Here is a 72,089-nt window from a genome sequence, read left to right on the forward strand (position 1 = left end):
CTACAGTGTCCATTTTAATGCCAAAAACATCAATTCGTATTACTGAAGCTTGTCAATCTTAATTTACTTTATAATAATAGTTAGGCATTGAAAACAGGGGCTCATTTGGCTAAAGTTGTGGGGGGTAGGGCTGGCTCAAGATTTTCGTGGGCCCAGGAAACGCGGAATACGTCACGGTGGTGGAGCAGGGAGAGGTAAGTATTTCAACTTTGCAAGTGCTGTGATCCTGAGCAAGCAGGGGGGGCTGACGGCGGGCGGTGCCTCCCACTGCCAGAGATACTTTTGCGTACTATGAGGGGCCCTGTGCCAGTGCCAACGAGTATGCTCCCCTCACCTGATGAAGGAACCTGCACTTTCATCTGCACCTTCCTCTTTGTCCCCGTGTAATGTGGTATAGTATGTGGGAAGGGGAACCTGACTTTCAGCAGGGTCAGATTCTGGCTGTGTAGAGTGCAAGGGGAATATAGTGGTCTGGGTCAATGTACCAGCAGACTCATCTAGCAGTGGCTGGCCAATGGGCAGGATGAGGAGGAAACACAGATATATGCCCAAATAAGAAAGTTGGCTAAATCCAGTTCAAAATTGGTAACAGGACTAAACAGGCGGCATTGCTTTGTTCAGTGGAGGACAACTGTAATGAGTGGCAAACACAGTTAGTAGGCCCAAGTAATAAAGTGGGCCAAATGCTGTTCAAAATTGGTAACAGGAGTAAACAGGCGGCTCAGCTTTGTTCAGTGGAGGAGAACAACAAGCAGCGGCAGACACCGTTAGTAGGCCCAACCAAACAAGTAGGCCAAATGCAGTTTAATATCTGAAACAAGATGAAAATTGAGGCTCAGCTTTGTTCAGTGGAGGAGAAAAGCAAGGAGCGGCAGACACAGTTAGTAGGCCCAACCAAACAAGTAGACCAAATGCAGTTTAATATCCGAAACAGGATGAAAATTGAGGCTCAGCTTTGTTCAGTGGAGGAGAAAAGCAAAGAGCGGCAGACACCGTTAGTAGGCCCAACCAAACAAGCAGGCCAAATACAGTTTAATATCCGAAACAGGATGAAAATTGAGGCTCAGCTTTGTTCAGTGGAGGAGAAAAGCAAGGAGCGGCAGACACCGTTAGTAGGCCCAACCAAACAAGTAGGCCAAATGCAGTTTAATATCTGAACCAGGATGAAAATTGAGGCTCAGCTTTGTTCAGTGGAGGAGAAAAGCAAGGAGCGGCAGGCACCGTTAGTAGGCCTAACCAAACAAGTAGGCCAAATGCAGTTTAATATTTGAAACAGGAGTAAACTGGCGGCTCAGCTTTGTTCAGTGGAGGACAACTGTAATGGGAGGCAGACACAGTTAGTAGGCCTAAATAAGTAAGTAGGCTAAATGCAGTTCAAAATTGGTAACTGGAGTACACAGGCGGCATAGCTTTGTTCAATGGAGGACAGCTGTAATGAGTGGCGCAGACAGACTTAGTAGGCCTAAAATAAAAAAGTAGGCTAAAAGCAGTTCAAAATTGGTAACAGGACTAAACTGTTAAAAAATGGTCTATGGTGGACATTCAGCAGCTGCAAATGGAGGAATTGGAGCAGTCAGTAAGAGGAGGCCAAAAGCAAGACATTTTTCAGGCAAGCTACGTGTGGGGCAAAATAATTTGAAATCCATGATTGGTTCATTTTAATGAAGGTTAGATCATCAACATTTCGGGTAGCCAGACGAGTCCTTTTTTCGGTCAGTATTGAACCAGCAGCACTGAAGACTCTTTCTGATAGCACACTAGCAGCTGGGCAAGCACCTGTAATGCATATTCTGCCAATTCAGGCCAGGTGTCTATTTTAGATGCCCAGTAATCAAAGGGGAATGACCTGTGAGGGAAAACATCGATGAGGGAGGAAAAATAGTTGGTAACCATACTGGACTAATGCTGTCTCCTGTCACTTTGAATCGATGCAGCAGTACCTGTCGTGTCTGCGGTCATTGCGAAATCACTCCACAACCTGGTCATAAAACCCCTCTGTCCAACACCACTTTTGATTTGTGCACCTCTAGCACCTCTGCCATGTTGCCCCCTACAGCTCGTGTGAGAACCATCACCGCCGCTGTGTGCTGGGAATGCCTGAACCAAACGGTCTACAAGAGTTGCTTGTTTGGTAGCCAATATTTGCTCAAGGTTCTCATGTGGCATGATATTTTGTAATTTCCCTTTCTATCGTGGATCCAGGAGGCAGGCCAACCAGTAATCATCATCGGTCATCATTTTTATAATGCGGGGTCCCTTTTTAGGATACGCAAGGCATAATCAGCCATGTGGGCCAATGTTCCAGGTGTCAATTCACTGCTTGTGCTGGGTTGAGGAGCACTTTCTTGCAAATCAACATCACTTGTCTCCCGCAAAAACCCTGTACCTGACCTTGCAACGCCACCAGTTTCTTTTGCCCCCTGAGAAGCATCCTCCTCCCATAAATATTCATCCCCATCATCCTCCTCCTCCTCTTCGTCCGCCACCTCATCCAGGAGAGTTCCCTGAGTAGACAATGGCTGACTGTCATCAAGGCTTCCCTCCTCCTCGGCCGCAGACGCCTGCCCCTTAATGTGCGTCAAACTTTGCATCAGCAGACGCATTAGTGGGATGCTCATGCTTATGATGGTGTCGTCTGCACTTACCAGCCGTGTGCATTCCTCAATACACTGAAGGACTTGACAGAGGTCTTATAGCTTCGACCACTGCACACCAGACAACTCCATGTCTGCCATCCAACTGCCTGTCCGTGTATGTGTATCCTCCCACAAATACATTACAGCATGCCTCTGTTCGCACAGCCTCTGAAGCATGTGCAGTGTGGAGTTCCACCTTGTTGCAACGTCGATTATTAGGCGGTGCTGGGGAAGCTTCAGCGATCGCTGATGGTTCAGCATACGGCTGGAGTGTACGGGCGACCGGCGGATGTGCGAGCAAAGTCTTTGCACCTTCAGGAGCAGGGCTGGTAACCCCGGATAATTTTTCAGGAAGCACTGCACCCCCAGGTTCAAGGTGTGAGCCAGGCAAGGTATGCGTTTCAGTTCTGAAATGGCTATGGCAGCCATAAAATTCCTTCCGTTATCACTGACTACCTTGCCTGCCTCAAGATGTACACTGCCCAGCCATGACTGAGTTTCTTGCCGCAAGTACTCGGCCAGTACTTCCGCGGTGTGTCTGTTGTCGCCCAAACACTTCTTTTCCAACACAGCCTGCTGACGCTTACCACTAGCTGTTCCATAATGTGACACCTCGTGTGCAACACTGGCAGCTGCGGATGAAGTGGTCAGGCGACTGCACTCTGTGGACGAGCTTTCGCTTCTGGAGGAGGAGGAGGATGAGGGGTGTCGAACGCCTACTGCCAACTGTTTCCTAGACCGTGGGCTAGGCAGAACTGTCCCATTATGGCTGTTCCCTGTGGACCCTGCATCCACCACATTAACCCAGTGCGCCGTGATGGACACGTAACGTCCCTGGCCATGCCTACTGGTCCATGCATCTGTTGTGAGGTACACTTTTCTACTGACTGATTGCCTGAGTGCATGGACAATGCGGTCTTTGACATGCTGGTGGAGGGCTGGGATGGCTTTTCTCGCAAAGAAGTGTCGACTGGGTAGGTCATAGCGTGGTACTGCGTAGGCCATCAGGGCTTTGAAAGCTTCGCTTTCAACCAACTGGTAGGGCATCATCTCTAACGAGATTAGTCTAGTAAAGTGGGTGTTCAAACCCTGTGTACGCGGATGAGAGGATGAGTACTTCCTTTTCCTAATGAGAGTGTCTTGTAGGGTGAGCTGGACTGGAGAGCTGCATATGGTGGAACTAGCGGCGATGGTGGTGGACATGGCAGATTGAGAGAGGGTTGGTGATGGTATTCTTGATGTTGGCCTACCTACAGTGTTTCCTACCAAGAACCTTGTGATTCCCTGACTGCTTTGGCCTTGCAACGATACCTCCACATTTGCTGTTAGTGGTCTCCTAACCGGTGGGCTTACAGTGAGGGAAGCAATGTAGCATTGCTGAGTACCTTTATTCTGAGCGGGTGCACCAACACTACGGGACGTTTGGTAGTTAGTCCAGGCTTGCAAGTGCATGCTGGTTAAATGTCTACGCATGCGCGTTGTATTTAAATTTTGGACATTCTTCCCTCTGCTAAAGGTCTGTGAGCATTTCTTACAGATAACTTGCGCTTATCATTCGGATCTTGGTTAAAAAATTCCCACACTGCAGTCTTCCTACAATGGAATACCTTTTCAGGCATTGCATGCTGTTCTTCTTTCACTGGATGGCCACGCTGTCCTAAAAGTGTTTTTGGTTTTGTCAAACGTTTTTGGCCAGATACGGGCCTGTCAGATGAAAGCTGTTGCGATGTAGATGCCTGCTGCGGATCATCCTCCTCCGCTTCAGAGCTACTGCCAGCGGCACCCTGTTCCCCCAATGGCTGCCAATCTGGGTCAACAACTGGGTCATCTATCACCTCCTCTTCAATGTCATGTGCACCTTTCTCAGTGTCACCGTGTAAGGTGCTATAGCGTTCGTGATGGGGCACCATAGTCTCATCAGGGTCAGATTCTGGCTCAGTACACTGCGAGGGTAATGTAGTGATCTGAGTCAATGGAACAGCATAATAATCTAGCTGTGGCTGTGCATCTGTGCACTCCATGTCCGATTCATCTTGTAATGGCCTGTTAACTAGTTCCCTTTCTAACCCTGGCACGGTATGTGTAAAGAGCTCCATGGAGTAAACTGTAGTGTCGCCTGACGCATCCTTCACTTTTGCTTTGGGTGAAGGACACAAGGAAGCGACTTGTTCCTGACCGAGAGCATCCACTGACGACGCGCTGCTTTTATATTTCAAACTTTCTAAAGAGGAGGCGAAAGAGCTAGAGGCTGAGTCAGCAAGGAAAGCCAAAACTTTTTCCTGCTGCTCCGGCTTTAAAAGCGGTTTTCCTACCCCCAGATAAGGGAGCCTTCGAGGCCTTGTGTAGCCAGACGATGACGCTGGCTCAACACCTCCAGCCTTAGGTGCTATCTTGCTTTTCCCACTACCACCAGATGCTCCACCACCACCACCACCATCATAGAAAAATCAGCCGCACTCTTATGGTATATCTTTGCAAAAATGTGATGTATTTATTCACATGTGTTGAGACAAAATTTTCATATATATACACACACACAGCAGGGAGTATAAACGGAGTAGTAACGTTTCGACCCTGCCTCGGGTCTTTCTCAAACTGCGTTTTCTAGATAGTGTGAAAAATAAGAAGTGTGGTCCCTTTAAGGGCTCCTATTGTTGTGGTGTCAGGACGTCCACCATCAGTACCAGCTGGCAACGACCGCCCACGGCCTCTTCCACCAGACTTCCTCATTTTTTGGGAAACTCTAACCAAAATAACAATATTTATATGGTACTGTTAAACAAGGTAGAAGGTGTACATACCTTGTTGTCAATTTAAATCTCCCTTTTTTGGGGGGAAGACTGCAGCAAATAACAGGCCCTGTGTATTACACTACACAATGTAAGTGGCACAACGTGGCTGGAAGATATACAACAAACAGAACTGACGTCTAGAAACTTGTTGTCAATTTAAATCTCCCTTTTTTGGGGGGGAGACTGCAGCAAAAAACAGGCCCTGTGTATTACACTACACAATGTAAGTGGCAGAACGTGGCTGGCAGATATATCAAAAAATACAAGGGCTGTAGTACAATTTCAATCTCCCTACAATGATCAAAGGACAAGTATGGCAGCAATAAAAAGGACTGCTGCACACAAAAGTGTGGACAAACAAACAAGAGAACTGCAGTTGGTTTGCACAGCGGCGTACAAACAGCAATGCAGCTACCAGGGCAGCCTAATAATCTACAGAGCTGATGCACAAAAAAAAAAAACTCCACTCTCCCTGCAAAGAAAAGGTGGTGTTGGATAGTGGAAATCGCTACAGCACAAGCAGTTTCGGGGTTAATCTTCCCTCCCTAACTATATCCCTTCTTCTGATGAAGCTGCAGCAACCTCTCCCTATGCTAAGATCGGCAGAAGTAAGATGGCGGTCGGTGTGCACGCCCCTTTATAGCCCCTGTGACGCCGCAGAAAGCAAGCCAATCACTGTAATGCCCTTCACTAAGATGGTGGGGACCGAGACCTATGTCATCACGCTGCCCACACTCTGCATCCGCCTTCATTGGATGAGAAATGGCGCTGAAAGCGTCATACGAAACGCGACTTTGGCGCGAAGATCGCCGACCTCATGGCCGATCCCACACTAGGATCGGGTCAGGTTTCACGAAACCGGACTTTGCTAAAAGTCGGCGATTTTTTTAAATTGTCCGATCCGTTTCGCTCAACCCTACTCGTCACTAATGTTCTTATGGATATTCTTGGAAGAGTATTTACAAGAACTGTGCATCATCATAGGTATCCATCAGAAAGGGCTCTTTGAAAAGTTGCACATCTCTCTGAAAAAGTGGCTACACATTGCTTACCTTTGGTGTTTGGAAACCTCTGAAAAACAAGTTGCACAATTGACTTGAATATCTGAACGCTCCATAGTTGATCTTAATAGCTTTTATTGTGCACTATGTAGTATCTATTTTTGAGATAAGGCAAAGATTATGTAGAGTACCTCTGATTGAACATTTCTGTCAAATGAAGTTTATGCCCTAAGAGAACATGACCTTTGCTTGGTCCAATAAATCTTGTGATCGATAAGTGCCCTAAATGGCTTGAACTGCTAGTTGCTGACCAGAGAAGATAGACAAGCACCCAGATGTAACAATCCTTAGTCTACCGTCAGAGAGTGGCCCTTTGGTCGCTAGGACGGCACGATCCGTGACGTTCCAGTGATATCCTTACGATCTCGCTGTGTCTGACACGCTACTGAGATCAGGGACCCCGCTGAGAATCGTACGTCGTAGCAGATCGTTTGAAACTTTATTTCGTCGCTGGATCTCCCGCTGACATCGCTGAATCGACGTGTGTGACGCCGATTCAGTGATGTCTTCACTGGTAACCAGGGTAAACATCGGGTTACTAAGCGCAGGGCCGCGCTTAGTAACCCGATATTTACCCTGGTTACCAGTGTAAATGTAAAAAAAAACAAACACTACATACTTACATTCCCGGTGCCTGGTCATGTCCCTCGCCTTCAGCTTCCCGCACTGACTGGTGAGCGCCGGCCAGCCGTAAAGTACAGCGGTGACGTCACCGCTCTGCTTTCCGGCTGTCCGGCGCTCACTGTCAGTGCAGAGAAGCACAGCGCCGAGGGACGCGTCAGGAATGTAAGTATGTAGTGTTTGGTTTTTTTTACGTTTACACTGGTAACCAGGGTAAACATCGGGTTACTAAGCGCGGCCCTGCGCTTAGTAACCCGATGTTTACCCTGGTTACCGGGGACTTCGGGATCGTTGGTCGCTGGAGAGCTGTCTGTGTGACAGCTCTCCAGCGACCAAACAGTGACGCTGCAGCGATCGACATCGTTGTCGTATCGCTGCAGCGTCGTTTTAGTGTGACGGTACCCATAAACACCAAACCCTTATCACACACACCTAAATGCCTGTTTAACACACAAACATTTGGACGCAATTTGCAGTTCATGAATATATTTCTAAGAGTAATAACTGAGGCATGGCACATTACAGATTTATAAAGAAAAGATTCTCCAGCAATTACATTTCATAAAAGCTATGACTCTTGGAAAAGGGGAAGAAAAAAATAATAGAACAAAAACTAAACATTGGCCACAGCAGGAAGGAGCTAATCAGCAAATTACACTTTGGTTGTCTTGGGAGGTAATCACTGTAGTATTGGCTGTTTACCAATGGCTATATCATTGTCTCTGAACTCTGACTTCTCAGCGCACCCGACACAATGATGTCACTAAATTGCGCCTGCTGTGCAGAGCTTAAGAACACACACTGCAGAGACCAGGGGAGAGGTGAGTAGTTTTCTTTCCTTTTTTTTTATTTTATCAGTGAGCGTGGGGCCATCATACTGTGTCTAAAGGTACCTTCACACTAAACAATATCGCTAGCGATCCGTAACGTTGCAGCGTCCTCGCTAGCGATATCGTTCAGTTTGACACGGAGCAGCGATCAGAATCCTGCTGTGATGTCGTTAGTCGGGGCTAGAAGGCCAGCACTTTCTTTGGTCGCTGGCTCTCCCGCTGATATCGCTGAATCGGTGTGTGTGACACCGATTCAGCGATGTCTTCGCTGGTAACCAGGGTAAACATCGGGTTACTAAGCGCAGGGCCGCGCTTAGTAACCCGATGTTTACCCTGGTTACCAGCGTAAAAGTAAAAAAAAAAAACACTTCATACTTACCTTCTGCTGTCTGTCCCCGGCGCTGTGCTTTCCTGCACTCACTGTGAGCACAGCGGCCGGAAAGCAGAGCGGTGACGTCACCGCTCTGCTTTCCGGCCGCTGTGCTCACAGCCAGTACAGAGAAGCAGAGCGCCGAGGACAGACAGCTGAAGGTAAGTATGAAGCGTTTGTTTTTTTTTACTTTTATGCTGGTAACCAGGGTAAACATCGGGTTACTAAGCGCGGCCCTGAGCTTAGTAACCCGATGTTTACCCTGGTTATGGGCATCGTTGGTCGCTGGAGAGCTGTCTGTGTGACAGCTCTCCAGCGACCAAACAGCGACGCTGCAGTGATCCGGATCGTTGTCTGGATCGCTGCAGCGTCGTTTAGTGTGAAGGTACCTTAAGGCAGAGGTCCCCAACTCCAGTCCTCAAGGCCCACCAACATGTCATGTTTTCAGGATTTCCTTAGTCTTGCCCAGGTAATAATTGCATCACCTGTGCAATGCAAAGGAAATCCTGAAAACATGACCTGTTGGTGGGCCTTGAGGACTGGAGTTGGGGACCTCTGCCTTAAGGGAATGTGAGGCCATCATAAAGTGTGGGGAGTTTTGGGAGCCATCATCTGTATGTGGTGCTGATCAAAATGTGTGGAGGGCTTTGTGGAGCTCATTATATTGTGTAGAAATAGTCCGAAAAAAATATCCCTTTTGGGGGTACCTGTCTTGCTGGCTTTTTAATAAATCGCAAATTGCCAAAAGGCAAAAAAATACTTAACTGAAGACCAGAAAATGTAACTTCTAATGATACTATTAAAGGAAAATCTAAAAAGCACACTAGTCAGCTTATCATAATGGACACTACCGTACTATTTATTAGACTCACATCTTTAAAAGGTACTCACAGTACTAATCACTATACTTCATGGGTCAAGGTGAGGCCGCTAACTATATCCCATAACAGTTCCACACCATTGATTCACTGACTGGTGCTATTAAAAATTTGCTCCTGAGCCTCCCCAACATGTATTGCCAGCTAACTGGCGTCATCAGGGGGTTGAGGCTATAATGAACCAAAGCAGAGTTTGCTTGACCTCTTAAAACTTAGTGTCTGATGTCATAAAACAGTCAACCAATTACACCGTTCCAACATTAGGTCAATCATGGCTCAAATTACATTATAATTAGTGATGAGCGAATATACTCATTACTCGAGATTTCCTGAGGACGCTTGGGTGACCTCCGAGTATTTTTTAATGCTCGGAGATTTAGTTTTCATCGCCGCAGCTGAATGATTTACATCTGTTAGCCAGCATAAGTACATGTGGAAATTGCCTGGTTGCTAGGGAATCCCCACATGTAATCAAGCTGGCTAAGAGATGTAAATCATTCAGCTGAGGTGAGGAAAACTGAATCTCCGAGCACTAAAAAACACTCGGAGGTCACCCGAGCGTGCTCGGGAAATCTCGAGTAACGAGTATATTCGCTCATCACTAATTATAATGTAACAACCCCAAAACATTGCAATGTATTCAATGGATAATATTTTTAGCACGGTGAATACTCACCATAGGGTAAAAATAACTTACACATTACATGTGTCTACTTTTGTTGCAGTACTCAATCAAAAGATCCCAACAGGGACTCAGATGTGCCCCGTACAAACCGCTTCTAGTACTTTCGGGTGTACCATGCCGTGAGTCACGCTGGAGGGACATGGTAACACAAAACCCATAATTTAATAAATAAAGACACAGACAACAAATTATGGATAAATAATGGCCGTGGTGTTTTATTCAGGCTAACCATAAAATTACTTTGCAATAACTAAAATAATCTCATAACCGTTTACCAGAAAAATTTGACCATACCAAACCAATCCACCCAAATAAATTGGGCGATTTTCCCAAACGCCATGGCTCAAAGAGGCATGGCCCGCCCAAAACACCACAGCCATTTCTCAATAATGGACTGTAAATCCAAATTAAAAATGTCCAGACCTATGTCCGACAAATGAACCATATCATTTCGGTAAAGTCCTGGGATAAAACCTTCTAGATCCAAATGCCTGTAAGAGAAACTTTCAACCAAAAACATAAAACGTTCCATTCCTTTGTTTATTCTTCTTCTAATCCTGTCAATGAAAATTAAATTGGGAGTGGACCATAGTAACCTCAGAACGATTTTGGAAAAGATGAAGGAGTTATTGAAAAATTTGAGTTTTAAAAAGGAAACGTCATTCCTGATTTGGGAAAGAAGGTCCACCGTCTTGTTTTTTCCTATATCGTTCCCTCCTAAATGAATAATTACTAAATCAGGTAACGGAAATTTGACAGCCAGTTTCACCAACGCGGGGACCAGATCTTTCCACTTCATTCCTCTGACAGTGCCAAAAAATTGTAAATAACCTGGGTCAAAAGAAAGGTTTTCTGTGTAGGACCTTTGGGAAGCTCTCTTCCGAGCCCCAAAAAATAAAAGAATGACCGATAATCCACACGGTTAAAGGATCTGAAAATGGAATATAAATTTTAATAAACATATAGATCAGGACGAATATATAACTTGAATCTCCTAGAGTCCCATTTGCCCAGCTGCATAATCTTATCATCGCTGAGACCTAGTCTAGCTGCTTCAGTCGCCGCACCAATTCTGAATGAGTGTGAAGAAATTTTTAGATGACTTATGCCTAACTTGCCTAGACATCTTTTTAAAATTGTGCTGAACTGAAAAATCGTGGCTGGCTCACCATTAGCGTGAAAAAAAATGGACCAGAGACCAATGGCCTAAATTTTCACCAATTTTTTGCGCATGTTACAGGGCATACGGGAGAATTCGGAATTGAGTGTACATGGATACTAACTCCTTTGCCCCTCTGGTCGGTTTTCGATCTTCTAATAGATAAGACCAAATGAGAATCATGTATGGCCACGTCGGAGGACAACAAACCTGACGGAGTAGCCTTTTTCGCTGAAACCACCTCTCCTACCCGAAGTGCCACAAAAAATGAAATGCGGTATAAAACAAACAAGCCTCCATAGCATCAATGCAAACCCTATCTAAAACCTGGCACAAATCCTTCAATATCCAGAAAGATATCGGTCGCCTGCTGTCTTGCTTAAAATTTGCTCTCTTAAAACCTTTCAGGAATTGTTTAATTGGGAAGAAACTAGACAAAGGAGCTTTACCCGCTAATTTCATGAACAAGGAAACCCCGGCAATTGATTTAGCTAATGCAGAATAAGAAATACCCTTGTTAACTAAATATTCTGCAAATCTTATAGCTGATACCGGGGAAGATTCTGCATAGCTAAAGTCGCTAAAACCACAAAAATTGACCCATTGGTTCCATGCAGCAGAATAGACTGCCCATGATTTAGAAGCCAATGAATTCTTAATAAAGAGCTGAATCATCCCCGGATTATGTCCCATAGATACGGAGGGAATAAAGTTGGTTCTTTGTCGGCGTCCGGAGCCAATCGCCGGAATACAGACCACTGCCGATGACAAATGGAATCGGAAATTAAAATCTTATCATCGCTTCCCAGAGTAGACTTTAACCAAATGTTAAATTTTAAGCAGTATAATACCAACTCCCTCACGATCTTGGCCACGAGACTATTTTTGGATGATAAAGTGTTGATACAAAAAAAACCACGCTTTGACGATTGGACCTTATTAAAATTCTCCTATCTTTTAAAATAGAGCCCCAGATGTAAATGCATGCAAGTAAGGAAAAGAGGTCTAAAAATGTTCCATTATCTTTTGCGAATCCCATAATTCAGGCCATTTCTGACCTAACCAGTGAGACTGGCAAAAGGTCCCAAAACCATCAAACCTATCCGTTGAAAACGACAATGGAATATCTCCCGACTGGGTAAATGGACTCTGCCAGTACGAAATGCCATTCAAACCCGATAAAAAGTCAAGCCAAACCTTAATATCCCCTCTTAACTCACAGCTGATGTGAACATGAGAGCCGTGGGACTTAAGGCCTTTGGTAGCCTCATACAATCGCCTCGAAAAAAACCCTTCCCATGGGGATGACATGCAATGCAAAATTTAATAGCCCAAGTAGAGATTGAAGCTCTTTTAGCGTGGCTTTTTTGGCACCCAAGATGTGCCATAATGCTCTTCTTAATTTAGTAATCTTCTCATACGGTAACCTACACTCCATTTTAGACGAATCTAATGTTATCCCTAGGAATTCAAGAGTTTTTACCAGTCGAACCATTTTCTCGGCCACAATAGGGACTCCGAATTCCAAACATATTGACAAAAATATCTCGAGAAGCTCATTACAGACTGGAGAGTCAGGTGGGCCGACGAATAAAAAATCGTCTAAATAATGGAGAATACCCCCATTATTAGATTGACACTGAACGACCCACTGTAAAAACAATGAAAACGCTACAAAATAAAAGCAAGAAAGTGAAAAACCCATGGGAAGACACTTATCAAAGAAAAATTTATCATCAAAATAAAAGCCAAACGAATTAAAACCGGAGGGGTTGACTGGGAGAAGTCGAAAAGCCGATTGGGTGTCTGATTTGGATAACAACGAATCTTTTCCGAATTTTCTAAGTATATCCAGCGCGGAATCAAAAGACGCGTAATGAACGGAACTCACCGACTTATCCACTTGATCATTCAAGGAACACCCAAGTGGATAAGACAAATGATGTATCAACCTAAAAGAGCCTGGTTCCTTTTTTGGGACTATCCCTAATGGGGAAATCCAAAAAGGGGGTGATCAAAAGGACCCTCAACCCGTCCTAGCTGCAATTGTTTTACAATCTTGATCCTAGCTACCTCTGAAAACTCATTCAAAGAAGGTACATTTTTAACAATATGACAGCCTGACCCTTCAAAAGGGGGGATAAAATACCCTTCAGAAAAACCTTTATACAACAATTCTTTACTCGCTAGATCTGGAAAAATGTCTAGCCACGGTAACATTTTTTCCAGCCTCACTGGGGTCATTGCTTTTTTGAAAACCTTCTTTGTTAGGTCCTTGTGGGGCGTTCAGAGACTGCTTCTTAAAGCATTTGAAAACTGGCTGGAGCCCGCCGCAGAATGAGCAATCATGGCGAAATCTACAATTGTGCATCCATTTGCACGAAAATTCATTAAAAGAAAAGCAAATACCCTTTTTCATAGAAGAATTAATTGGAGACTTCGCCATAGAGTGCCTCTGCGGGATCATCAAGTTCAACCAGAGACCCACGTCTTTCACCCCCCAAGAAACATTAGGGTGCACAGCTAATTTTTGCCTAAAAGCCCCATCGTAATTCAGCCGGGCTAACCCGCCAAAATTACGATAAGCTTCAAGAATGATGTCGATGTGCTGGAAAATACCACTACAACTATTAGGAAATTTCTCCCCCAGCACAGCTCCGTAAATTGAAAAAGCCTGGAGCCAATTATGAAAGGATTTGCTAACCCCAGACTTCTTGTCATCTGACAAAAGCTTGTCATCTTTTTTAGCTGATCTACTATGCTACTCCTTCTGAGAGGACAGTAGGGTAAATAAATCTACAAAGCTCTTTCTCCAAATCTGCTCCTTGACAGAGGCACTCAAATGGAAGCCCAAAGGGGACAATTCACATGTGAGAGCCTCCATCAAAAGAGACTGGGGCACACTGGGGGGGGGGGGGGGGATATGTATCCTCCGTAAATGCTGGCTAATTGTTGCAGAATCTACATTAACAGATTCACCCAACACCTCAACCACTATGGAGCTGATTAGGGACCTTAGCTCAGTGTGGGAAACAGACGGGGGAAAGCCTCACTCCCTCTGGACATGCTTGGTTCTTGTCCCTCCGCTGAGCTTCTGTTCGTGCCCGTGTTGTGGGGTGAATGGGGTAAAGTCAATACCTGGAAAGCTGCATCCTCTTGCTCCTCATGGTCCAGCGATGGGGATCTCCAGGCCGAAGAGAGGGTTGCATCCGACGAACGATCTGGAACGCGAATTTGGGGGCCAACTTCCGCCTCCCCAGGCTCCGATGCCCGGGCCAGCGCAGCGCTTGTACGGCCGCGGTGGCTAGCCATTCCAACTGAAGTACCTGTTGGATTTGGCGATGCAGTATGGTGATGGTGCTGCAAGTCTCGCGTCATGCTACGCGACTTCTGGGGCTTCGGTAATGTCAACTTCGTACGCACATCCTGTGTGCGACTTCCGGATCTAGACAACTCACCGGACGGTGAATATGGTGTCTTCGGGTACCGCTTCCTCCTGGCTCCCTTGTCGCTTCTCACCGCCCCCGAAGCTTCGTTCACCGGCTGACGTGATGGCAGTGGTTCAGGAACCGGAGCAGATACTTCTCCCTCAGGTAATGCAGGTTTAAGGGCAAGGCAGCTCTTCAACCATTCTGCCCCATTCTCCTCACTAGCCCGCAAAATAATCTGTTGAAATAGGTTGCCCATCTTCTTTTCTTCTAAGGCGACTGAGGTAAACTATGCCCCTTCAGGCTATTTATAGCCGATAACTTCCCGGTCTTTTTGAATAGACCAATCAGAATCCGAGAAAAAGGCGCGATAAAACCGGCCAGAACCAGCAAGAACAAACTCCAGCTCGTGATACCACAGCTTTACTCCAAAATTAATAAACCACATATAGACACTACAAGTCCCATATTAAATTGCTTTAACCCAAAACATTAACAATTTGATTAACCAAAAATTTAGGGTCCGTGTTCTCGTGAGACCCCCCCTACATTCGATTCGGGGGAGGGCTGCCATTCCTTTCGAGTGTATTTGCTGACATACCCGCGGCTACACAGATGTGATCGTAACTATGAGGATATACTGCGCATGTCAGAGTAAGGCCAGGGTCACACTTGCGAGTGTAATGCGAGAAACTCACGCGAGTCTCTGGCATCAATTCCCAGCAATGCCACCAGCACTCAGGACTGGAGTGTGCGGCTGCATGTATTTGTATGCAGCTGAACCCTCCGGTCCGAACCGCCAGCAGCAGTCTCGGGAATTGATGTGAGAGACTTGCACAAGTTTCTCGCATTGCACACCCAAGTGTGACCCCGGCCTATTAGGCCGCGTCTGCAAAAGTCCACAATATAATTTGATAGTGGAGTCATCGATGTAGAAAACCAGCACAATGCATACAGCGCTCCCTTGGCGCACACATAAGGACTCCCATTTAAATGCCCCTTGCATTTGACAATGTACTCAATATACAAAGATTCCTACCTATATGACCCTTGTATTTAGTACTGAGATGTTACTGTGAGATAGTCAGAGTATATCAATAAAGTACATCTCTACTCTCATTCAAAAGGGAGCAACCATGCCCTTCATAAATGTAAAAAGGAGAATAGTAATACATATCTCACCAAAGTGCATTTATTGTACAGCTAAACTTCAAATCAAAACACAAATCTTCCCAATAGTTCCTTCTCATGGCAGGAACCTAGTAAGACTATCTCATTGCTATTAATTAATGTTTACAGATAATATTCCATTAAAGGTTATCAGTTTTGCTTACTATTTATTTTAAATGATGGGGTTATCAAAAAGGTCAACACGACCGCTCAAGCAAGAGCGAACTAACAAGAGATTTTTAACCCTATCCTTAGTTGTCAAGAAAGTAAAACACTCATTAATTAGGAGATTTGTATATAGTGTCAGTTTACAGGTAATATACAATGATCACCAGTGCCATTATACACAGGAGCTCTGTATATAGTGTCACTGCACAGATAATACAGTGATCACTGGTAACATTATACCCAGGACCTCTGTATATAGTATACAGTGTATAGTGTCAGTGTACAGGTAACACACTGACTCACCAGTAACGTCTCTTGTTGAAGTCCTTCATCTTCGCTTTTCATCTTCATCCAGCACAGACCACCATCACTTCTTCCAGCCAGGACTCGTCTCTGCAGAAAATAACACAGTTATCTAGAGCACATTCCCCAATTTTTCCCCAACCTCTACACTACTACAGATGAAGAAAAAAGTGACCGTGTCGCCCTGCACAGTAACAGGACCTCTCCTCCCCCACACAGAAAGCACTATGCTCAAAAATAATATCCTTTAATTAGCCCCTACAGTAATAATATCCCACATTCTGGACCCCACATGTCCTTCCATTCTACCTCATTTCTCTCCATATTGCCCCATAGTCATCCATAATAATAATAGTATAATGCACCCATAGTAGTATAATGTACCCCATAGTAGTATAATGCACCCCTATAGCAGTATACTGCACCTCCATAGTGGTATAATGCACCCCCATACTGGTATAATGCAGCCCCATGGCGGTATAATGCACCACCATACCAGTACAATGCACCCCCATAGTACTATAATGCAGCCCAATAGTAGTATATTGCACATCCATAGTGGTAAAATGCACCCCTATAGTGTGGAGACACAGGGAATCAGTGGGTGCCCAGATTCGCTAGCCAGAACCGGATGGACCAGGGATCGTCCCGCCGAACGCCTGCTCTCCTTTTAACATGGGTAGAACACTACTCAGACAAAATAGGGCGAGGGTAAAACAGTATCACCATAATTTATTGAGCCACCAACACACAATAGCATACAGAACAATCCCAGCAAATACCCAAGATGATGCAAATTACAGAGTCTCACCCTTTTGATGACTCGCCGGGATTAGAGCTGCTTCCTGTGTTGCATACAACCACCAGTGGCTCCTCACTTTTGGCAGGCCCCCACAGTGAGGAAGTAACAACAAGCTTAGGAAGCTAACCAAGAGCAGTGAGGTATGTGTCCAGGTGAACCGACTGTCCCAACCTGGATTCTTTAAGACGTCTCTGGGGTTAGTGATAGTCAATGAAGCAGTCCTGTATTCTTCCAGCTGTGTCTGTAGTACCCTAAGCTGAGATCCTGAAGAGTCACACCGACCAGAAGAAAACGTCTCTTTATACAGTGGCATGTAACCTATTTAGGTTTAACAATTGTCCTTTATTCTAGCATCACAGATAATGGGAAGAATGTTGATTAGATCAAGTAGTATTACTTGATAATTTAATCTATTTGCATAGTTTTTCCCTCTCTGCTTTCGAAGTCAACAATCTGGCTCTGTAACCAGTGGCGTAACTTGAAACTCATGGGCCCTAATGCGACAGCTCCAACGGGGCCGCCAAATATTTTAAATCTTTAATAGCAATACCTATAGAGGAAATGGCCTAATTCAATGGCACTTCCAAAAATGCAAGCAAATCCAACTAGAGCAGGAAGCATGAGCCATAAAGTAAAACCAATCAATTTTATTAGAAAAATACAAGATAAAATAGATTAAAATTAAAAAAGGAGTACATGTCCAATAATTGCTGCCTGATAACACCGTATAGCCTACATATAATCAGCTAATGTGGCACATCTACAGCCGTCAAAAATATCAAATGGCGCACTGCTCAGATCTATAGATATGTACAGTTAAGTCCATATATATTTGGACAGAGACAACATTTTTCTAATTTTGGTATGTTTAATGAATTTTAAACAAAACAATTCAGATGCAGTTGAAGTTCAGACTTTCAGCTTTCATTTGAGCGTATTCACATTAAAATTGGATGAAGGGTTTAGGAGTTTCAGGTCCTTAACATGGGCCACCCTGTTTTTAAAGGGACCAAAAGTAATTGGACAGATTAAATAATTTGAAATAAATTGTTAATTTCTAGTACTTGGTTGAAAACCCTTTGTTGGCAATGACTGCCTGAAGACTTGAACTCATGGACATCACCAGACGCTGTGTTTCCTCCTTTTTGATGCTCTGCCAGGCCTTCACTGCGGTGGTTTTCAGTTGCTGTTTGTTTGTGGGCCTTTCTGTCTGAAGTTTAGTCTTTAACAAGTGAAATGCATGCTCAATTGGGTTGAGATCAGGTCAGACTTGGCCATTCAAGAATATTCCACTTCTTTGCTTTAATAAACTCCTGGGTTGCTTTGGCTTTATGTTTTGGGTCACTGTCCATCTGTAGTATGAAATGACGACCAATCAGTTTTGCTGAATTTAGCTGGATCTAAGCACACAGTATGTCTCTGAATACCTCAGAATTAATTCGGCTGCTTCTGTCCTGTGTCACATCATCAATAAATACTAGTGACCCAGTGCCACTGGCAGCCATGCATGCCCAAGCCATCACACTGCCTCCGCCGGGTATTACAGATGATGTGGTATGCTTTGGATCATGAGCTGTACCATGCCTTCGCTATACTTTTCTCTTTCCATCATTCTGGTAGAGGTTGATCTTGGTTTCATCTGTCCAAAGAATGTTCTTCCAGAACTGTGCTGGCTTTTTTAGATTTTTTTTTAGCAAAGTCCAGTCTACCCTTTTTATTCTTGATGCTTATGAGTGGCTTGCACCGTGCAGTGAACCTTCTGTATTTATTTTCATGCAGTCTTCTCTTTATGGTAGATTTGGATATTGATATGCCGACCTCCTGGAGAGTGTTGTTCACTTGGTTGGCTGTTGTGAAGGGGTTTCTTTTCACCAAGGAGATTATTCTGCAATCATCCACCACTATTGTCTTCCGCAGTCGCCCAGGTCTTTTTGCATTGATGAGTTCACCAGTGCTTTCTTTCTTTCTTAGGATGTACCAAACTGTAGATTTTGCCACTCCTAATATTGTAGCAATTTCTCGGATGGGTTTTTTCTGTTTTCGCAGCTTAAGGATGGCTTGTTTCACCTGCATGGAGAGCTCCTTTGACCGCATGTTTGCTTCACAGCAAAACCATCAAAATGCAAGCACCACACCTCAAATAAACTCCAGGCCTTTTATCTGCTTAATTGAGAATGACATAACGAAGGGATTGCCCACACCATTCCATGAAATAGCCTTGGAGTCAATTGTCCAATTACTGTTAGTACCTTTAAAAACAGGGTGACACATGTTAAGGAACTGAAACTCCTAAACCCTTCATCCAATTTTAATGTGGATACCCTCAAATGAAAGCTGAAAGTCTGAACTTCAACTGCATCTGAATTGTTTTGCTTAAAATTCATTGTGGTAATGTCTATAACCAAAATTAGAAAAATGTTGTCTCTGTCCAAATATACATGGACTTAAATGTATATAACTCCACCAAAGCCAAGATAGAAAATAAATGCAAATGTAAGAGTTCAAGTCCCCAAAATGGATTATCAAACTGGTGTATCCAAGGTATATAGGAAGACATCCTCCCATTACCAATGTAACTATACTAAATTTGGCTTGGTGGCTATATATAATAAATAACTAGTAGGGATACACTAGAACACCATACATAAAGACACAGTGGCCAGTTGGAAATCACATAAACATTATAGACAAATACCTCATAATAGACAAATACCTCAAGTGAGGTAGCAATCGTGAGCACCAGACACATAGCAGCAAGTGAGGATAACAATAGTATATAGATGGGTAAAGGGTATATGACCTTATCCAGGCAGTACTGGTCCCCGATGCGCGTTTTGCGTATAGCTTCATATACTTATGTAACTTGCGTACCTTTATATATCAATGGTGCAACCATGCATAATGGCACTTCTGCAAACAAACTGGGCTTGTGACGTTGCTGTGTGTCAGCGCCACCCGCCGCCTAGCCACACCTCCATCCCAGGAATCAGGGTGAAGAGACGGCATCAGCAGCAACATGGAAGCGTCACCACAGCAACACACTCGGAAACTGTCACTGTCTATCGGCGCCACACCTCAATCCCAAGCATCAGGCAGTTGTAGTTACGCCCCTGTCTGTAACACAATGCATAATTAGCATATCAGCAAACATCATTGTTCAGTGGCCATGACTTATTGTTTTACAAAGATAGCAGAAGATAAACTGTAGGAGACACTATTAGGGGTTAATATTCGTCCTACAAGAAGAGTCAATACTTTAGACAACAGTTTATGATTCTGGGCCTACACAATTTACGTCTGGCATAATTAAGAAAAAATGTTTGAGTCGTCACACATAGTGGTGTAATGCAGCCCCATAGTAGTAGAATGCACCTCCATAGCAGTATAATGCACCCAATAGTGATATAATACAGCCCCATACCGCGGCTTTACAAAAAAAAAGTATCCCCTTACCTGGCCGAGGTCCGGCGGTATCCTCCGCTACGATTCAGCTGAGGCGCACACCATCGTTCCGGCGTATGACAGTGATGTCATACGTCAGCGATGTGCACATTGACATCAGCTGCAGGCCTGTTATTGGCTGGCGGCTGTTATACTCCTGCACGGCAACAGATTTTAACTGATCCTGCATGTGATATCGCACAATCAGTTACTGAAGCGGCAGGATCTGCTCGCCGGGCCCCATACACCAGTAAGGGCAGTAAGCTCCTGATGGCGGCCCTGAGTCTGGCCTCTTTCTGCTTCTAGGGCCTAAGGGGTAAGGTTTCTCCTTATGGAGAGTGACATACCAGCTCTGGCTTGTCAAGGTAAGGAGGCTTATTCGCCGTGCAATGCTCTTCTGGGAAATATAATATGCAAATTGCCTCTTCAGAGAAAAAGAGGACAAACTCTATAGCGCCACCTGTTGGAAGTAACGATCCTACAAGTCACAATCAACCCTTTAACGAGTCGTGCAATATGACTTAGGATAAAAGCCAAATTAGTATCTCAATTCGCAGACACGGTGTTTCGGGCTGTTGGACCTCGTCAGTGTGAAGTCATATTGCACGACTCGTTAAAGGGTTGATTGTGACTTGTAGGATCGCTACTTCCAACAGGTGGCGCTATAGAGTTTAAGTCCTCTTTTTCTCAGAAGAGGCTATTTGCATATTATATTTCTGCTTCTAGTAAGCCCTGCAGAAGAAAAGCTGAAAGGACAAATAACCAAATAAGCGCAGGCCCAAGCCAAGAGGGACAAAAAAATTAAGTTTTTTTATTTGTAAACAAATCATTCAAAAGATAAGATTAAATCAAACCCCTTTTCCACTTAGAATGTAAAATTGTTTATTTTTTTTTTATTTACAATTCTGTTTTATTGTATTGTATTTTATCAGGCTAAAAGTGAACATTGTTTTAATTTTCTTTTTTATAGCCTCCGGATTTGCTATTTTTTTTTTCACTTCACCACCCCAAAAAAATTGAGCAACAACAAAAAATGTCATATGTACTCCAAAATGGTACCAATAGAAATAACAGCTTGCCCTGCATAGAAAAAAAACTCACATTAATGTACAAAAAATAAAATAAGGGTATATGCACCGATGTTCTCAGAGTCAAAGCCGCATCAGGAAACCACTGGCCGCTGTTTTCTGCAGCCGATCGTGTGGAGACTCCGCTGCTGGCGTCTTTGACTGTGTTTCATGTATAGCGAGCAGGCGACTCCTGACCGGAAGCAGTCTGAAAAATGCGCGGGTCACTTCTTTTAACCGCATCAGGGTTTCAAGACCCCAAAGTGGTTAAAAGGCGCTACTTAAGACAGAACTTCTAAAATGGCTGTGCGTTATGTGCATTGAACGGGACATAATCTGCCTGACATACCCCTATGGGTCTCAACAGCTAAACATCTATGTAAATTTAATAACTCTAATTCTGCTCACCCACAAAATAAAGTGATCACGCCTTATTACCACATAAAGAATACTGTAAAAACAGAAGCCAAAAAGAAATGATGAAATGTTTTTTTTATATTTTTCCATTCTACCCCACAGATTTTTTTTTCTGTTTTTAATACATTAATCTATGTGTCAGAATTCTGTCTTAATTTGTATTAAAAAAACCCTGAAATACATCTCTCACACCACTTATACTACGGCGTTGTGGTCTCATTCAGAATTCACTTTCCTTGTACATGAAAAAGTAGCAATTTCCATCAATGTGCTGGGTGAGATTTTCAGAAGCTTATGGTCAATGTATCTGATTTTTACATGTGATTTGATCATGTAAAAAATAAATAATTTTTTTTGCAAAGCTTCCCCTACCCAGTACAATGATAAAAATGGTCAGCACATGATTTTTTCCCCCAGATGCATGGTTCGATAATGGGATCGTGTCCTATCCATGAAAAACACAGAACATGTGAGAGACGGACGTCAGATGGCAAATAAAATACAAATAGTTATGGAGAAAAAAAAAAGCCCTACTATAAATATGTAGATGGAAAAATAAAGCTTTGGCTCTTGGAAGACTAAATGAAAAACAAAAGAGGGGAAAGTGTGGCTGTGGTGGAAAAGGGGTAGCTCCATAAATAAATATGCAAATTCTCCTGGGTCTAGAGAATGCCATTAGATACATGGTGTGGCGCCCCCTGCTGTTCTAGTGATTCCCTCTCAGAATGTCCACCTGGTGTCATGTCAGAACCCACATGCTCGGCATTTCAATCATACAGCATCGATGGTCTTGTACGTGTTCCCTGCTAGTGTGCCCGCCGGACTGTAGGAATCTACGCACTAGAGGCGTCTTCTCACTAGACGCGCTTGGCAGACGGTCTGTGAAGGAATCAATAGACGCTCAGTGGGCCCCATAACCAGTCCAGCGTGCCCTCTCTAAAAGACCACCAGAAGTCTAACCCTTATCAACACTAGATCATCAGACGATATGTAGAATTGGGGAGACCACTTTATAATGCAATTTTGGGTGGTCGTCTCAGTAAGGCTTCATTGTCACTGCAATATCTAAGAAGATTTTTAGAGGCATTTATTTATTTTGCTGTCACCTAGCGCTTTATAGACACTGTCCCCTTTGGGGCTCCCAATCTATATTCGCCATCAGTCTGTGGAGTGTGGGAGGAAACTGGAGGACATACAAACTCCTTGGTGTCCATCGTGGGATTTGAACCCAGGGCCCCAACGCTGCACAACAACTGTGCTAACCACTGAGCCACCGTAGATTGAAATCTAAATGAAAATGTGTTATTTCCCGTGTCTTCAGAGAAAATCCATCTTTAATACTACAGAAAAACAGGAATTCAACTTTTTTCATAATACAGAGATTAAATAAGTAGTATGTGTCTACAAACACAATCCTAAATATGTATCCATTTTTTCTCTATTATTTTTAACTATATTATTATAAAAGAAGATAAAACTGGATACGTATTTTAGGACTGTGGTTGTAGATACATACTGATGTCTTTTGTGCCAGTGTTTCCCCATTGCTCCGCCTGAATACCTACCTTTGGGCCTCCCTGTATTCATTGTACTTGCTTATATATATAGCGCCATCATATTCCGCAGCGCTTTACAGACTTGTGTGCAGTTTGCTTTTCCTATTGCTGTTCCAGACATAACTGATGCAGATTTCGGAATCCTGCGCAGCGGTCAGTGTCCAGAGCAGATTCAGGTTATGTGCACACGTTGCGGATTAGGCTTAGGAATTTCTGGTGCGGATTCTGCCTCTCCTGGCAGAAAACGCACCTGCAGATTTGTTGCGTTTTTTGTGCGGTTCAGCAGCGTTTTTTGTGCGTTTTTGCTGCGGTTTTCTTGCGGATTTGCTGCGTTTTTTACCCCTGCGGTTTTCTATAATGGAATGGGTACAAAAATGCTGCAGATTCACAAAAAAAAGAAGTGACATGCTACTTCTTTTAAACCGCAGCGTTTCCGCAGCGGATTTTCCGCAAAGTGTGCACAGCATTTTTTTTCTCATTGATTTACATTGTACTGTAAATCAATTGCGGAATTGCAGCGTTTCTGCACCTCAAAAAACGCTGCGGATCTGCAGAGAATCTGCAATGTGTGCACATACCCTAAAGGAAGAGAAAAAAATGTACAATCCACTGATAATAACCCCCATCCCATAAAGGGCCATGCAGCGGGCACCGAGCAGGGCTGGCAGACACCTCCCTCGTCGTTAGACCCTCGTCTTGCTGTCGGATTTGCTTTTATTTTACATTAAGAAATCGTCTGGAAGAAATTGAGACTGTCATTTGCGCCTGGTGTAGCAGCAGGAGACCCAGCGCCGCTGCGGAGCCGCTCACTGCCGCCCCTTGTCCTGCAGGGGGCAGTGGTGCAGCATCCATTAGGCTCCGGAGGAGCAGCGGCGATCCCCGCCTGTGCCGCCAGGGGGCGATGTGGAGCCATCAGCGCTCAGGACCGCGGACTCTGGGCCTTGTACAAATACAGATTACAAATGTTATCAGCAAAGTGCAAATTGGCGAGCAGCCAGGCCGGCATGCAGATGATGTGCTCTGTGGGTGCTGGGCATTGTCCGTTACCTGGGTGCACTGTGCCCGCAGGACTGGGGGCTGCAGGCTCGGGGCATTACCTGTAGAGACCGCTTGCCACAGAATAGCCCCCACTAGCCACATGTATCCTATGTATCGGGCACTGACAGTGAGCCACGGCGCCTCTAGCTGCACGGCGACTCTGCCTGTGGCCAGAGGGGGCGCTGACACTGCCCACTGCAATCACCGTAGACACCTAGCCAGGAGCTCCTAAGCCGCCGCCGCCGCCACACCGCCCGGACCATCTGCTCCGGAGACACCGCACACACCGGCCATCATCAGCGGGGCTGCTCCTGTCACCAGCCTTGGCACATGGTGCCCACAACGACGATTACCTGCTGTAATGAGGAGGCGCTGCAGCAGCTGCGGTCACAGTATACACACAGTACAATGCAGGGAGCCGCAGCATCTGTCCTGCCGGCCGGCCACCATATGTGTGTATGCATACTAATATATATGGATATAAATATATAGAAAAACAAAACGAAAAGCAGCACCAAAAGAAAACAAAGGGTGCAAAGAATCCCTCCAGGTATTTACCTCCACATCTTGGACTGAAACGTCGCACATGGGCCAATAAACCACATTTATTTTTTCTATTGGAGTGCTGCCTTCATTTTTCTGGATAATATATATAAATATATATATATATATATATATATATATATATATATACACACATATATATGTACATCCATATACATAAGCAGTATTACAAATAGCAGAAATTATATATATATATACTTACATTTGTATTCATACTATATATCACATACGTGTGTATAAATAAATGTGTATAATATATATTATATACACACACAAACATAATATATATATATATAAACACATATTAATATATAGCAAATGTTTACTAAAATCACAAGATGTGATATGCCCACAGCTAAAGAAAGAGAATAGAAAGATAAGCACTGGAATAATAATAATAATAATAATAATAATTAGACAACTTGTCTCATCATTATTCTAGTAGCGAATATAACACAGACAGAATTGTATTCTCTCTCTTTATATATTATATATATGTGTATATATATATATATATATATATATATATATATAGTGTAGTTATTTCCTGTAGCATAGTGCCTTTGGAAGAAATGACCCGGACAGGCGGCAGCATGGAATACAAAGCATCTAAACATGAGATTTTGGAGTTTTATTACAAATCCACAATTCTCCACGTTTCCTTTCATACAGTGACTGGTCTAATATGCACTGGAGGTCACACAAGCTTAGGCTTAATAATAACAATAAAAGACGTATGAGAAATTTAATATATAAAGAAGAAGCAGCAGGGAACTGCATATTTGACCATAAAATTTAAATATTTTGGATTTTCTTTAAGGACACAAAAATAAAAGCTGTGTGGGTCTCTCGGAGCCATGATGAAGCTGAGGGTGTGAAGTGTTGGGTGTCTATGGCGTCTTGTGCTCTTCACTCTCTGTGGCCTCCTGGACACTAGCACAGTGTAGCGCCCCCTCCAGGCTGTCCCTTCCATCCACACAAAACTAAACTAACAAGAATGAATCATTTGGTTGATTGCTCAAAACGTTTTTCTTTTTGTTTTTCTGCTTTTTTGTAGATTTCACAGAGGTTTCTAAAAGTGGATTATTACTAAAAGGCGAGGCTCCTGAATAGAACGTCATCGTAGTAAACAGTTGACTGCTTGAGTTCCATAGTGTGATGTCCCCAGAAGTGAAGGTGGCCCGGCAGTGGCCCGCCTGGCACAGGAGACTCGATTGGTGTCAGTAGCTTGGCAAGGTAGAAGAGTTGATGCTGAGGGCTTTCCATTGTTGGATGTGAGATTTGGCGACTAAGAGCTGTGTCCCACCCTTGTGTCCAGGTGGCCACTACAATGTGACTGCTAGTTTGAGGTCTCCAGAATCACAATGCTGTTGCAGTCCAGGATTCTTCAGCTTCTCCAGTTAGTTTTTATTCTGCAATGCTAAATTCTGCGCTTCCACTCCTTCCATTACATTGGGGTCATTTCAATCCAACTAATGTAGTGGATTCAGAGGGGGCTTATCATATGGGGTCTCCAGTTCTGTACAGCACAGCATTGTCAGGAGTGATGGCAACTCGGTCCATTGTTCAGGAAAAGCTACCAGACCGCAGCCTCATTCATTTCTGGTGGATGCGACAAGTGGTTCCCATATGTGGCAGCGCCATTAACGGAGAGAGATGAGAACGGGGGGCTCTGCCCGAACACCTCTGCGGACATGGAGTGCATGGAGCCCGGCAGGTTCGGCTCGGGGCTGGGGGAGTCTCCGGGAGGGTGGGACATGATGTCGGTGAAGCGCTGGGCGTCACTAGACGGGTGGTGCCCAGGTAAGGGGTGCTCCATGCTGCCTAGCGGGGTCCCTGCAGGTCCAGAGGAAGGGACAAACGGCAAATCTACGGGGGTCTGAGCTTGTGATGAAGGGGGTCCTTGAGGAAAGAAGTCATAGTTGCTTCCGGGCCCATAATACTCGCTCTGGTAATCTGCAAAAAAAGAAGATTCATAAACCCAATGAAAGAATTATACATATGTGCAATAAATCAGTATCTCACAGGCCTGGAGGAAGGGTAGCGGCCACTGGTGACCAGGCATCTGCAGGATACAAGATGTCCGACATGTGATATTTGTAACTTGTATGTAACCCCTTCTCATGTACAGCACCATGGAATCAATAGTGCTATATAAATAAATAATAATAATAATAAAAAAGGAAATCCCAAGGAAAGTGAGTGTGAAGAGGAGCATAACGGTGATACTCCATCAGTGGCACTATGGCACGGGCAGGGCTACCAAGGGACTGAGACCCCAGCACCAGGACACTCCATCAGTGGCACTATGGCAGGGGCAGGGCTACCAGGGGCCGAGACCCCAACACCAGGACACTACATCAGTGGCACTATGGCAGGGGCAGGGCTACCAGGGGCCGAGACCCCAACACCAGGACACTACATCAGTGGCACTATGGCACGGGCAGGGCTACCAAGGGACTGAGACCCCAGCACCAGGACACTCCATCGGTGGCACTATGACACGGGCAGGGCTACCAAGGGACCGAGACCCCAACACCAGGACACTACATCAGTGGCACTATGGCACGGGCAGGGCCACCAAGGGACCGAGACCCCAGCACCAGGACACTACATTAGTGGCACTATGGCATGGGCAGGGCAACCAGGGACCCGAGACCCCAGCACCAGGATACCACATTAGTGGCACTATGGCATGGGCAGGGCTACCAGGGACCTGAGACCCCAGCACCAGGATACCACATTAGTGGCACTATGGCATGGGCAGGGCTACCAGGGACCTGAGACCCCAGCACCAGGATACCACATTAGTGGCACTATGGCATGGGCAGGGCAACCAGGGACCAGAGACCCCAGCACCAGGATACCACATTAGTGGCACTATGGCATGGGCAGGGCTACCAGGGACCTGAGACCCCAGCACCAGGATACCACATTAGTGGCACTATGGCATGGGCAGGGCAACCAGGGACCAGAGACCCCAGCACCAGGATACCACATTTCACTTAGACACAGAAAAAAAATCTTCTCATGAAAAAAACCCACTCAATTCTTAGTAGATTATCAGCACAAATCAGATTACATTTGTAATGGTTTGTAAAGAATTAGCTGCGGCTTATGGAAACAATTACTGCTTGTATAATAATAATCATAATAATAATAATTAATATTAATAAATTCCTCAATAGGATTAGAATAAAGAACATCATGTAAATCGCAATCTAACTCCGCTCCTAGATAGTGAGACTATTTCACCGGACTGTGGGCCATTTATTAGATAGTATGATAATATACCACAGTTATTAATATCAGCAACAGTTGTATCAGAAATAATTCATCAGGTGACACTGCGGACATCCGTATTCTACATCGGAAAGTCTGCGATCTCAGCCTGAAACTTTCCACATGGAGACTTGGTAGCGGGTCTGGGATTTCCACGTTCCCTACTTCCAGCATTAATTATTAACACGCTGCTTCATGCATCACAACACAGGGATTTGTGGAGCTTTTCCTGCTCTGATCATATTCAGTGATAAGGAGAAAGACAGCGCAATTAATATGGAAATATTCGGCTGTAGTGGAAGCCACCCCGGCCACAGCCTGCAGCTGCTCAGAGCGTTGGCAATGCGAAAAGAGATATTATTATAGTGTAACATAGTTCTATCAATTTTACTCTCTCTATCTATATATATATTTTACACAATATATAATTTTTTTTACACACATAGAATATATTACATATACACAATTATATATATTACATAATATATCTTTTTTCACACACAAAATATATTACATATACACAAACACACACACATATATTTGTGCTGTTCTACTTTTCTATCATATATATATAATATATATTATAGCTATATTATATATATATATTTATTTATATACATATATGTGTATGTGGGACTAATAACTGGTACATATATATATATATATATATATATATATATATATATATAATATTTACATATTATTATATTATTACTACACACATATATTACATATACACAAATATATATATATATATATATCTATATTAGACAGTACAATATAGCTATAATAGACACATCTACAATCTATTGGACACACAATGTAACAGTCCCACCACATCCCAGGAATGTCCGCACCTCCGTAAAACGCGAAGGGTCCGTTGGGGATGAGCTCCCCGGGCTCCAGCCGGTCCACCAGCGGCCTCATCCTCCGTGGGCTCCGGAAGAAGGCGTGCCTCCGGGCCCCCAGGGCGCTCAGCTGCTTCATCCGCCTCTCCTTGGAGCGCCGGTTCTGGAACCAAACCTGCAATGACAGTGTCCCGTTATGAGTCTATGGAAGCCGCCAGCATGGCCATCACCGACTCCCAATAATGGGGAGACATCTATGCCAGGCTCTCCCCGTGCAGGAGGGTAATATAGGTGGCTGTGCTCAGTCACTACTAGTAATGTCCGCTACAACAGAACACGGGTAATTAACACCATCAGGAATGGTCCCGGTGTAATCTGCTGTTCGGGGTGCCATCCCTGGAAGATGGCATTAGCCGGCAGGTGAGATGGGGTCAGCGCCCCCACAGCATGGCAGAAGGCTGCGTGTGTGATCCGTGTCCAGAAGTGGCGAATTTGGAGCTGTGACTACAGAGAATGCTGCTCTCCGTCATTTCCATAGCATTACTGACATCAGGGCTTGCCTGCCTTTTTTATTTATTATTATTATTATTATTATTATTATTATTATTAATATTTGTTTTAGATCTTTGAGCTCGGATTCCCAGACTAGAAGGCTAAAAAACAGGAAGATTTTTTTTCCTCACGGTTCTAGCTGATCACTACTTTGTCTTATCGAAATCATCAATCGAGAAATACTTCTGGTCCATTGCTTTACAGAAGCCCAGTCTGCAGCAACAGAGAATCCATGTGCTGCAAGATGAATGTGACAACACTGGGGACAATTAGTAGCGACTGTGTTGGAGGATGGCACATTGTAGAAATGGGTGGAAAGGTTGGAAAGTGGCACATGTGACTACGAACTGGTATTTATATATATATATATATATATATATATATATATATATATATATATATATATATATATATATATATATATATATATATATATATATATATATATATATAATATACAAATATATAGAGAGGCATAGAGTGATTCTATATATTTGTATTTATATATATATATATCTCTTGTTAGAAATGTTATATTTTTACTTTGCTGGACATTTTACACCAATTTTTTTTTAAACAAAAAAAGTGCTGCACATCTTTGAGGTATTGTCTAACTTTTGTTAGCCACACACCTCTCTGCATAGACAGTTCCCAAATCTGTGAAAGCGGGTGGGAAAAGTGTCTGGAATCCACACTCCATTTTTCTGCATGTCATGTGCTCCTTTTTTTTTTCTTCTTTGGACAGTTTGCTTAATTAAAATCTATCATGGTAGTAAGAGATTCTTTACAATCAGAATGTATAGCATAACAGTAGTAGTAATAATAATAATAATAATAATTTTCTTAAGTGGTGAACACTGCTAGGGTCCAGAGTCCGATGCCAACCAAGGGGTTTGTGTGTCCCCCCTGTGTTTATGGGGCCTTTTTTAGCAAGCTTAATAAGATAGGCAATTTCGATTGTGAGTCTCATTGGGGAGAGATGAACACGAATATTCATATTCCACAGTACTTTACAAACACTATCAGACAGCAGAAGCTATAAATTATAGAAGTTGATTTAGAGATTGGTGGGGGGCTACTACTCATAACACATATATCATATCCTGCACTGAGATTCCTTGAACTTTTCAGGATGGGAAAACTCCCTACTGATTAAATCAGGTTTTGTGCTATTTTTTTTTACTATTGGCAATATTTCTTTTCCATATCATAATCTTCCTTTGAAATAAATATTAGAAATGTTGCAATTTTCACACTTTCCACAAGACTAACTTACTGTTTCAAGGAGTCCACATGTACATTAGCAGCAAAGAACAGAAGCACAGCCTATGTTTATAGCAAAGCCTCTAACCAGTGTGTGCATAGGTCATTGTGAAGGGGGGAGCAAAGTCATCTGGGAGATCCCCTTCTGTGATTGGTGGATCCTGTGTCATTAGCTGTACATAGAGGATTTACCTGCCTCTGCTGATAAGGAATTTTCCTGAAAAATCTGGAAGTATGAGTGTAAAAATGTCACAGAGGTCAGTGTGAAAATTGCAAGATTATACCACTTTCTTTTTAATTAAAAAGGTTCAGGATACAAAAAATGCCAAAGTTAAAGAAAAACAAAATGTAGCAAATAACCCAGTTTTAAGCAATAGGTCATTTTCTGATGACACATTCCCTTTAAGTAACTTTAAGTAACTAAATATTTACATGCATCAGTTATGTACAGTTAGTTGTTTTATGCCTGAACCTGATGCAACTGATTAGGAAAGTTGTGCAGGGTCTGCATTACACCGGCCTCTATAGCCAGGAAAACCCTGCTTGCAATATTTCCCCATATTAATTTTCCTTTTTGCATTTTGTGCTACACTGGAGAGAATTATGATGGGGAGGGGGTGTTATATTACATAAGGGGGACTTTACTCTTCCAAAGTTAGACTAGCTTGATCTTGAATGTGATGTAAATTCAGCAATTGGTTCACACTTATTAACAAATATGAGTCAAATTAAATGACATCTCATGTGAAGTTTTATTGTTTTTTTTCCCCAATGTTCCACAATTTACAGGTCCCAAGGATGTAGCATATTATGTTTTTGGATGCTTTGCTCTGACCTGTATTGAAGAACAATCACTTCATTAGAATATTGATGTTGATGTAATATTTCATGCCTTTTTTTCTCCTCCTTCCTTTCCCCCATTTCTATTGTTCCATATCATTATGTGATTTCACCTTAAGGCCATGTTCACACGTTTAGAATTTTACATCAAACTAGGAGTGGGTGATAAATACAGAAGTGGTGCATATGTTTCTATTATACTTTCCCTCTAATTGTTCCACTCCTGGTTTTGGCTACAAATACTGATGTAAAATACTGACCAGATACTGAATGTGTAAATGTGGTCTGAAGGATATATTGGTTGCCCTTTGATTTTTATTTTATATTTTGTGATAACATTTATTATTATTATTTATTATTATTGTGCCATTTATTCCATGGCGTTTTATGTGAAAATCTTTGAATGATTATTGAATTTTAAAAAGAAAAAAATAACCTGACTAAATGGATTAATTTTTTTATCTAATGATGATGATGATTATTATTATTAATACAAATATTAAGAATATATATATTTTTCAATCTGATGCTAATGGATTGGGCACTTGATGTATAGAATGATAGCAGATTATAAGCGAGAACCTTTGACCTTGAAAGAGGCAAACATGTAACATGCCTCACGTTTGGGCCTTGTTAATCAGACCCACTACATTTAAAATTACAGGTCAATTTTTTCTTAATTGTTTAATAATAAACACTAAACCAAAAGCAAAGAATGAAATGTCAAATGTCTCCCATTGTCATTATCAATATATCAATGAATGTTGAACTGCATACATTTACAAAGGAAAAAAAAAGAAGAATGGAGATGTGAGTAACGCTATGCTCTTGGAGAAGTGAATGTAGTCAAAGGATCTGTGTCTTTCATTGTATGTGTTTTACAAAAAGTACACATAAGATCAACAAAATGTGGAAAACCCTTGCTTTAACTTAGGAGCCTAACCCTAGAGTCCAAACACCAACGAGTTGACTTTCAGTCACCTTAAAATAAAGATAATGTGGCCAATCCCTTTAATAAATCCTTCCACACACAGTATAGCTTTACCATCCTCAAAATGGCCGCTGATGGAGGGGCATGTGACCAGACCTGCCTATCAGCCCCCTGGAAAAACAGCTTTCCCATGTGAGGTGCCTTCCAGTTGGAGAAGGGTGATGGACTCTTCTGGCCACATGCTCCTCCACCAACATGTCACCTATATAAAATATTTATTAGGCCATGCTCAGTATTTTACATCAATATTTGTAGCCAAAACCAGGAGTGGGTGATAAATGCAGAAGTGGAGCATATGTTTCTATTATATTTTTCCTCTAATTGTTCTACCCTTGGTTTTGTCTTACAAATACTGATGTAAGATACTGAACGTGTGAACTTGGCCTTAGAGTAGAAGTACATTGTATATTTGTGTTTAATGACTTATTGAATAATAAAAAAAATGTGCCACTTCACAACCAGAGGAGACCCTGTAATACTTATTTATTAGTAAGTGCCCCAAAATCATGTCCACAACACATCTGATAAAATGTAGGTAACACAGCCAACCCCTTTCTCTGCTTATCAGTGGTTAAGGAGACACCCTTCTGTTAATGCAGATGCTGAATTTCGGTCATATTGATAACATGGAGTGAATAGTACTAGATGAAAGAACGATTCTTTATAATTAATGAGATCTACAGTTAGCACTTCTACCATATATGAGAGTGGGAGAGAGGGTTATGGAATTTCAGGTTACCAGGTATTGTTACATGTCTTTGTATTTTATGCTATCAGAGCTTTAATTTATGAAATAGTAACATAGTAACATAGTTAGTAAGGCCGAAAAAAGACATTTGTCCATCCAGTTCAGCCTATATTCCATTATAATAAATACCCAGATCTACGTCCTTCTACAGAACCTAATAATTGTATGATACAATATTGTATCATACATGTATGTTACATACATGTATGTAACATACATGTATGTTACGCTGTAATGTTATTTATTGGCTATTATAAGGCCTGAACAAATAATAAACACGCAGCTTACTTTGCACATATTTTCCACAGTACATGAAAATATCTCTGCAGCTTTGTGAATGTTAATAAATACAAAGAGCATAAAAGACAAAAGGTAATGTCTGTAGGATAAAGCCCTTTTACAAAGAGGAACTGGCACTTGGGATTCTTTAAGTGTCTCATTAAAGTTTGATTATTAAGAATGAGGTTAAAGACATTTCATCCCAAAAAGTCAGATTTTTGCATGCCAGGCCGCCTGTATATAGTTGTTTATTTGCAGTAACTGCTCCTGCTTCCATGTATGTTTGGGGCAGACGTGGCTTGTATGGCGTGCAACTCACACGTAAATGAATCCCATTGCTGGGATGGGAAACCGTTTTGAGCGAAAAATAAATCAAAATTGGAACATTTTTCAGTACTGACTTCTTCATTTTACCATTTAAATTTAAAGGATGGCAAAATGGTAAAAGTCCAGTTTGCTGTTCCCTATGTATATATATATATATATATATATATATATATATATATATTTTTTTTTTTTTTTTAAGGTGACATAAGCTAATCCTCCCTGTAAACAGCCCAGCGTTGTCCCCCTCTGCCCCGCCATGGTACACTTAATTCATATATCAATGCTGCTGTACATTATACAACAGAAAACAAGCAAAGGCAATGGTCTTCAGAAATGTCCTTAGGGAGCGGCATTAACAGTGTTGGCTTCTTTTTCCTATAAAGATGATAAACTGTACCAATAAGGATGCAGGTGTGTTTGTGACCCTCTCTCCATTTTGAGTTGTCACCTATCACTTGATACACAGACTTTATATACAATGATGCTGGACAGGCCCTAGAGACGATGGAGCCAGCCTGCCCAGCTTATGCTCCACTAATAATAATAATAATAATATTTTATTTCTATAGCGCCAACATATTCCGCAGTGCTTTACATTTGCCCTCTCAGTGGGATTCTGGCTTTCATTTCAGAGCCAGGGCAGAAAACTGGCTGCAATTGGGTTCTGAATACTGGATATAGAATTTTCCACTCTCCTACTGCAAATATACAGAAGATTTATCACTAAAAAAAAAAGAGTAAATGCTCTAAATTACTTTTCATAGAAAATAAAAAATATGGTAACATGAAAGATATAGCATTGTAAATATGGTGTGGTATAGATTGTAAGCCTGCGAGCAGGGCCTCACCCCTCTTAGAATGTATAGAATGATGTGTTATGCTGTAATGTCTGATATTGTCTGTACAAGTCCCCTCTGAATTGTAAAATGCTGCAGAATATGTTGGCACTATAGAAATAAAACATATTATTATGGTAAGGCACAGCTGAATAAATATATATTTTTCTAAATGAGCTTTAAAAAACCCCAAAACATAACATCATCAGCAAGCAAGGGTTGAAGAGTTATGAGTCAAGGATAGTAAGAAGTACTAGGTGCCCCATGTTATATATGGTGGCGAGATACAACCGGAGCGGCGGTAGAGTCATGCACACTCAGAGTTTGGGCGGGAATCTATGGGAATGTCGGACATGCGCAGATGAGAGGTGCTAGTGGACAGGCAGGAAAAGGAGATGGCGTGACACCAAGCCGGTAGGGGACACGTTGGTGCCAGTCATTCTCCTCTGTTCTCAGACTGAGAATAGACATGAGACATTTGTGATGGCTGCGGTTCCACTCAAATATTTCATATGCAATTCTAGTACATTTACACCATGAAATTAAAGGGAACTTGTCATATTGAAAATGGAGCTGATCAGACATTTTATGGAAGAGATTCAGTATAACTTTCATTTTACTCACTAAAATCCCTGGTGTCTGCACTCATGAGTCCAGTGGGCGGGTCCAATCCAGTGACTGTCAGTCTTCCCTGTGTGACTCTGCATGTCAGTCACTGAGTAGGACCACTCACTGGTCTCATACATACAAACAATGGGAACTTCAACTAATAAATTACAACTACAAGCCTCCGTCATTGTGCTCAGCTTCCCCTTCTCTATGCCATGCTCTCCACAGATCAGGCTGCATGTGCAGTTATGACAGGTCCTCTTTCATAACACAGCAATGCTAGCCAATTTCTACATTCTGATGTTACTTCTATATAGATTTCTCTCTAGGCACTTTAGTGGGAAGCAATGGAATACGTCCATTGCATCTAGTGTATCCATGTCCTGGCCCATACACCATGTCCTGGCCCATACACCATGTCCTGGCCCATACACAATAGACCATATCCAGGCCCACACACCATACACCATGTCCTGGCCCATACACCATAGACCATATCCAGGCCCACACACCATACACCATGTCCTGGCCCACACACCATACACCATGTCCTGGCCCACACACCATACACCATGTCCTGGCCCATTCACCATACACCATGTCCTGGCCCACACACCATACACCATGTCCTGGCCCACACACCACACACCATGTCCTGGCCCATTCACCATACACCATGTCCTGGCCCACACACCATACACCATGTCCTGGCCCACACACCATGTCTTGGCCCATACACCATGTCCTGGCCCATACACCACACACCATGTCCTGGCCCATACACCACACACCATGTCCTGGCCCATTCACCATACACCATGTCCTGGCCCACACACCATACACCATGTCCTGGCCCACACACCATGTCCTGGCCCTTATACCATGTCCTGGCCCATACATCACACACAATGTCCTGGCCCCCCATACACCATATCCTGGCCCTTACACTATACACCATGTCCTGATCCATACACCATGTCCTGACCCATACACCATGTTCTGGCCCATACACCACACACCATGTCCTGGCCCATTCACCATACACCATGTCCTGGCCCACACACCATACACCATGTCCTGGCCCACACACCATACACCATGTCTTGGCCCATACACCATGTCCTGGCCCATACACCACACACCATGTCCTGGCCCATACACCACACACCATGTCCTGGCCCATTCACCATACACCATGTCCTGGCCCACACACCATACACCATGTCCTGGCCCACACACCATGTCCTGGCCCTTATACCATGTCCTGGCCCATACATCACACACAATGTCCTGGCCCCCCATACACCATATCCTGGCCCTTACACTATACACCATGTCCTGATCCATACACCATGTCCTGACCCATACACCATGTCCTGGCCCACACACCACACACCATGTCCTGGCCCATTCACCATACACCATGTCCTGGCCCACACACCATACACCATGTCCTGGCCCACACACCATACACCATGTCTTGGCCCATACACCATGTCCTGGCCCATACACCACACACCATGTCCTGGCCCATACACCACACACCATGTCCTGGCCCATTCACCATACACCATGTCCTGGCCCACACACCATACACCATGTCCTGGCCCACACACCATGTCCTGGCCCTTATACCATGTCCTGGCCCATACATCACACACAATGTCCTGGCCCCCCATACACCATATCCTGGCCCTTACACTATACACCATGTCCTGATCCATACACCATGTCCTGACCCATACACCATGTTCTGGCCCATACACCACACACCATGTCCTGGCCCATACACCACACACCATGTCCTGGTCCATACACCATACACCATGTCCTGATCCATACACCATACACCATGTCCTGGCCCGTACACCACACACCATGTCCTCTCCTGTACACCACACACCATGTCCTGGTCCATACACCACACACCATGTCCTGGCCCGTACACCACACACCATGTCCTGGCCCGTACACCACACACCATGTCCTGGCCCGTACACCACACACCATGTCCTGGCCCGTATACCACACACCATGTCCTGGCCCGTACACCATACACCATGTCCTGGTCCATACACCACACACCATGTCCTGGCCCGCACACCATACACCATGTCCTGATCCATACACCATACACCATGTCCTGGTCCATACACCACACACCATGTCCTGGCCCGCACACCATACACCATGTCCTGATCCATACACCACACACCATGTCCTGGCCCGCACACCATACACCATGTCCTGATCCATACACCACACACCATGTCCTGGCCCGTACACCATACACCATGTCCTGATCCATACACCACACACCATGTCCTGGCCCGCACACCATACACCATGTCCTGGCCCATACACCACACACCATGTCCTGGCCCGCACACCATACACCATGTCCTGATCCATGCACCACACACCATGTCCTGGCCCGTACACCATACACCATGTCCTGGTCCATACACCACACACCATGTCCTGGTCCATACACCACACACCATGTCCTGGCCCGCACACCATACACCATGTCCTGATCCATACACCATACACCATGTCCTGGTCCATACACCACACACCATGTCCTGGTCCATACACCACACACCATGTCCTGGCCCGTACACCACACACCATGTCCTGATCCATACACCACACACCATGTCCTGGCCCGCACACCATACACCATGTCCTGATCCATACACCACACACCATGTCCTGGTCCATACACCACACACCATGTCCTGGCCCGCACACCATACACCATGTCCTGATCCATACACCACACACCATGTCCTGGCCCGTACACCATACACCATGTCCTGATCCATACACCACACACCATGTCCTGGCCCGCACACCATACACCATGTCCTGGCCCATACACCACACACCATGTCCTGGCCCGCACACCATACACCATGTCTTGATCCATACACCACACACCATGTCCTGGCCCGTACACCATACACCATGTCCTGGTCCATACACCACACACCATGTCCTGGTCCATACACCACACACCATGTCCTGGCCCGCACACCATACACCATGTCCTGATCCATACACCATACACCATGTCCTGGTCCATACACCACACACCATGTCCTGGTCCATACACCACACACCATGTCCTGGCCCGCACACCATACACCATGTCCTGGCCCGCACACCATACACCATGTCCTGATCCATACACCATACACCATGTCCTGGTCCATACACCACACACCATGTCCTGGCCCGCACACCATACACCATGTCCTGGTCCATACACCACACACCATGTCCTGGCCCGTACACCACACACCATGTCCTGGTCCATACACCACACACCATGTCCTGGCCCGTACACCACACACCATGTCCTGGCCCGTACACCACACACCATGTCCTGGTCCATACACCACACACCATGTCCTGGCCCGTACACCACACACCATGTCCTGGTCCATACACCACACACCATGTCCTGGCCCGTACACCACACACCATGTCCTGGCCCGTACACTGCAGCTGCCACTGTGTGGACATGGCCGAGCTGCCCCAGGCAGACAGGAGGGAGTATCCAGCCTAGAAGATGGCTCGCACAGCTGTCTTTGCACAGTGTACGGTGGAGGGGACGGATTATCTTTTTTGGGTGCCTCTAGATGAGGCATTTCGGTTTCCTCTGCTTGGCTTTCCCGCTTTAGGTCAAGAATGATTGAGTTAATTCTTATTACCCTGACAAGATTACTCCTAATTATCCTCGCACTAAGGTTCTTCCAATGTAACCTCGTCTTAATGATCTTTTAACCCTCCATTACCCCCAGCTCCGCGGGTTTATAAACCTTTTAATAATCCCACCTCATTGTCATTCTTATTTTTCCATTAACCCCTCACATTTATGGTTATTAATTTCTAGTCCATTTGCAAGTTGATACCCCTGTACAATCCTTTAAGGCCAATAAATGAAGAGGAAGGAGGGGAATGCTGAATTCTACTTTATTCTTCACAAGGCAAGTCATCGCAGTCCTGCTAATAACTATTAGATGTTACTATTAGCACATTTCTAGGACACCAGACATTCTGGGCGGATTCCTGGGCTGATATTGCCATCATATCTTGTTATTGGATTCCTAGGCACCGACAACACATGGCTATTGCTCATGTATCAGGAATAGACATTGACCCTCATGTGATGCCACAATACCTGTATGACCCGCATGTTGAGTCCGGTCTCCTGGGCCAGCTGCTCCCTGATGTGTCTGGTGGGCTTCGGAGTAGCAGCAAAGGCAGCCTTTAGGGTCTCCAGCTGTTTGGCTTTGATAGTGGTGCGGGGTCCTCTCCTCTTTGCCCCCAAGTTTTGGTCATCGTTCTCGTTAATCCCAGTCTCCTTATCTGAAATGTTCGCGCTTTCAGAGTCCTTCGCGTCGTCTTGAGAGGGGTCTTGGGAGTCAGGAGATAAGCTGGGGTCACTGCCGGTCACTGTCCCGGGAGGAAAAGACAATCCGTCAGACAAAGGCCCGGGACTGCAGCGATTACCGGGGGCGGCCGGACCTCACTGCTCCATGAGCTTCCAGCACATTCCACACACCCTGCTCTCCATAGGAGGACAATGCACCCTACTAATGGAAACCTAGACAAGGATACCTAGGGCATGCATGTGCCAACATTATACATTATGGGAAGGGAGAGTTAGATATAGCTGGTTATTGCTGTACACATATTAGATATACCGACAGATAGACATCTGTGCGTGTGTATATATTATATATACACACAGATATACATATAACACACACACATATATATATATATACACACACACATATATATATATACATATATATCGATTGATAGACATCTGTGCGTGTGTATATATAATATATACACACAGATATACATATAACACACACACATATATATATATATATACACACATATATATATATATACATATATATCGATAGATAGACATCTGTGCGTGTGTATATATAATATATACACACAGATATACATATATAACACACACATATATATATATACACACATATATCGATAGATAGACATCTGTGCGTGTGTATATATAATATATACACACAGATATACATATAACACACACATATATATATATATCGATAGATAGACATCTGTGCGTGTACATATAATATATATATATATATGTATATCTGTGTATATATTATAACACACACACATTATATATATATATATACACATATAAGCACACATATATATATCGATAGATAGACATCTGTGCGTGTACATAATATATATATAATATATACACACATATATATATATACACATATAAGCACATATATATATATATATATCGATAGATAGACATCTGTGCGTGTACATATAATATATATATATAATATACACACAGATATACATATAACATATATATATATATATATATATAAATATACACATATATCGATAGATAGACATCTGTGCGTGCGATTATATATGTATAATATATACACAGATATTCATATAATATATAAATATATATATATATACATACACACACATATATATTGATAGACATCTGCGTGTATACATATTATATATACACACAGATATACATATATAACACAAATATATATGTACACAAACATATACTGATAGACATCTGTGCGTGTATATTATGTATACACAGATATACATATATATATATATAACACATACATATATACTATATATACATACATATATATATATTATATATATATATATATATATTAGCACACTCACGCACATCTATATATCTATATACACGCACAGATATTCTATTTGCCGAGATATATCATTTTTTGATACACACAATGTATGTGTGTATATATATATATATATATATATATATATATATATATATATATATATATATATATATATATATATACACACACACACACAATTTTTTTTACACAGTGTGAGGCTGATTTTACCTGAGAGTAGAGCATTTTCTTTGGCAGCGTTGTTGTTGTTGTTGTTTAGATAATCTTCTTTACAAACAAACTTGTTCTCATCAATGATATATAGTTCCTCCCCAGTGGAGAGCTGTTTGTTACACATCATACATGTGAAACAGTTCAAATGGAACACTTTGCTTCTTGCCTTCCTGACCAGGTCACTGGGGGAGATTCCCTGGGCACAGCCAGCACACTTGGTACCAAAACGCCTAGAAAAGGCAAAAATAGCTAGGTCAGTCTTTTTACACAGAGGTTATGCAGTACTGAACTGAAAAAAATTATAATAAAAATTAGCACTTCACTCTGAAATATCAATATAACATGACCTATGTGCTTAGGTAAAATGAATAAACATATATACATGTGTGTATATATACATATATATATATATATATATATATATATATATATATATTATATCTACTGACACACACATACATTATATAGGTATACATATATGTGTGTATATATACATATGCATGGGTATATATGTATAATATTGTTTACAATATTGCATATATACATACATAAACGCGTATGTGTGTGTATATATATATATATATATATATATATATATATATATATATATATATATACACGTTTGTATGTTTCAGACAATATATGGTGGCGGGTAGGAGCTCACACATTCAGAATGAATTCCGTAAATTCGGCAGAATGCCTATATATGTAGCAATGTTGATAAATAATTATTAGTGACATATGACGTTAATTTTGTGCACTTTCTTAAAGCATGCGTATTTGGAGATCTGGCGTTTCTATGTGCATAGAGTATTAGTAACATTACATAGAAGCGTGTTCACATTTGATCTGTGCAGGATGTCCGTGGAGACAATATTGCAGCATGCAGACAGCGTCTCCCACACATGTGGACATGTCTCGCGTGTTGTCTGGCCGCCTAACGTGTGCGTTTAGTGCATGCATCTTCCTGTAGGTGGAATCAGCGCAGATCAGAATGGTAATAACTAGGTGTGATGTTGATTCTGTGCTTGCGGTTATTGTGTGCCTTCCTCCTCAAACACCTCTGCTCTTCAGATCCAGTTATCACTTCTTTCCTAAAATCCACAAGCAGTGATGAGTTGGGACCCGAGCTGTGCGGTGCAGGATCCCCACTCCGAGGTGTGATTTCCTTCGGAGGAATCCGCACACATCCATGTGCAGTGTACACAAGGCGCTAGGCGCCACACAACGCACAGAACCCAACTCATGCGCTGTCTGATTTCAGCCTCTGGATTTAGATTTATTTTCGTTTCTTTAGCGACATATGTAAAAGATTTGGAAAGTTTTGACCTCAGTAAAATAGTAAAACTGGAATATTTAAAAGGCCAACAAGAAATGTTATTGTCTTACTATGAAGTTATGGAGGCCGCAGTGGACAGGGACTAAAATATGTATTTATTCCTCATCTGTATGCTGGGATATATTTCCGCATCTTCGTTTCTTGTCAAGAACAGCAAAAATGACATTTTCCCTGGGCCTGTTCGAGCCCATTGACATGAAAGGATCAGGAAAGATCAGCTCTTTATCTGAGCCAAACTTGTCACTTTCATCCATCAAATTATCATTTTAACTCGCCGCTTGACCTCGGAAAACACTGCGTGAGAAACGCGTCCCGGGCTCCATAATTAGCGGCCATTGGGGGAGTCGGGAACGGGGCTACTAAATACATGGCGGGCATCTGCTGATCGCCGCATCAGATCCATTCTCAGGACATCTCCAAGGAGTCTTTATCTGTACTTTGTCACCACTAAAATATTCATCAGATGCTAAATAAATTCCCACTAGCAAGGGGGGCTTGTAGCCTGCCCGGGGATACATCATCGCCCCTCAGTGTCATGTCCTCTATGATAGCAGCAGCTGGTTAGAATTAGAAATATATATATATATATATATATATATATATATATATATATATATATATATATATATATATATATATACACATACACGCATTGTATAATATGTTACCTTGCATTACACGTGGAGGTGTATGACTGACAGCGCCATAAATACACAGGCGGCACGGGTGCTGTCTTCACGATGCAGGATATTTTATATGTATGTGTATATATATATATATATATATATATATATATATATATATATATATATATATATATCCTGCACACACAGGAGAGATGCATGGTAGGCAGTGCCATACATGCACAGGTGGCACGGGTGCTGTCCTTATAATGTGTATATATATATATATATACATACATACACACACGCACAGATTGTGTAATATATTGCAATGCACTATGCCATACAGCGATGTATGTTAGGCGGTGCCAAACATGCACAGGTGGCACGGGTGCTGTCTTTACAATGTGATAAATAAGTAAATAAAAAAAAAAAGTATATATATATATATATATATATATATATATATATATATATGTATATAGAAAGAGAGAGAGAGAGAGAGATATGTAGATATAGATATACCACACATAGATTGTGTAATATATTACCATGCACTTTTCTATAGATTGCTGTATGGTAGGCAGTGCCATACATGCACAGGTGGCACGGGTGCAGTCCTTATAATGCAGGATATATATAAAGATACAAAGATATATTTATATTTATCTCATACTTGCACAGGTGCTGTCCTTATAATGCAAAATATATATATATATATATATATATATATATATATATATATATGTATATATATATCATACTTGCACAGGTGCAGTCCTTATAATGCCGTATATATATATATATATATATATATATATAATATATATATATATATATATATATATATCATACTTGCACAGGTGCTGTCCTTGTAATGCAGGCCATCTACATACTATGGGGGCAGCTCTGCATGTTGGCACTCACCTGAAGAAGTCGTTCTTACAGTAAAGCTTGCTTTCTCTGGAGAAGCATTTGTCTGTGAGGTTGCATTTACATTCGCAGCACTGGACACACTTGACATGCCAAGCCCTGTCCAGAACATTGAGCAAGAAGCGGTCCAGGATGGGCCTCTCGCATCCAGCACAGTGCACCATTGTCTTTGGTTGGCAGATGTCTTGGGGGTCGCTGGAAGAGCCAGGTGACAGGAGGAGCCCCGAACTCTCAGCAGGACTGTGACACCAGTGTGGCTGTCCGGCCGGTTGCCCCTTCAGCCTTGGAGCAGCTGCAGATAGCCCGATGGCCTCTTGCAGCTTCTAAAATAATGGAGATCCAGAAGGATCAGTTGGCTTTGTGCATGGTGAGGTAGCTCAGTCAGTGATGCCCCCACTGGTTGGCTTTACTGTCCCAGCATTGTCCTCCCTGTGGGGGAGGTATCTGGCTCTAGGCTGGGGGTCCCCAAGGTGGATGGATCCTGCCGCCTTGTGCATGAAGGAAGCTCCCTATAGTCCATGCATGTTCTCCAGGTCTGGTCCTGTTACAGTCCACGCAGGTAGATCAGAGGCTTCTTCTCCAGATAGTTGCAGGGAGCACAGATGGGAGAACAGCTAAGAAGAAGGCTGTTGCGCCTTTAGAGGGTGCAGTGTGTAGTGTGAACTGCCCCTGATCCTGCAGGTCTGCGCCTGCTCTTCCCATGTGAAGTGTCTTCCCTGGACTGCATGTTCTCAGCTGCTGTAGAGCTGCCTTATGCCCAACTCAGTGACGACAAGCCCAGCAGCAGCCAATCAGCTCCCTCCAGTCCTCATGTTAAACCATTAACCACCACACCAAGCTCTGATAGTACTGGAACATCATACCTACAAATAGGGAAAGCAAAACCTTCAGAGCTAATGTCACATTTCCATTTTTATACTCGCTCAATGTATTGAAGAGGTGGATCCACAACACAAGGGTAATAATGCATCAAGTATGCTAAGTGTCCAGGTTGCTTCCAGCGCAGACATGCTATGGCAGGTAATGTATGGACGTGGCTGGATCTGCTCCTATATTCCTTTCCTCTAGTCTAGCGGTATACACACAATGCGCTTTTCATCACGGTGATGCTTCTTTCTGTGTACAGATTAGACGTGTTTTACATTTCCCCGGGTTTTGTGTAATATATTCACTTAGAAATTATTTTATTTTTTTCTTAGGCTTTTGAATTGGAGGAATGGGAAGAAGAAATGATTGGAAATAACCTTGGTTGCAGAGGTGTGGACCCTGCACTGATTCGGGTTGAATCTGGTGTTTTCAGTGGTAGATCCAGATATGTATGGGATCATTCGGAGAGAGCAAGTTTGATCCACTTTATTGCAAGGTTTGCTGTGAAGGAAGGATGAACTTGGATGTATAATGAACAGTGGAAATAAACATTTGCAAACAAACATGGCTGTTTTCTGTGGGATTGGAAGGTATTAGGTGTTGATTGGCGATCAAACAAGGGATCTGGAGGGGACAAGCCAGGGTTTTCTCATTTGTGTGTTCCTGCGTAGATTGTTTGTTCCTGGAACTAACGCATTCATAGCAGGCTACAGATACTTGGTGTGATTTTACTGTAAAACTGGATTTGTATGGAAATAAATAAGACGTGTGATGGCGGTGGTGCGTGGTAAAGGGATGGCTAGTTTTCTTAAGCGAATTTAGATCTTATGCTGTCCAATACATAATACTAAAATAAAATGCAACCTAGAAATATTTCATCATGAGACTGTTCTACTGGGAGGATTTAGGATCCGTCTGTGCAGACATTGCGGCTGCTGACTGCGATGTCGGGCTGCGATCTCTGCTGCTTGTAGGGATTACCTCTCTATAGGCTTGTGTGTGATGTGTGGGCACAAGCCCCAGTGCCAGGGACCTTCTCCAGACTAGCCAGCCACTATTGCAGGGTGATGGCAGCTATTGTCGTCCTTTGTGTGTGAACAGTCGCTTGGCATGTCCCCAACAATGCCGCGTGTCAGCTGTGGGTTTATTGGTAAACGGTAGGAATGGAATCAATAGGGCAAGCTGTGGCCGCCCCCTGCCTCTGTACATATGTGCTGGTTCTCATCCAGCAGAGGGAAGGAGATGGCCGTGCCTATAGAGCCCATAGGGCGACAGCTGAGCCGCTGTCAGGGGACTTCACTGGCAGCCCCACCTGACATGTGCTGAATGAGATCTGGAAGATGAGGGGCTCAGGCTGGACCCCTTCCTCGATTCTAATGGACTTTGGGAAGTATCTGCTCATTTCCATGCCTGATCCCCATCACATGCGTTCTACAAGGCAGCATGCCCTGGGAGACATTGTTCTGGAGAATTCAGAGACCATTAGGACAAGGCAAATTTAAATAGAAAAAATTGCAATCTTGTAAATGTTTAGTTTATTCCCGTAGATTTAGACGTGGCATTATCCATGGAAGCACATAGAGCTGAGCTAGGTGCCCCCAGCAGGGAGTGACGACCACCGCCTGCCTCCCGGGGCAGGAGGCCCCTGTCATCAGCGAGCTGGAAAGCCCCGGACAACAAGCTTTGCTTTTCAGCCCAGTTTTTGAATGGCGAATTGATTTATTGGTCAGGATTTCCTGGCCAGGAATGAGTTACACGTTTTGGCCGGGGTATAGGGAGGTCGGTGGCTTCCTGCGACCACTGGAGCGTGTCATTAAACGCGGCAATTACCTGCAGCTCTCACCCACAAACCATAGACACATTGCCGGGGGAATGGAGGGGCACAATCCGGGGCTCCTGGAAGTCCCAGACATTTTGGATCATTGTCTTTCCTTATTATCACTGTGGGTACAGCAAATAATACAGAGTTCACACCGCTTGTACTGTCTCAGATAGTAAGTGGAGTGTATGGGGTCCACGTTATCATAGCCGGGGGTCTCTAAAACCCGAGCATTGGCCAGCCTGTTCCTTTCCCAGAGATACAGCTATTTGTACTGCCCTAACATAATACGAAGCACCAGCAAGCTGCAGATATATATTTGGTGCATATATAATGCTGCACACTAACGATCCCCTCTAGCCTGCTTGTTGCACTATTTAGGTATTTTCTTTTAATTATATATTTGACATAAAAGAATAAGTATTCTGCGCTAATTAATCACAAGTGTCTTCATACAGGTCATTTCCAGTAAATAGCAGGAACCCTTTGGATCCAGTGAGTATTTTCTTGATCATGCAGTGAATGCATTTTTATGGCTAGTAAACGTCACTGTCCCCCGTACTGGACCCAGTGGACCCCTGTCTGTGCCGGTGGAGGCAGCCAGAGTTGAAAAGTTCACGTGTAAAGTTTGTTTCCAGGGCTGAAGCGAGGAGGATTTTTCATCAATATAAATGGAGTTAACCTCGACAATCCCGAGGTGCCCACTTGTACCTGTGTGATCTCCAGCATGCAAGACTGCATGTGACACGTGTAATAAAGGGAGAAATATTAGTAGCCAGAAGCAGAGCTTTGATCAGCTGCCTGAGACCAGGGCACCTCCAGCTCCTGCTACACTTCACACGGCCAGGAGAACACAGCCTGCCCTGCACCAGGAGAACAGCAGCCTGCCCTCCACCAGCAGCCTGCCCTGCACCAGCCTGCCCTCCACCAGGAGAACAGCAGCCTGCCCTCCACCAGCAGCCTGCCCCAGCCTGCCCTCCACCAGGAGCACAGCAGCCTGCCCTGCACCAGCCTGCCCTCCACCAGGAGAACAGCAGCCTCCCCTGCACCAGCCTGCCCTCCACCAGGAGAACAGCAGCCTGCCCTGCACCAGCCTGCCCTCCACCAGGAGAACAGCAGCCTGCCCTCCACCAGGAGAATAGTACCATAGTCCCTGCCCTCCACCAGGAGAATAGTACCATAGTCCCTGCCCTCCACCAGGAGAATAGTACCATAGTCCCTGCCCTGCCCTCCACCAGGAGAATAGTACCATAGTCCCTGCCCTCCACCAGGAGAATAGTACCATAGTCCCTGCCCTCCACCAGGAGAATAGTACCATAGTCCCTGCCCTCCACCAGGAGAATAGTACCATAGTCCCTGCCCTCCACCAGGAGAATAGTACCATAGTCCCTGCCCTCCACCAGGAGAATAGTACCATAGTCCCTGCCCTCCACCAGGAGAATAGTACCATAGTACCTGCCCTCCAGCAGGAGAATAGTACCATAGTACCTGCCCTCTACCAGGAGAATAGTACCATAGTACCTGCCCTCCACCAGGAGAATAGTTCCATAGTACCTGCCCTCCACCAGGAGAATAGTTCCATAGTACCTGCCCTCTACCAGGAGAATAGTACCATAGTACCTGCCCTCCACCAGGAGAATAGTACCATAGTACCTGCCCTCCAGCAGGAGAATAGTACCATAGTACCTGCCCTCTACCAGGAGAATAGTACCATAGTACCTGCCCTCCACCAGGAGAATAGTACCATAGTACCTGCCCTCCACCAGGAGAATAGTACCATAGTCCCTGCCCTCCACCAGGAGAATAGTACCATAGTCCCTGCCCTCCACCAGGAGAATAGTACCATAGTACCTGCCCTCCACCAGGAGAATAGTACCATAGTACCTGCCCTCCACCAGGAGAATAGTACCATAGTACCTGCCCTCCAGCAGGAGAATAGTACCATAGTACCTGCCCTCTACCAGGAGAATAGTACCATAGTACCTGCCCTCCACCAGGAGAATAGTACCATAGTACCTGCCCTCTACCAGGAGAATAGTTCCATAGTACCTGCCCTCCAGCAGGAGAATAGTACCATAGTACCTGCCCTCTACCAAGAGAATAGTACCATAGTACCTGCCCTCCACCAGGAGAATAGTACCATAGTACCTGCCCTCCACCAGGAGAATAGTACCATAGTACCTGCCCTCCACCAGGAGAATAGTACCATAGTACCTGCCCTCTACCAGGAGAATAGTACCATAGTACCTGCCCTCCACCAGGAGAATAGTACCATAGTACCTGCCCTCCACCAGGAGAATAGTACCATAGTACCTGCCCTCCACCAGGAGAATAGTACCATAGTACCTGCCCTCCACCAGGAGAATAGTACCATAGTACCTGCCCTCCACCAGGAGAATAGTACCATAGTACCTGCCCTCCACCAGGAGAATAGTACCATAGTACCTGGTCTCCACCAGGAGAATAGTACCATAGTCCCTGCCCTCCAGCAGTAGCCTGCTATGGCCGCACATACATGCAGCAGCCCCTATCATTAAGCTTTGACCAGCGATCACTGTGGTGTTTCCACATCATAGACACAGATAGATGTTCAATGATCTCTCCACAGATATGAGAAGGATCATCTCTCCACCGTCTTTTCTTCTGTCCTGCCAGTGCGTTTCCCCCCGTGCATTGGTGAGAATAACGATTTCTACAGAACAGCAGCACACATTCTCTCCCCAGGACTTGCATTACAGGGGTCGGGCACAGACCTGCCATATTCTGCCATGAAGTTTTAAATATGATCTGGGGGCAAAGGATGGGTGAAGAAGACGCACAGCCCGCTCTCCACTCATCTCCCTGCTAATGCGAGCTGGCAATGCAATTATTTGCAGAGGAATATTTGAAGTAAGGTCTTCCATCCATGCCACACACAGTATTAACCCAGCAGCCCCCACAAGCCTGCTCCAGCCCCCACACACCCATCCAATTACTGCATTGTCCGAACCTATGAGACACAGGGCACATCCACCTATGTGTCAGAGTAACATTATGTGCCAATGTGGGCAAGCAGGTTTCTGTGGTTTTCCCCTTTTCCTGCCAATTCCTAGCTCCATAGTACACCAGTGGTATTTATTTGTGTATTGTGCGAACCTTGTAGAATATTATTAGAATTATTTCTGAGAAAAGTCTACAAGGCACAAACAGGAAAACACTTCTATTGCTGGAGAAATAATATGGGGAAGGGCTTCAGATTCCTTCAGTTTTTAGGACTGATTCTTGACTAGGTAAATATTAGGATTAGATTGATATCCCCAAACCTGAAACACAGCTGCCATCTGCCATGACAAATATTATTGACCCAAGAGCTACCAAATATTTTTATGACTTTAAAACCCGGGCTGCAGAAATCCAATGTTTTCTATGGATCTGCTCCTGCTGCCTTGTCATTGAAACAGCTGTTTATTTCACTTGGAAAAACCAATAATTGCACTGAAGACCTGAATCATTATCTATTTCCACCAATTAGTTAAGCTCAGCATTACTTAGCTGTTTTCATAAGTTCATTTTAGGAATGTCCTCGTATCACGGTGTATGCAAACACTCCCAGCTCTGCTGCATCTGAGGCTGGGCTGCAGAACTCGGATCACTCACTTGGCAGCATCGAAAGAACAACAAAGTGTTTTCAGATAATGAAAACTTCTACTTGTGTGTAGCAGGGTTATTTTCTTTTTAGATAACCGGGGATAAATTATTTTTTAGAAAGCAGCAACACCAGTATATATTAAATATGTATATTCTGTACACCTAATGCAGCTTTAATATTTCATTACCACCCAGTAAGAGTAAATCTACTCATATTGAGATGGGGTCACCTTGGGATGCATCGTTATGGATTTTGTCACATTTACAAAAAAAAATAAAAAAATATTGGAATAAATCCATTGATATTAATTCCTAAGATACTAATTAAAACACGTTTGACTTCCTCTAAATAAGATCTGTGTTTTTAGGGTCTAAAAAAAGAGCATATGCTGCAAATACAATTGGGCTTAAAATAACTGATGGAGAATTGGGATGCAAACTGATATAATTTCATGCTTCAGTTGTCCGATCAGTTCGGATTAGTGGTACAAAAAAAGGTGTAGCAAGATCCTAGTGTGTAGCCAGCCTAGGGCTTTCAGCACACGATGGTCGTGAAATACAGTCTACACTATGGAGCTGAAAGGACATGAAGTCCAAATGGTCCTGCCTGCATTCAGCTCAGTATTTATGTCAGCATTTTATTAATGCTTCATGCTGTTTCAGGGTTTTTATGAGTGTTTACCTGTCCATTTCCCCTCTATATATTTTCCCATATTGCAGATACATAAAATAAGTATCTCTATTATGGATCCTTTTTGTTCATTGTCTTCTAGGGGAAGATCACATCAGTAGTATAATTTCTGATTGAGGATGTTGCATATTGAACTATACAGGCTTTATATAAAAAGAGTTGTGAAAACATATGGATAATGTCTAGTCATATTCTAAAAAAAAAACAAAACAACAACTGCACTATGGTCAAAGTTATTTTCCTTTGTATTATTACAATTATATATACCTTTCACAATTTAATACTCCAGCTAAGATTTTTGCACTTTAACTCTACTTTCCCACAATGAGTATTTAGTGTTTGATGTTGCAGATTTTCTGCACCTATTGTATAGATTGTTAGTTTTGCTTTTTTTCATTAAGTTTTTGAGTGCAGTTGTGTCTCTTTAAATAAAGCTGCTTTGTTTTTGATACTTCCTGGTATTTGTATTTGACAAAACTTTATTGAAATAGTTATGTACAGAATACATGCACTTTTGCCAGGGAAAAAAAACAAACAAAAAAAACAGGCATGTGCGCTTTTTAGGCTGCTGTCACACGATCAGTATTTGGTCAGTATTTTACATCAGTATTTGTAAGCCAAAACCAGGAGTGGGTGATAATACAGAAGTGGTGCATATGTTTCCATTATACTTTTCCTCTAATTGTTCCACTCCTGGTTTTGGCTTACAAATACTGATGTAAAATACTGACCAAATACTGCTGGTGTGACGGCAGCCTTAAACTGTTGATTTTCTACACATAATGCAAGTCTACAGAAAAATCCACACGTAAAACTCAGCGTACTCACAAGAGAAAATTGACATGTGAACGTGAAACATGCATCGCCGGTCAGATAGAAATATAGAATATATATCAAAAAAGAAAAAAAAAAAAAAAAAGGGGGGGGGGGGGGAGGGGAAATCAGAGTGGGCATGAGATTTCTATAAAATCCCATGCACTTTGCTGGAAACCTAGGGCCCTATGCTTTCCAGGCAGTGGAAGTACACTGCACCAAAACCTCATTGTGAGCACACAGCCTAAAGAAAAGTATTTGCTCCAGTCAAGATGTTTTCTTTTCATATTTGAGAAGTTAACATATGTCACAACCACCAGTCTCTTGAAATCACTATAAGCATAGTTTTCTATGGAATTAGTTTTGCGCTCAATATCCTCAGTTTGACACTGGGCATGTCCTTGGGCTAGGAAGAGACACCTTTTTCTGTCTGGTTATGTAAATATGCAAAGTACACAATTTCACCAGTTCTGTTTATGATGTACAATAACAAATTGTATTGTGGAACCGTGTTAGCCAGAAAAATCGATGTGAATATTTTTCTGCCCAATGATGACAGAAGGATCCTAGGAGTGATACCTTTATTGGCTAATGCAAACATTATTTTCTGGTTAGCCAATAAAGGTATCACTCCTAGAATACTTCTGTCATCATTGGGCAGAAAAATATTCACGCCAGTTCTGTTTGGATTTAAAAAAAAAAAAAAACAACAACTGGTCAGGCTTCTTTGGAGCTTTGACATACGAACACTTGGTCTGGGCACATTTATTAACTATTGCACAAATCAAGCTTACATGTTAGACGCACACTAAAAAAAAAAAAAATCTTGCACACCTTTAATACAATATAAATGTACAAATATCGAAAGAAAGCCATCCAACCACATCAAGATGCACCTTAATGTTGGATGATCAGTACATCTTATGACCCACCTCTTTATGTGTCTTTCCAGGCCTCAACTGATCTGGGGAAGAAATAGGAACCAGGCTATAGCTCTTAAATTAAAACCTTTCTGGAAAAGATGGGTGGATAGGATCCACAACCTGAAAGGGGGCCATTTTCGCCAATGCATATCCAGGGCATGCCCCCCCCCCCCAAAAAAAAAAAAGGCCCACTTACTATATTAGTATAAAAATGAATGCACAGGTCCACAGGTTTCACATGAACATGTGTTAACTATTGTTATACATGTAAAAAAAAACACAAAAACCTTTATTGATTGTATTACATATCCACAGTTGCACGTTAAAAAAAAAAAAGTGGAGTTGATCCATCCATTAGTCAGTGTGCTGATGCTCAGTGTGTGTATATATATATATATATATATATATATCTAGGTATATATTTTATTTGCATGTTGATCACAGCATATTTGTGCACCTGTATCTTGATTTGAACTAAAAATGTACAGGCCTTTTTGTGCTTTGTTTGTAGTATGCATTCGGGGGTGGGGGGGGATGCTGTGGACTCTTTTCTACCCTTTTTTCCCAGAAAAGTATTCATTAACAGCCAAGCCTGGTTCCTATTTCTTTCTCAGATCAGTTGAGGCCTGGAAAGGCACACAGAGAGGTTAGTCTTTAGATGTATTGACCATCCAAAATTAAGTTACACTTTGATTTGGTCTGAGGGCTTCTGTATTTCTCGATTAAAACAAAAAAAAAAGAAAAAAAAGAAAAAAGAAGAAGTGTGTTAGGCTATGAGCACACGATGTGGATTTTGCTGCGGATCCACAGCGATTTCGCAGCTGCAGGTCCACAGCAGTTTCCCATGAGTTTACATTACAATGTAAACCTATGGGAAACTGAAAACACTGTGCACGTGCTGCGGAAAAAAATGCACGGAAACGCAGCGGTTTACATTCCGCAGCATGTCACTTCTTTCTGCAGATTCTGCAGCAGTTTTACACGTGCTCCAATAGAAAACCACAGGTGTAAAACGGCAGTGAAATCCGCCAAAAAACCCGCGATAAATCCGCAGCAAAAATGCAGCATTTTTGCCCTGCAGATTTATCAATTCCGCTGCGGAAAAATCTGCAGTGGACCACTCTATGTGTGCACATACACATCTACCGTTTTTCTTGTATTCATTAATTGCAGCGAGCTGACACATAGTGCAGGCATCTACCTTTTTTTTAATTGTAAATCCTGAAAGGTATACCATGGCTACTAAGCATATCAATAGACTGTCACTGCTCTGTGGAGCTGACATTTCAGAGTCATCTACCATGAAAGATTACACCTAGAAATAGGTAGCACAGGCTCACATTATTCACAATAGGTGATGATCCCAGCATGTACCCTGCGCCCTGAAATATGACCCCTGCATTAGTCACAGAGCATGCCTAACATCTCTCCCATAGAAGTCAGTGAACATCTCTAAACTACCGTTTCCTAGGTCTTAATGCCTGCACTAAAGCATGTTTCTGTATTTTGCTACCTGAAGGTCAGATAAAAAAACAAAAAAAAAAAAACAAAACCACAAAACAAAAAACAAAACTACAGTCAGAAAATAGACAATGTCTGTTGCAATTATAAAATTATATAGTCACAGTAGTGAATTGATTTGTTGTAAGTCGAACCCGTGTCAGAATTTAGGAGATTTGCTTTACCTGGTAAATTAGAATAATTTTCTATTTGATTTCTACAAACTGAAAAAAGAAAGTCCACTGGTATTTGACTCTCTGCAGAAGAGAGCAGTAGCCAGAGAAGGCGCATGTGACGTCAGGTGCGAACTTCCCAATAATGCCTTGCAGCTCTTCAGGCAATCTGAATACCTGCAATTCATGGCAAATGTATTCACTGCAAGTCTAATTTTTAAAGGAAACATGTAAAATTTATAAATATGATATATTTTCCCCAGCAGTAAAACATGTTAGGATACAGGTTTATGGACTTGTGCCTTCTTTCAGTATTGAAACTGTGCATTTATTTGACTAAAACAGTACTATTAATTCCACATCACTTTATAGACATCATCATCACTATCCCCAATGGGGCTCACAATGTATATTCCTTATCAGTATGTCTTGAGTGTGGGAGGAAACCGGAGAACCCGGAGGAAACCCAGGCAAACATGAGGAGAACATACAAACTGCTTGCAGAGGTTGCCTTAAGGTACCGTCACATTAAAGGGACACTGTCACCTGAATTTGGAGGGAACAATCTTCAGCCATGGAGGCGGGGTTTTTGGGTTTTTGATTCACCCTTTCCTTACCCGCTGGCTGCAATATTGGATTGAAGTTAATTCTCTGTCCTCCGTAGTACATGCCTGCACAAGGCAATCTTACCTTGTGCAGGCATGTACTACGGAGGACAGAGAATGAACTTCAATTCAATATTGCAGCCAGCATGCAGCCAGCGGGTAAGGAAAGGGTGAATCAAAAACCCAAAAACCCCGCCTCCATGGCTGAAGATTGTTCCCTCCAAATTCAGGTGACAGTGTCCCTTTAAATAAAGCTACTTTTGTTTTTTGATACTTCCTGGTGTTTGGCTTTGACAAAACCTTCTTGATGTACGTAGGTGTAGATTACACACTTAAAACTCATGTGTGTGTATTTTACATGTGGATTTTCCTCATCTAATGCAAGTCTATGAGGAAATTCAGCGAAGGAAACTCATTGTGTCCACAAAAGAAATTGACATGTGGCGGATGTGAAACACGCACCGCAGGTCAGTTAATGTTGTGGAGAGAAAAAAAAAAAAACACGCAAAGTGGGTAGGAGATTTTGGCTTACAAATACTGATGTAAAATACTGACCAAATACTGATAGTGTGACGGCAGCCTAGTAATTTAGTGATGACATGGTTGTGAGCTTGCATATTTTGATCAAAATACCATCTAATTTTATGTAGGATGCAGCCAGGCACTTGATTGTTTGGTGAATAGGGTTGTCTGTTCTTCTGGGGTGTATGCATATAGTTCCAGCCGGCCCACCTGATCTAATAGTATAGGTTGTAAGCCAACTACTGCATCACACCTACCTGGCACCCTATGCAAGGCTCTTCTGTGTGCCTTTTTAATACTAGGCCACCACCCCCTCCATGAATTGATAGGTTTGCGAGTGGTTGCTCCATCAGTATTTTGCACCTGTGCTGCCCCCGCCTTTATCATGGATGTTTCCTGCATCCTGCTGGTGCATTGGTAGTCTGATCTTGTGTTGATAAGGCTGGATCTGGTTTCTGGTGTGTGTGTGCTTGCGTGCGTTTTTTTTTATTACTATAAAACCAGGAGTGGGTGATAAATGCAGAAGTGGTGCACATGTTTCTATTATACTTTTCCTCTGATTGTTCCTCTCCTGGTTTTGGCTTACAGATACTGTTGTAAAATACTGACCAAATACTGCTAGTGTGAACATGCCAAAATCAGCAGTGTCTCCAAAACACAGAACATGTGTCAATCTGTCCATTATAGTTTTTCTCTGTATGTTCCACGTGTGGTTTTGGCATACAAACAATGATGAAAATTCACTGACGTCTGAATGATCCCTGAGGTGACGTTCCCAAAATGAACATTTGGTGAGGTTTTTGATGTTACATCATTTCTGCAACTACTAAGTAAATTCTGCAACTTGCGTTTTTTAATAGTTTTTTTTATATCCTTGCATTTTTATCTCGTTTTTGAGGTTGCCATTTTTGTCTTTTTGGTATGTCGTGTTTTATCCCCTTTCTAACATCGGTGTAACAGTACGCCGATGTGGGCTCCGGCGCTATGTCCACATCTTTTCTGGCACGTCAGCTATTTTGAACAGCTGACGTGCCTCTAACAGCCGCGGGTGGATCGCGATTCCACCCGCGGCTGTTAGAGGCACGTCAGCTGTTCAAAACAGCTGACATGCCAGAAAAGATGTAGACATAGCAACGGAGCCCACATCGGCGTACTATTACAGCTGTTAACTAGTTAAATGCAGCTGTCAATCTCTGACAGCAGCATTTAACATGCGCTTCTGGCAAGCGCGCCGGAAATCCCTGCCCTGTGGTCGGCGCTCCATAGCAAGTGAGCAATTCTGCTACATGCAGGTGATTTGTTCATCGCCTGTATGAAGCAGAGCCGATCGGGTTGTGGCAGCTTCTAGTCTCCCATGGAGACTACTGAAGCATGCCAAAAGTAAAAAAATAAAAAATAAAAAAATAAAAAAAAATCATTCAAATCATCCCCTTTCGCCTCATTCAAAATAAAACAATAAAACAATCAAACCTACACATATTTGGTATCGTCGCGTTCAGAATCACCCAATCTATCAAAATAAAGAAAAATTAACCTTATCACTAAATGGCGTAACGAGAACAAAAGTCAAAACACCAGAATTATGTTTTTTTTGGTTGCTCCAACATTGCATTAAAATGCAATAACAGGAGATCAAAAGATTGTATCAACACCAAAATGGTATAATTAAAAATGTCAGCTCGGCTCACAAAACATAAACCCTCACCCAACCTAAGATCATGAAAAATGGAGGCGCTATGGGTATCTGAAAATGGCGCATTTTTTTTTAACAAACAGTGGAATATTTTTTTCACCACTTAGATAAAAAAGAACCTGGACATGTTTGGTGTCTATGAACTTGCAATGACCTGCAGAATCATAATGGCAGGTCAGTTTTACCATTTAGGCTGTGTGCACACGTTGTGGTTTTTTCGCGGTTTTCCCCGATAAAAACGCTATAAAACCGCAAAAAAATCCATGCAATAAGCATCCCATCATTTAAAATGAATTCCGCATGTTTTGTGCACATGATGCGTTTTTTTTCCCAAAAAAACGCATCGCGGTAAAAACCCGCAGCATGTTCATTAATTTTGCAGTTTTTTTTGCGGATTTCCCACTACAAAATGCATTGGGAAGTTTCCGGAAAAAAACGCGGCAAAACGCGTCAAAACCATGGCAAAATCGTGGCAAAAACGCATGTTTTCTTGCGGATTTCTTGCAGAAAATGTCTGTTTTTTCTCAGGACTTTTCTGCGAGAAATCCTGAACGTGTGCACATAGCATCAGTGAACATGGTAAAAAAACAAAAAATAACTGTGGAATTGCACTTTTTTTGCAATTTCACGACATTTGGAATTTTTTTTCCTGTTTTTCTGTACACGATATGTAAAAACTAATAGTGTCGTTCAAAAGTACAACTTGTCCTGCAAAAAACAAGCCCTCATATGGCCATATGGACCGAAAAAATAAAAAGTTATGGCACTGAGAAAAGGGGAGCAAAAAACGAAAACACAAAAACGAAAATACCTTCGGAGGTTTAGGCTAAGTGCACACGATGCGGATTTGCTGCGGATCCGCAGCGGATTTTTCCGCACAGAAACGCTGCAGATCCGCACTGTGGTGTACAGTATAATGTTATTCAATGGGAAAAAAAAAAGCTGTGCAGATGGTGCGGAAAAATCAGTGCGGAATTGCAGCGGATTTCAAAGAAGTGCATGTCACTTCTTTTGTGCAGATCTGCAGCGGTTCTGCACCCCTCCATGTTAAAATTCCACAGTGGCAAAAACCGCAGAAAATCTGCACAAAATCCGCAGCAATTCCGCATAAAAACTGCACAAAATCCGCAGAAAAACTGCAGCAAATCCGCAGCTGCGGATTCTGCCAGGAGATGCGGATGTTGTGCAGAAAATTCTGCACCTCTTTTCTTACTGCTATCTTTTTTCATGCTTCCTGCATTTATTTGGCTTTGACACAACTTTATTGATACAGTTATGTGGATTAGACTGTGGTTTTATGTTTGTTTGCGCAGTGGTAATGCACTAAAAATATTTAAGCTTTTTGACCAGTGGATTTTTGCATCTAAAGCCATTCTATGGGGAAAATCTGCTGAAAACTCAGTGTACCTGCAAGAGAAATTGCCATTTTGCTGACCGCAAACCAGCACCACAGGTCATTTTACAGTCCATAAATGCAATGGGCAGGAGATTTCTAAAAATCCAGCCACTTTGCGTGAACCATAAGATGCTGCATGTTTTTGCTCAGTCAAAGTACATAGAACAAAAAACTCTTCAAAATGATCCTGGGTACTTAGCGTGATCAGTGGAGTTGAACTACACAGATCCTCACTGTGATGAAGCCCCCCCACTGACAGGCCTGCTCTGATACATTTTGGACCATTGTACCTCTGTTGCTTTATGTCAATCAAATATATGCCGTTCTCCTAAAAGTATATGTTTAGCCAGAAAAGAAACCTGACAGTTCTCCTGAATCCGTGTACGAACTGCACGGATTCTTTTTCTTCTGTACTGTCAATTGTGCTCCTGTCCTCAGTTGCTAATACAACCATTAACTACTTCCTGTCAGCTGTAATTTCTTTCTAATTTCCTGAGGCAAGATGTATAAGGCGACATGTCAAGAGACAGCAAGTCTTGGACAAGTATTTTAGAGATGTGATTTGGTTGTAAATCAAGGTCATGTCACATATGACTTAACTTTGCCCCTACAGACTTAAATCTATGTCGAACGTCGTACATATGGCTAAAAACTCAACAAAGTTTTTCAACTAAATTCAACGATTTTTTTTTTTTGTCATATGACACTAGCGATAGGTTATGGGTTATGGGTTTGTGACCAAATTAACAATCATTAGATGGTATATCATAATGTGACATTGTGATCTTTGTTTTGTGGCATGTAGGTTGACCTAGTGATTATTTGTGTATGAAAAGCTGCATCTCCTCTACTCCTTTTTTAAGTTTATTGTGACTTTAACTGAGAAACAGATAATTCATAAAATTATTTATTTTTAGAGAAAAAGCAGTAGGAAGCTTCAGCTTTTTGTAAGGCTATGTTCCCACCATGAGTTTTGGGAGTTTTTGACACTGCAGAATATTTCTGTATCTATCACTTAAATTAGGCTATGTGTGTTTTTTCATTGCGTTTTTTGTGTTTTTTTTTAAACATGCGTTTTTACCTAAATTTTTTGTCTCTTGGTTGCCAAGCTTTAAATAAAGCTAGTTTGTTTTTGACACTTCCTGTTTTTTTTGCTTTGATACAAGTTTATTTATATATTTATGTGCAAATTATTTACATTTTTAACGTGTCTCCGCAGCAGAAACACACTAAAAACGCATGTGCACTCTTTACCTGCACATTTTCTGCATCTAATGCAATTCTACCCGCAAGAGATATTGACGTGCTGTGGATTTCAAATGTACAGCGCAGGTGAGCTTATGCTGAAGCAGAGTGGGCATGAGATTTCTATAAATCCTATCCACTTTGCTGTAACTGTAAAATCCGACATTTTTGACACAGTCTAAAACGCCCCTAATGCTTATCATGTGAAGGAACGTAGTCGAAGGCTATGTTCCCACAATGAGCTTTTGGTGAATTTTTTATGTTTGAAATTTTCTGCATCATTTTTACACCCATCAACTCCTTCACGACCTTTGACATATCCATGCGCCACCGGGTGATCAGCTGATATCACAGCTCACACTTGGCACTCACTGCCAGGATCGGTGCCCACACCGCTCCCAGCAGATTAACCCCCTAAATGCAATCAATATCGATTGCAGAAGCATTTAGAAGGCAGGAAAAGGGAGGGAGCCCCCTCTGCCCTCCAATTGGCACTCCTGCCACATCATTGTGGGGGCCCGATCTTTGCCATGATGACCCTGTGTCGTCATGATGACATCTGGGTCACCATACTCTAGCAAGTTATGGTAGATCCTGTGCAGTGCATGATTTAACTAACTTGTTTCCATGCAGCACTGACAGTCCCATAGTGGGACTAAATAAAAAAGTAAGAGAAAGTTGTAAAAATAATTTTTTTACAAAAATAAAAAAATCCCCAAATAGTAATAAAATGTGTGCATCTATCTATCTATCTATCTATCTATCTATCTATCTATCTATCTATCTATCTATCTATCTATCTATCTATCTATCTATCTATCTATATTATAGTTTAAGGTCACTTAGAAATGTCCTTATTTTTGGAGGAAAAGCACAGTTTTTTGTCCAATGAAGCTAACATCAAATGATTCAGAAATACACTTTATACATTGGTAATGTGGTAAATGACCCTCTCCTAGTGTTTCATCACCCATCCCCTGCAGACTGTGAGCCCTCGCGGGCAGGGTCCTCCCTCCTTATGTACCCGTGTGCCTGTTATCTGCTCATGTCTAATGTATTTGTCTATATTTGCCTCGTATTCACATGTAAAGCGCCATGGAATAAATGGCGCTATAAAAATGTATAATAATAATAATAATAATAATAAAATGACTATTCTAGCTGCAAATGTCTGGTTTGTAATGCAATATCTTCATAGGTGTATAGAGGCCCATTTCCAACAACCATCACTCCAGTGTTCTTATGGTACTTTGTGTTTGCTAACTGTGTAAGAAGGCTAATGGATGGTTAGAATACCCTTGAAAACCCTTGTGCAAGTATGTTAGCACAGCTGAAAACAGTTTGGCTGATTAGAGAAGCTATAAACCTGGCCTTCCTTTGAGCTAGTTGAGAATCTGGAGCATTACATTTGTTGGTTCCATTAAATTCTCAAAATGGCCAGAAAAAAAGAACTTTCATGTGAAACTCGACAGTCTATTCTTGTTCTTAGAAATGAAGGCTATTCCATGAGAGAAATTGCCAAGAAACTGAAGATTTCCTACAACGGTGTCTACTACTCCCTTTAGAGGAGAGCACAAACAGGCTCTAACCAGAGTAGAAAGAGAAGTGGGAGGCCCCGCTGCTCAACTGAGCAACAAGACAAGTACATTAGAGTATGTAGTTTGAGAAATTGATGCCTCACAGGTCCTCAACTGGAAGCTTCATTAAATATTACACGAAAAACCAAAGAGTAAATGTCTACAGTGAAGAGGCGACTCCAGGATGCTGGCCTTCAGGGCAGAGTGGCAAAGAAAAAGCCATATCTGAGACTGGCTAATAAAAGGAAAAGATTAATATGGGCAAAAGAACACAGACATTAGACAGAGGAAGATTGCAAAAAAGTGTTATGGACAGACGAATCCAAGTATGAGGTGTTTGGATCACACAAAAGAACAGTTGTGAGACGCAGAACAACTGAAAAGATGCTGAAAGAGTGCCTGACGTCATGTGTCAAGCATGGTGGAGGTAATGTGATGGTCTGGGGTTGCTTTGGTGCTGGTAAAGTGGGAGATTTGTACAAGGTAAAAGGGATTTTGAATAAGGAAGGCTAACACTCCATTTTGCAATGCCATTCCATACCCTGTGGACAGCGCTTGATTGGAGCCAGTTTCATACTACAACAGGACAATGACCACCTCCAAATTATGCAAGAAATATTTAGGGAAGAAGCAGGCAGCTGGTATGCCATCTGTAATGGAGTGGCCAGCGCAGTCACCAGATCTCAACCCCATTGAGCTGTTGTGGAAGCAGTTTGACCGTATGGTACGCAAAAAGTGCCCATCAAGCCAAACCAACTTGTGGGAGGGGCTCCTGGAAGCATGGGGTGAAATTTCTCCAGATTACCTCAGCAAATTAACTGCTAGAATGCCAAAGGTCTCAATGCTGTAATTGCTGCAAATGGAGCATTCTTTGACTAAAGCAAAGTTTGAAGGAAAAAATTATTATTTAAAATAAAAATCTTTTTTTCGAACCTTGTCTATGTCTGGACTAGATTTTAAATTCATTTGGCAACTCATTTGATTAATAAAAGTGTGAGTTTTCATGGAAAACACAAAATTGTCTGGGTGACCCCAAAATTTGTAACAGTAGTGTGTGTGTATATATTTTAGAACCCATAACTTAAAACTTAGGGCGCACGCAGGTCCCGGACCCAGTCTCTCCTCACAGGTAGTTGAACAAGCTTATCTGCTGTAATTATCTGCCCGTATGGTTATTAACCCACAATAGTCTGTTGTATTCAGGCACCTTCCTATGCAGTGAGCTGATGTATAACCTCCTCATTCAGAATATCTACCTTGCTGTGTGAATTCTATTACCTGTATGGTCATTTGCACCCGGGCACTTTTTGTATATAATACACTGCTATAACTCCCCTATTTAGAGCACTTACCTCGCAGCGAGCTGACATAAAAAATCCTTCAGGAAATCTATCTCGCTGTGGGGGCACTACTATACGGTCATTTGCACCAGGGCACGTTTTAATATAGTGTGCTGCTATAATTTTCCTATTTAGTGAATATATTTCGCTGTGTCTATACCACTGTTGTCAACGGTCACTTTATTTACATCCCCTTATAGGGATATGCACTGCTTCCACGCTTTTTTTTATAAAAGAGCCTTTATGTACACATTTTTGTGCTGTGTTTGATTGGTTTTTCCACCAGTTTAGTGTTTACATTTTTTCACATATTTTTATATATGGGTCATATATGACCTATATTCTTGTACATTTCAACATTTTTTTTGTCATTTCCTTTTTACATATAAATATATATTTTTACCTTCTTTGGCACAGTGAGTAGTGATATTATACATCATTCTCTTTGAGGAGTTATTTGTATTATATGTTTCTTATATATTTTTTAGGAGTTTCTGGGTACCATAAAATATTGTTCCTGCGTTTTGTTTTTATTGTTTTAAAAAAACACATTTTTTATACCATATGTATAAATTGCCACTATATTTAATAAAGGCATATTATTGATCCTAACGCTGTATGACTTTCTGGTGATTTCCTATCTTGTGGTGGTTAGGTGCTTTAGAACCCATAACTTAAATATGAAAAACAAAACAAGTACATAGTAACATAGTTAGTAAGGCCGAAAAAAGACATTTGTCCATCCAGTTTAGCCTATATTCCATCATAATAAATCCCCAGATATACGTCCTTCTACAGAACCTAATAATTGTATGATACAATATTGTTCTGCTCCAGGAAGACATCCAGGCCTCTCTTGAACCCCTCGACTGAGTTCGCCATCACCACCTCCTCAGGCAAGCAATCCTCCTCAGTACAAGTTTTTATTTTATTTTTTTCATTCTGCCTCCCAAAGATCACAGTAAGGCTCGGCGCACATTTATCCTGCGCTCTACGCTGAGCAGTTACCCTGGGGTTAACGTGTAAATAACTGAAATACATGATTCAGACGGAACTCTCAATGATGAGGCAGATGGAGACACTGTAGACGCCGTCTGGCCTGTGATCCGGCGGTGTACGTCTCTTTAGGCGTGCATAAAAGTGCCTTAGACCAGTTCTGTGCACTTCTGAAAAGGACGCTGCTGAACTGAGGCCAGAAGGAGTCCAGACTAACTCTACTGCATTTTTATAGTGAATGAATCCTTCGGGGGTGTCACGATTCACACCGTGACCGTCACCCCTACGTCACGGGTTGGGGTGACTTTGGGCCAACAGACGGCTATCACATGTGCAGGGGGGCTTATCTTAGTTATCCCTCCACTGCTAACAATGTGATGAGAAAACACACACAAGGCTATTGACCTCTTAGTTTACAGCAGGGGCTTATTCTAGGTATCCCACTGCTTTTCAATATACCACAAACTGCAGGGATTTATGTATATCCCGCTTACAGTTCCACTTAACACTTGCAGCTCTCTGGCGCCGCCTTACTCTCAGGTCAGATTAGGTACTGCACCCTGGGTAATTAGTCGCCAGAAAGGCTGCCTGCTATGTACTGGCTATTGGGCACGCTGCAGCGACGCGATAACTACTCCCACTCAGGCAGGAACAATAATTATCAACGCCGCAGCCGCTACAGCATCACTCAACAGTCTGCACACGGTATCACTGCCACCAGCTTCGATTAAACGGGTCCGAAGCTAACCCAACACAACAGTAACAGTAGCGTATTTCCCTTCAGAAGACTTAGGATACGGTTTAGAACAGGAGAACGAACTAATATTAAATATTATATCCCATAAAAATTAGGCAGTGCTTTATCAAAAATATTTTATAAAGATGTTACAAATGAGACAATTGTAAATATGTACAAGGGTAATTATGAAATAAACAGGGATTAAATGAGAAAATGTAACACTCACATGTTCAAAGCATGGCAGGCTGTTGTGAATTCTGTTATCGAACTCCCTCCTGTGGTCATGAATGGTACTTCGGCGAGTTCTGTCCATGGACTCCCTCTGGTGGCTGTGAGTGGAGCTGCTGCTTCTGAGGTTCCTTCCACAGGTGACTTAGTTTATTCTTTGGCTGGCTGCTCTATTTAACTCCACTCAGATCGTTACTCCATGCCAGCTGTCAATGTTCCTGTACTGGTTCAGTTCGCTCTTGGATCTTTCTGGTTACCTGTCTACTCCAGCAGAAGCTAAGTCCCTGATAGTTAATTATTCGTTCATTGTTTCCTTGTCCAGCTTGCTAACATTATTTTGCCTTGCTAGCTGGAAGCTCTGGGATGCAGAGTGGCACCTCCGCACTGTGAGTTGGTGCGGAGGTCTTTTTGCACACTCTGCGTGGTCTTTTTGTAGTTTTTTGTGCTGACCGCAAAGATACCTTTCCTATCCTCTGGCTATTTAGTAAGTCTGGCCTCCTTTGCTGAAACCTGTTTCATTTCTGTGTTTGTGACTTTCATCTTAACTCACAGTCAATATATGTGGGGGGCTGCCTTTTCCTTTGGGGAATATCTCTGAGGCAAGGTTGGCTTTATTTTCTATCTCTAGGGCTAGTTAGCTCTTAGGCTGTGAAGAGGCGTCTAGGCAGAGTTAGGTACGCTCCACGGCTATTTCTAGTGTGTGTGATAGGATTAGGGGTTGCGGTCTGCAGAGCTCCCACTTCCCAGAGCTTGTCCTGTGTTAGTTTAACCATCAGGTCGTTCCGGGTGCTCCTAACCACCAGGTCCATAACAGTACAGCTGGCCCGAAGTGTTAATGCATCTCAATAGAGGGATAAGAGAAGTTCTGAGACCATTTTTTTTCTCTGCAGTGTGTTTTGTATTTCTTTTCCCCTTAACCTCTGGGTGGTTCAGGACACAGGTGTAGATATGGACATTCAAGGTCTGTCCTCTTGTGTGGATCATCTCACTGCAAGGGTACAAAACATTCAAGATTTTGTGGTTCAAAATCCGATGTTAGAGCCTAGAATTCCTATTCCTGATTTGTTTTCTGGGGATAGATCTAAGTTCCTGAATTTCAAAAATAATTGTAAACTGTTTCTTGCTTTGAAACCTCGCTCCTCTGGTGACCCCGTTCAACAAGTAAAAATCATTATTTCTTTGTTGTGTGGCGATCCTCAAGACTGGGCATTTGGTTTTTTCTTGGAGCCCTTGAGGTATCCTATTCCATTGAGAGGAATTGATGCTATGCCTTTGGCCAAGAATAAGCCTCAGTACTGGACTCAATTGACCATGTGCATGGCTCCTGCACATCAGGAGGATATTCGCTTTTTGGTGTTGCATAATCTGCATGACGTGGTCGTTTTGGGGTTGCCATGGCTACAGGTCCATAATCCAGTATTGGATTGGAAATCTATGTCTGTGTCCAGCTGGGGTTGTCAAGGGGTACATGGTGATGTTCTATTGCTGTCAATTTCACCTTCCACTCCTTCTGAAGTCCCTGAGTTTTTGTCGGATTACCGGGATGTATTTGATGAGCCCAAGTCCAGTGCCCTACCTCCTCATAGGGATTGCGATTGTGCTATTAATTTGATTCCTGGTAGTAAGTTTCCTAAGGGCCGACTGTTCAATTTATCTGTGCCAGAGCACGCCACTATGCGGAGTTATATAAAGGAATCCTTGGAGAAGGGTCATATTCGCCCGTCGTCATCACCGTTGGGAGCAGGGTTCTTTTTTGTGACCAAGAAGGATGGTTCTTTGAGACCTTGTATTGATTACCGCCTTCTTAATAAGATCACAGTCAAATTTCAGTACCCTTTGCCGCTGCTGTCTGATTTGTTTGCTCGGATTAAGGGGGCTAGTTGGTTCACCAAGATAGATCTTCGAGGGGCGTATAATCTTGTGCGTATTAAACAGGGCGATGAATGGAAAACAGCATTTAATATGCCCGAGAGCCATTTTGAGTACCTGGTGATGCCATTTGGGCTTTCTAATGCTCCATCTGTGTTTCAGTCCTTTATGCATGACATCTTCCGAAAGTACCTGGATAGATTCATGATTGTATATTTGGATGATATTTTGGTCTTTTCGGATGATTGGGAGTCTCATGTGAAGCAGGTCAGACTGGTGTTCCAGGTCCTTCGTGCGAATTCCTTGTTTGTGAAGGGGTCAAAATGTCTCTTTGGAGTTCAGAAGGTTTCATTTTTGGGTTTCATTTTTTCCCCTTCTACTATCGAGATGGACCCTGTTAAAGTTCAGGCCATTTATGATTGGACTCAGCCGACATCTGTGAAGAGCCTGCAGAAGTTCCTGGGCTTTGCTAATTTTTACCGTCGCTTCATCGCTAATTTTTCTAGTGTTGCTAAACTGTTGACTGATTTGACCAAGAAAGGTGCTGATGTGGTCAATTGGTCCTCGGCGGCTGTAGAGGCTTTTCAGGAGTTGAAGCGTCGTTTTTCTTCTGCCCCTGTGTTGTGCCAGCCAGATGTTTCGCTCCCGTTTCAGGTTGAGGTTGATGCTTCTGAGATTGGAGCAGGGGCTGTTTTATCGCAAAGAAGTTCTGATGGCTCGGTGATGAAACCATGTGCCTTCTTTTCTAGAAAGTTCTCGCCTGCTGAGCGCAATTATGATGTTGGCAATCGAGAGTTGTTGGCCATGAAGTGGGCATTCGAGGAGTGGCGACATTGGCTTGAAGGAGCCAAGCATCGCGTGGTGGTCTTGACGGATCACAAGAATTTGACTTATCTCGAGTCTGCCAAACGGTTGAATCCTAGACAGGCTCGATGGTCGCTGTTTTTCTCCCGTTTTGATTTTGTGGTTTCGTACCTTCCGGGCTCTAAGAATGTGAAGGCTGATGCCCTGTCAAGGAGTTTTGTGCCTGACTCTCCGGGTGTTTCTGAGCCGGCGGGTATTCTCAAAGAGGGGGTAATTTTGTCTGCCATCTCCCCTGATTTGCGGCGGGTGCTGCAGAAGTTTCAGGCTGATAGACCTGACCATTGTCCAGCGGAGAAACTGTTTGTCCCTGATAGATGGACTAGTAGAGTTATCTCTGAGGTTCATTGTTCGGTGTTGGCTGGTCATCCTGGAATCTTTGGTACCAGAGATTTGGTGGCTAGATCCTTTTGGTGGCCTTCTTTGTCACGGGATGTGCATTCTTTTGTGCAGTCCTGTGGGACTTGTGCTCGGGCTAAGCCCTGCTGTTCTCGTGCCAGTGGGTTGCTTTTGCCCTTGCCGGTCCCGAAGAGGCCCTGGACGCATATTTCCATGGATTTTATTTCAGATCTCCCTGTCTCTCAAAGGATGTCGGTCATTTGGGTGGTTTGTGATCGTTTCTCTAAGATGGTCCATTTGGTACCCTTGTCTAAATTGCCTTCCTCCTCTGATTTGGTGCCATTGTTTTTCCAGCATGTGGTTCGTTTGCATGGCATTCCGGAGAACATCGTCTCGGACAGAGGTTCCCAGTTTGTTTCGAGGTTTTGGCGGTCCTTTTGTGCTAAGATGGGCATTGATTTGTCTTTTTCTTCCGCTTTCCATCCTCAGACAAATGGCCAAACCGAACGAATTATTCAGACTTTGGAAACATATCTAAGATGCTTTGTTTCTGCTGATCAGGATGATTGGGTGTTCTTCTTGCCTTTGGCTGAGTTCGCCCTTAATAATTGGGCAAGCTCGGCTACTTTGGTTTCGCCTTTTTTCTGTAATTCTGGTTTCCATCCTCGTTTCTCTTCAGGGCAGGTTGAGCCTTCGGATTGTCCTGGTGTGGATACTGTGGTGGACAGGTTGCAGCAGATTTGGACTCATGTGGTGGACAATTTGACATTGTCCCAGGAGAAGGCTCAAAGTTTCGCTAACCGCCGGCGCTGTGTTGGTCCCCGACTTCGTGTTGGGGATTTGGTTTGGTTGTCGTCTCGTTATGTTCCTATGAAGGTTTCCTCTCCTAAGTTTAAGCCTCGTTTCATTGGTCCGTATAAGATTTCTGAAGTTCTCAATCCTGTGTCATTTTGTTTGGCCCTTCCAGCTTCTTTTGCCATCCATAATGTGTTCCATAGGTCGTTATTGCGGAGATACGTGGCACCTATGGTTCCCTCCGTTGATCCTCCTGCCCCGGTGTTGGTCGAGGGGGAGTTGGAGTATGTGGTGGTGAAGATTTTGGATTCTCGTATTTCGAGACGGAAACTCCAGTACCTGGTCACGTGGAAGGGTTATGGTCTGGAAGATAATTCCTGGGTTTTTGCCTCTGATGTTCATGCTGCCGGTCTAGTTCGTGCCTTTCATTTGGCTCGTCCTGATCGGCCTGGGGGCTCTGGTGAGGGTTCGGTGACCCCTCCTCAAGGGGGGGTACTGTTGTGAATTCTGTTATCGAACTCCCTCATGTGGTCATGAATGGTACTTCGGCGAGTTCTGTCCATGGACTCCCTCTGGTGGCTGTGAGTGGAGCTGCTGCTTCTGAGGTTCCTTCCACAGGTGACTTAGTTTATTCTTTGGCTGGCTGCTCTATTTAACTCCACTCAGATCGTTACTCCATGCCAGCTGTCAATGTTCCTGTACTGGTTCAGTTCGCTCTTGGATCTTTCTGGTTACCTGTCTACTCCAGCAGAAGCTAAGTCCCTGCTAGTTAATTATTCGTTCATTGTTTTCTTGTCCAGCTTGCTATCATTATTTTGCCTTGCTAGCTGGAAGCTCTGGGATGCAGAGTGGCACCTCCGCACCGTGAGTCTTTTTGTAGTTTTCTGTGCTGACCGCAAAGATACCTTTCCTATCCTCAGTCTGTTTAGTAAGTCTGGCCTCCTTTGCTGAAACCTGTTTCATTTCTGTGTTTGTGACTTTCATCTTAACTCACAGTCAATATATGTGGGGGGCTGCCTTTTCCTTTGGGGAATATCTCTGAGGCAAGGTAGGCTTTATTTTCTATCTCTAGGGGTAATTAGCTCTTAGGCTGTGAAGAGGCGTCTAGGCAGAGTTAGGTACGCTCCACGGCTATTTCTAGTGTGTGTGATAGGATTAGGGGTTGCGGTCAGCAGAGCTCCCACTTCCCAGAGCTTGTCCTGTGTTAGTTTAACCATCAGGTCGTTCCGGGTGCTCCTAACCACCAGGTCCATAACAGCAGGCAACCAGGCTAGCGGAGTTTTTTCCATACATCCCAGCTCATTGGACGTGCTGCTGGCTTCAGGAGAAGACAAGAAGTCAAGAAAAAAGTGACTCCTCAGAGCCTGCCAGACACTTAAAACCTTAAGGCTGTGACATCACAGAAAGGCTGGTTTATCCAGACCCTCCTCTCTCTACATTCTGAGTAAACTTTAAACTGTTTTCTCTGATTTCTATAACTTCACTACAAAACATGTCAGAGTCATAACAAACCCATCATTCATCTCGGATTAACGTGAGCATTCTAATGAGATCAAATATGTCCTATCTGGGATACATATTTACAGAGAAATCCCTACTTCTTTACCAGATGGAGTTAGAAGCCCGAGTTTCAAGGGATGGGTAGATACACCGAGTGGGAATACGAATATATATTTTCGTGTTCTTAACGTAAACATTGTGCATAATATCGTACAAAAACCAAACAAAGAATCTTTCATGAATTTTGGAGCCATTTTTCCAGTTCCAGCTGGAGGAAGATTCTAACCTGGTCGTAAATACCTTTAGGCCATAAAACTCCCCCCCAGTACATTGGCAAAGCAGCTCTTGGCTGAGTGAAAGGGAAGGGGGGGGGGCTTTTTAGCCCCCAGCCTGCTGCAAGAGAAACTACTTATATGATATTTCATACCATATCGTGACAGGGGGCTTCATCTGAATCCCATCACTCAGAGGTTTAAATGGAAACCCCAACATAAATGCTCAGGGTAGAGCACCGGATAAATGTGATCCCAACATTATGTAAAATGCTCCTAACAAATGCTTCAAATCAATCCACAAAAAAGCCCCCAGTCAGGTCTGTCAATGGAAATATAGGAGGCTTCCACATTACTGGTGGATCGCCCCCACGTAAGGGCAATGGGGTACTCGATACCGGGTCCTTCAGTTCCCTCAGCGAGGATTTCACGGTGACCCGACCCGGACCGTGGCCCTATGAGGGGCGCCCAATAAAAGGCAAAGTTCGTAGATAACGGTAGTGTTCGTGACGCCACCTGTGGTATTCGGTCAGAGTGACCAACGCTGCTTAGGGGTCCGCTGAGGTGATGGAATGGCAGCTAGATGGTATACCTTCCCACAGGTGAAGTATGTCCCCAGGGCTTCCCAGAAGTGTAGATGATGATGGTGGATGGTGCAAGGCGCGGTGAATAACGAGGACACAATGGGTGCAGTCTCTTTACCTTTACTGAAGGCTTCAGCATCCACAGTCCAGAGTGCCGGATGACAGGGTAGGCAGGGTCCGGCCGGTCTGATGGCAATTCCAGAGTCCCCTTATCCAGGTGGAAATCAGTAGCCTTCCCCTTGCGCACAGTAACGTAGTAGGCCCCTACTTGCATTAGCTACCATAAGGTCCTCACTGTTGTTACTTCTCTCTCTCTACTACGGTGGTGGCCTGAGGCTATTTTATAGGGACTCTAGTGATGCCTCTCCTCCGCGATTGCCACCGTGTCTGCTTAGGTGTTTAGGTCAGGCAGCCAACTTGGAATCAACTGCCATGCCGGTCTCTGAAGTAAAGCGTAGAGTCTATTACTCCCTCGGTATTCTGGCCACCGGATCTGTGCTTTAGATGGAGGCAGCCTGCTTCTAACTGGTCTCCCACTGATGTTTCACTCCTGTTGCTATGACTTCTGTGCTCACTCACTACAGCACACTTCCTTTCGTGTCCTTTCTTAGGAGGCTGCCGCATGGGTTGCAGGCGCAGCTCCGTGTCCTTCTTTTCTTCCTCCTCAGACTACAGTCTGGATCCGACTAGGGATCACCCCAG

At 43.2% G+C, this 72,089-nt stretch overlaps 1 protein-coding gene across 1 annotated transcript; it reads right to left on the reverse strand.

Annotated features, from left to right (window-relative positions):
* Nucleotides 1-25,602: 25,602 nt before the first annotated feature.
* LHX1 (LIM homeobox 1) lies at nucleotides 25,603-45,255 on the reverse strand. Its single transcript, XM_069756400.1, has 5 exons — nucleotides 44,408-45,255; nucleotides 41,516-41,748; nucleotides 39,751-40,025; nucleotides 29,126-29,291; nucleotides 25,603-26,942 (listed from the first exon to the last, which is right to left on the reverse strand). Exons 1-5 carry the CDS (start codon nucleotides 44,575-44,577, stop codon nucleotides 26,563-26,565), a joined length of 1,224 nt encoding a protein of 407 aa, XP_069612501.1. The 5' UTR covers nucleotides 44,578-45,255; the 3' UTR covers nucleotides 25,603-26,562.
* Between the last annotated feature and the right edge of the window lie 26,834 nt (nucleotides 45,256-72,089).

This window comes from Ranitomeya imitator, chromosome 3, assembly GCF_032444005.1.
Source record: "Ranitomeya imitator isolate aRanImi1 chromosome 3, aRanImi1.pri, whole genome shotgun sequence".
Taxonomy (NCBI): Eukaryota; Metazoa; Chordata; class Amphibia; order Anura; family Dendrobatidae; genus Ranitomeya; species Ranitomeya imitator.

Bases quoted from the DNA above. Each gene is read 5' to 3' on its own strand.
- LHX1 (XM_069756400.1), bottom strand. From the start codon at position 44,577: ATGGTGCACTGTGCTGGATGCGAGAGGCCCATCCTGGACCGCTTCTTG. The intron at 41,749-44,407 runs GTGAGTGCCAAC...TGCCTTTTCTAG, and splicing joins TGTAAGAACGACTTCTTCAG to GCGTTTTGGTACCAAGTGTG. The intron at 40,026-41,515 runs GTAAAATCAGCC...CTCCCGGGACAG, and splicing joins AGAAAATGCTCTACTCTCAG to TGACCGGCAGTGACCCCAGC.